Source organism: Coturnix japonica, unplaced genomic scaffold (assembly GCF_054131305.1).
Source record: "Coturnix japonica strain WE unplaced genomic scaffold, WE-NBRP24 Scf042, whole genome shotgun sequence".
NCBI lineage: Eukaryota > Metazoa > Chordata > Aves > Galliformes > Phasianidae > Coturnix > Coturnix japonica.
In genome coordinates, this window is record NW_028188945.1 from 441,712 (window position 1) to 513,800 (window position 72,089).

Below are 72,089 nucleotides of genomic sequence, written 5' to 3' on the forward strand. Positions count from 1 at the left end.
TCAGCTGCGGGAGCACAGGTGAGAGTAATGGAGCTGTGCTCCCGGGAGGGCTGGAGCTCGACTCCACCTCCTCTGAGACCTCATTTAAGGGCTGACCCTCACTCGAGCCGCTTTCCATTATTTTTCCGAGCTCCCTGTTTCCGGGTGAGGTCCCAGAAGACTGGAGGCTTGCCAACGTGACTCCCATTTCCAAGCAAGGTTGTCAGGAGGATCCGGGCAACTCCAGGCCTGTTAGCCTGACCTCGGTGCCAGGGAAGGGAATGGAACGAATTGTCTTGAGGGAGATGACAGATGCGGCAGGTGTGGGATGAGCAGGAGATCAGACCTAGCCAGCATGGGTTCGTGAAGGGCAGCTCCTGCTTGACCAATCTGATCTCCTTCTACGATCCTGTGACCCATCTGATGGATGAAGGAAAGAAAGAAAGGCTGTTGATGTGCTCTACTTGGACTTCAGCAAAGCCTTCACAACTGTCTCCCATGCTATTCTCCTACAAAAGCTGGCAGCCCTTTTCCAACCTTGAGAATTCTGTGATTCTGTGAGGCAGCATCTCTTGGACATCGCTCTGCAGTGAAGACCGCCCCAGCTTCCTCAGCGAAGGCATCACCACTGGTGAGTTTCTCTCTCGCTTAGAACCTCTGTACATTTGTTACCATCTTTGTTACCATCTGTATAGTTACCACCTAGACAGGGAGACATAGAGAGACACTGGGACCCCTAGGGACCCATAGAGATCCAGAGGAAGACATTGGGACCCATAGAGAGACACTGGGACCCATAGGGACACATTGAGAGACACTGGGACCCATAGGGACACATAGAGACCCATAGACAGTCATTGGGAGCCATAAGGAGAAATTGAGACCCATAGAGACCCCATTGAGACCCATAGTGCCTCAAAGAAACCCATAGCGACCCCATAGTCACCCATAGCGCCCCATAGGAACACAAAGATACCCCATAGAGCCCCATAGTGACCCATAGGGGCCCAAAGAGACCCCATAGCACCCCATAGCTACTCCATAGTGCCCCATAGCAGCCCATGGAGCCTCATAGACACTCCATTGTGCCCCACAGCACCCCATTGCACCGCATAGGGACCCATAGACACAGCATACTGCTCCATAGAGCCCCATAGACACCCCATAGTTCCCCACAGCACCCCATAGCAGCCCACAGTGCCCCATAGACACCACATAAGGCCCTACAGCCACACCATAGAGCCCAATTGAACCACATAGACACCCCATATCGCCCCATAGTGCCTGTAGACACCCCATAGAGCCCCATAGAGACCCACTGAACCCCATACAGACCCCATGCAGACCCCATAGAGCCCCACAGACAACCCAAAGACACCCCATAGACTCCCCATAGAGCCCCATAGGGACCTCATAGCGCCCCATAGAGACCCATTTTTCCGCATAGAGCCCCATAGCAAACCATAGCACCCCATAGTCACCCATAGCGCCCCATAGGAACCCAAGGATACCCCAAAGCACCCCATAGCCACCCTACAGCACCGCATAGCCACCCCATAGAGCCCCATAGACACCACATAGTGACCCATAGTGACCCATAGGGGCCCAAAGAGACCCCATAGCACCCCATAGCTACTCCATAGTGCCCCATAGCAGCCCATGGAGCCTCATAGACACTCCATTGTGCCCCACAGCGCCCCATTGCACCCCATAGGGACCCATAGACACAGCATACTGCTCCATAGAGCCCCATAGACACCCCATAGTTCCCCACAGCACCCCATAGCAGCCCACAGTGCCCCATAGACACCACATAAGGCCCTACAGCCACACCATAGAGCCCAATTGAACCACATAGACACCCCATATCGCCCCATAGTGCCTGTAGACACCCCATAGAGCCCCATAGAGACCCACTGAACCCCATACAGACCCCATGCAGACCCCAAAGAGCCCCACAGACAAGCCATAGATCCCCAAAGACACCCCATAGACTCCCCATAGAGCCCCATAGGGACCTCATAGCGCCCCATAGAGACCCCATTCTTCCGCATAGAGCCCAAGAGCAAAACATAGCACTCCATAGTCACCCATAGTGCCCCATAGGAACCCAAGGATTCCCCAAAGCAACCCATAGCCACCCTACAGCACCGCATAGCCACCCCATAGAGCCCCATAGACACCACATAGTGACCCATAGCCCCCCATATGGGCACAAAGAGACCCCAAATCATCCCATAGCTACTCCACAGTGCCCCATAGCAGCCCATGGAGCCTCATAGACACTCCCTTGTGCCCCACAACGCCCCATTGCACCCCATAGAGACCCATAGACACCCTATACTGCTCCATAGAGCCCCATAGCACCCCATAGTGCCTCACAGCACCCCATAGCACAACATAGTGCCAAATAGACACCACATAAGGATATATAGCCGCGCCATAGAGCCCCATAGACATCCCATAGAGCCCCATAGGTAACCCATTGTGCCCCATAGATCTCCCATAGCCACCCATAGAAACTCATTTTGCCACATAGACACACCATAGCGTTCCATAGACACCCCATAGAAAGCTCAGAACGCCCCATAGTACTCCATAGAGCTCCATAGGCACCCCATAGAGCCCCATAGAGAACCCAAAGAGGCACATAGCAACCCATAGGGGGGACATTGGGACACATAGGGACACAAAGTGACCCATAGGGAGACACTGGGACCCATAGGGGGACATTGGGACACATAGAGACCCCATGGATTAAGGTGGGGGACAGTGAGACCCATAGAGGCACATAGGGACCACATTGAAACCCATAGATACCCATAGGAAGACATTTGGGCCTAGAAATACCCATAAGAGACCACATAGAGACCCCATAGAGGTACATAGCAACCCATAGTGTGGACATTGGGACACAGAGTGACCCCATGGATTACAGTGGGGAACAGTGAGACCCGTAGAGACACATAGGGGCTCCACTGATACCCATAAGAGACCCCATAGAGGCACATAGGGACCTCATTGAAACCCATAGATACCCATAGGAAGACATTTGGGCCCAGAGATACCAATAAGAGTCCCCATAGAAACCCCGAAGTGGGCCATTGGGACACATAGGGGGGACATTCGGCACTTAGGAACAAATAGTGACCCATAGGGAGACACTGGGACCCATAGGGGTATATTGGGACACATAGGGACCCCATGGAACATAGTGGGGGACAGTGAGACCCATAGAGACACATAGGGTCTTCGCTGTAACCCTTAAGAGACCCCATAGAGGCACATAGGGACGTAATGTAACCTATGGATACCAACAGGTAGATCTTTTGGCCCAGAGATACTCATAAGAGACCCCATGGAGACACTTAGCAACAAATAGGAGGGACATTGGGACACATAGGGACACATTGTGACCCATAGGCTGACACTGGGACCAATAGGGGGACATTGGGACACATAGGGACCCCATGGATTTCAGTGGGGGACAGTGAGACCCATAGAGACACATAGGGACCTCGCTGAGACCCATAAGAGAACCCATAGAGGCACATAGGGACCACATTGAAACCCATAGGTACCCATAGGAATACATTGGGCAGGAAATTGAGCTTTTGGGGCAGGAGATGGCACTTGTGGGGCGTAAGGTGGAACTTATGGGGCAGGAGGTGGAACTTGTGGAGCAGGAGGTGGTACTTGTGGGGCGGGAGGTTGGAGTTGTTGGGCAGGAGGTGGCATTTTGAGGCAGAAGGTGGCATTTGTGTGGCAGGAGGTGGCAATTGTGGGGCACGAGTTGGAAATTGTTGGGCAGGAGGTGGAAGTTTTGGGGCAGGGTTTGGCAGTTGTAGGGCGGGAGGTGGCACTTGTGGGCCAGGAGGTGGAAGTTGTAGGGCAGGAGGTGGCACTTGTGGGGCGGGAGGTGGCACTTCTGGGGCAGGAAATGGAGCTTTTAGGGCAGGAGGTGGAACTTGTGCAGAAGGAGGTGGTACTTGTTGGGCGGAAATTGGAACTTGTTGGGAGGGAAGAGGTACTTGTGGGGCATGAGCTGGCACTTGTGGGGCAGGAGCTGGCACTTGTGGGGCAAGAGGAGGAAGTTGGTCAGTCAGTGACAGTTGTGGGGCGGGAGGTGGATTATTTGGGGGGGAGGAGGCAGTGGTGTGGACAAATGTGGCACTTGTGGGGCAGGAGCTGGCACTTGTGGGGCAGGATGTGGCACACGTTGCCAGGAATCGGCACTTGTGTGGCGGGATGTTGAAGTTGTGGGGCGGGAGGTGGCACTTGTGGAACAGGTATTGTCACTTGTGGGGCAGGAGGTGGCACTTGTGGGGCAGGAGGTGGCACTTGTGGGGCATGAGCTGGCACTTGTGGGGCAGGAATTGGCACTTGTGGGGCAGGAGGTGGATGATGTGGGGCAGGAGGCTGTCTTTGTGGGGTTAGAGGTGGCACTTGTGGGGCAGGAAGTTGATGATGTGGGGCATGAGCTGGCATTTGTGAAGCATGAGCTGGCACTTGTGAAGCAGGAATTGGCACTTTTGGGGCAGGAGGTGGAACTTGTGGGGTGGGAGGTGGAATTTGTGGGGTGGGAGGTGAAACTTGTAAGGCAGGAGTTGGCACATGTGGGGGGGGAAATGGCACTTGTGGGGCAGGAAATGGCACCAGTGGGGTAGGATTTGGAACCTGTGGGGTAAGAAATGGCACTTGTTGGGCAGGAGGTGGCACTTGTGGGGCGGAAGTGGAACTTGTAAGACAGGAGGTGGAAATTGTTGTGGTGGGAGTTGGAAGTTGTGAGGCAGGAGGTGGCACTTGTGGGGCGGGAGATGTAACTTGTGGGGCAGGAGGTGGCACTTGTGGGGTGGGAGGTAGATGATGTGGGGCAGGAGGTGGCACTTGTGGAGCAGGAGTTGGAAGTTGCAGAACAGGATTTGGCACTTGTGGGGCAGGAGGTGGCACTTGTGGGGCAGGAGGTGGCACTTGTGGGGCATGAGCTGGCACTTGTGGGGCAGGAATTGGCACTTGTGGGGCAGGAGGTGGATGATGTGGGGCAGGAGGCTGTCTTTGTGGGGTTAGAGGTGGCACTTGTGGGGCAGGAAGTTGATGATGTGGGGCATGAGCTGGCATTTGTGAAGCATGAGCTGGCACTTGTGAAGCAGGAATTGGCACTTTTGGGGCAGGAGGTGGAACTTGTGGGGTGGGAGGTGGAATTTGTGGGGTGGGAGGTGAAACTTGTAAGGCAGGAGTTGGCACATGTGGGGGGGGAAATGGCACTTGTGGGGCAGGAAATGGCACCAGTGGGGTAGGATTTGGAACCTGTGGGGTAAGAAATGGCACTTGTTGGGCAGGAGGTGGCACTTGTGGGGCGGAAGTGGAACTTGTAAGACAGGAGGTGGAAATTGTTGTGGTGGGAGTTGGAAGTTGTGAGGCAGGAGGTGGCACTTGTGGGGCGGGAGATGTAACTTGTGGGGCAGGAGGTGGCACTTGTGGGGTGGGAGGTAGATGATGTGGGGCAGGAGGTGGCACTTGTGGAGCAGGAGTTGGAAGTTGCAGAACAGGATTTGGCACTTGTGGGGCAGGAGGTGGCACTTGTGTGGCGGGATGTTGAAGTTGTGGGGCGGGAGGTGGCATTTGTGGGGCAGGAACTGGCTCTTGTGGGCCGTGAGGTAGAAGTTGTGGGGCTGAAAATGGCACTTGTGGGGCAGGAGTTAGCACATGTGGGACAGGAGGTGGCACTTGTGGGGCAGGAGCTGGCACTTCAGGGGAATGAGCTGGCACTTGTAGGGCAGGAATTGGCACTTGTGGTGCAGGGGGTGGATGATGTGGGGCAGGAGGTGGTCGTTGTGGGGCAGGAAATGGTCGTTGTGGGGCAGGAGGTGGCACTTGTGGGGCAGAAGGTGGATGATGTGGGACTGGACCTGGCACTTGTGGGGCATGAGCTGGCACATGTAGGGCAGGATTTGGCACTTGTGGGGCAGGAGGTGGCACTTGTTGGGTGGGAGGTGGACGATGTGGGGCAGGAGTTGGCACTTGTGGGGCAGGATGTGGCACACGTTGGGCAGGAGTCGGCACTTGTGTGGCAGGATGTTGAAGTTGTGGGGCAGGAGGTTGCACTTGTGTGTCAGGAGGAGGAAGCTGGGCGGTCAGTGACACTTGTGGGGCAGGAGGTGGATTATTTGGGGGGGGAGGTGGCAGTGGTGTGGCAAAATGTGGCACTTGTGGGGCAGGAGCTGGCACTTCAGGGGAATGAGCTGGCACTTGTAGGGCAGGAATTGGCACTTGTGGGGCAGGAGGTGGATGATGTGGGGCAGGAGGTGGTCATTGTGGGGCAGGAGGTGGAACTTGTGGGGCAGGAGGTGGAATTTGTGGCGTGGTAGGTGGCACTTGTGGGACAGGAACTGGCACTTCTGGGGCGGGAGGTGGAAGATGTGGGGCAGGAAATGGCATATGTGGGGCAGGAGTTGGCACATGTGGGACAGGAGGTGGCACTTGTGGGGCAGGAAATGGCACCTGTGGGGCAGGAGTTGGAACCTGTGGGGTAAGAAATGGCAATTGTTGGGCAGGAGGTGGCACTTGTGGGGCGGGAAGTGGATGATGTGGTGCAGGAGCTGGCACTTGTGAAGCCTGAGCTGGCACTTGTGGGGCAGGAAGTGGAACTTGTAAGACAGGAGGTGGAAATTGTGGGGCGGAATGTAAAGTTGTGGGGCAGGAGGTGGCACTTGTGGGTCAGGTATTGGCACTTGTGGGGCAGGAGATGTAACTTGAGGGGAGGGGGTGGCACTTGTGGGGCGGGAGGTGGCACTTGTGGGGCAGGAGGTGGCACTTGTGGGGAGGGATGTGGCACTTGTGGGGCTGGAGGTGGCACTTGTGGGGCAGGAGGTGGATGATGTGGGGCAGGAGTTGGCACTTGTGGAGCAGGAGGTAAAAGTTGCGGGGCAGGATTTGGCACTTGTGGGGCAGGATGTGGCACACGTTGGGCAGGAGGTGGCACTTGTATGGCGGGATGTTGAAGTTGTGGGGCAGGAGGTGGCATTTGTGGGGCTGGAACTGGCTCTTGTGGGGCAGGAGGTGGAAGTTGTAGGGCAGGAAATGGCACTTGTGGGGCAGGAGGTGGCACTTGTGGGGCAAGAAATGGCACTTGTGGGGCAGGAGTTGGCACTTGTGGGTCAGGTGGTGGCACTTGTGTGGGAGGTGGCACTTGTGGAATTGGAGTTGGCACTAGTGCGGCAGAAGGTGGAAGTTGTGGGGAAGTATTTGGCACTTGTGGGGCAAGAGGTGGCACTTGTGGGGCAGGAGGTGGTCCTTGTGGGACGAGAGGTGGCACTTGTTGGGCAGGAGGTGGAACTTATGGGGCGTTACGTGGAAGTTGTGGGGCGGGAGGTGGCACCTGTGGAAATGGAGATGGCACTAGTGGGGCAGGTAGTGGCACTTGTGGGGCGGGATATGGAACTTATGGGGCAGGAGTTGACACTTTTGGGGCAGGAGGTGGAAGTTGTGGGGCTGGACGTGGCACTTGTGGGGCGGGAGTTGGCATTTTGGGGAGGGTGGTGGCACTTGTTGGGCAGGAGGTGGCACTTGTGGGGCAGGAGGTGGCACTTGTGGGGCAGGAGGTGGTCCTTGTGGGACGAGAGGTGGCACTTGTTGGGCAGGAGGTGGAACTTATGGGGCGTTACGTGGAAGCTGTGGGGCGGGAGGTGGCTCTTTTTAGGCAGGAGGTGGAACTTGTGAGCCAGGAGATGGAAGTTGTAGGGTGGGAGGTGGCACTTGTGGGGCGGGAGGTGGAAGTTGTGGAGCGGGAGGTGGACGTTGTAGGGCGGGAGGTGGCACTTGTGGGGCAGGTGGTTGCACTTATGTGTCAGGAGGAGGATGTTGGGCGGTCAGTGACACTTGTGGGGCAGGAGCTGGCACTTCAGGGGAATGAGCTGGCACTTGTAGGGCATGAATTGGCACTTGTGGCACAGGGGGTGGATGATGTGGGGCAGGAGGTGGTCATTGTGGGGCAGGAGGTGGCACTTGTGGAGCAGGAGGTGGAAGTTGAAGGGCAGGATTTGGCACTTGTGGGGCGGGAGGTGGCACTTGTGGACACACGGAGCCACTGGGCCAGTCACAATAGGATGTTTTTGCCAGTCTTTACCAGTGAGGCTTATTTCGGCCTCCAACACAGTCAATTCTTGAGAGCCCTCAGTCACTCCATTGATTCTGTTTGATTGATTCTGTCCCTTTGTGATTCGAGGGCATTAGAGTGCACTTTGCACCGGTATCCAGCAGTGGTTCTGTGGTTCTGTTGTGCCAGACCATTTAATCCACACAGTCCAATAAACTCTTATTATCCCTCTCCCCGCCAAGACTGAGGGCAGGGCCCCTCTATGGGTTACCTGTGATGAATGGAGCAACTCCACTGGTGGTTGGTCTGTTTTGTAGTTCTCTCACCCGTGCTCGTAGTACAGGAGTAGGCTGGTCGTGCCACTTCCTCATGTCTTCTCTGTGGTCCCGTAGGTAGCACCACATGGAAACACGCTGTGCAATCTTACTGTTGTTCCTTGCTTGAGCTGGAAAGCACGTGTGTCTAATAGCTGAAACTTTTGATGATACAGGTGAAGAGTAGGATTGGAATATTTTGATCAGGTCCTTCACTAGACCTGGTGACCCGTATGGAGACTGACCTTCATCAGTCGTTTCTGATACTACTACTCGACCATCACAATTAGTCGATGGAAATAGTTTCTTGTGCATTTCATCTATCAGTCTTCTACTCGTGAGATGGCAGAAACTGCGGTGCGTACTGGGGGGAGCTGCTCTTCATAGTTTTGAAGCGTCATAATCAGTTCAAAAACTCGGGGTCTTCTCTCTTGTTCCTCAGATCTTCCAAATGTTGTTGCCAGTGTGTGTGCATATCTTTCTGGTGCTGTACTTGTGAGTTTCTGCCACATGCTAGGCTTGGTCCTCACTCTCTCAGGATCACGGTCTTGTGGATCAGGGTCATACAACATTTCCACCACGGTCATTTCCCTCAGGTACTGGATACCTTTTTCGATGGTATCCCACTTAATAGTCTGAGGCTTCAAAGCATCCTTGAAGGGTTACATTTCCCTCACGGCTGTTAACAGTCCAGAGGGTGCCAGCTCCATCCAAACATCTGCTAATCTCTCTGTCGATAGCTGGGTCTCTGGCAATGCTTCCTAGTTGGTGAGATTCATTACCAGCTAGAGACAGGCTGTTGGCCCCGTTGTCCCAGCAGCAAATCAATCAGGCAAGAGACCTTCATTTTGATGCCATGTAAACTCCTTTCTTGAGCTTGGAATTCATCCATCTTCAGAGATTGATGAATGGTAATAGAGATTTCCTCCTCATCACTCTCTTCTTCATGCCTCTTAGGTTTTTTTTTTGTTTTTTTTTTTGTTTTTTTTTTTTTGCATTTCTCAGTGCCAATCCAGACCCCCTACCTGGATCTTCTGCTGCCTCCTCCTCTGCTTCTCCTTCTTCTCATCCTAGACACAAGGACATCTGTTTCCATTTCTTCCTTCCACAGGGGCAACTGATATTGTTACTGGTGCCTCCTGTGACTGATCAGAGTTGACTTGGGGATTTTTTTTTTTTTTGAGGCTTGAACCTCAGATCGGAAACTCTCCCTCTCCAGGGTAGTAGTATATAGAGCACGGTAAGCATAAGCCAAACCCCAAGTGTGGTTTACCTCCTTAGATCTCTGACTCAAATACTCAATTTCTCAGGGTCCCTCAGGTGTTCAAGAGTGAAATCCCATGACACTGCGGGTCCCCACGCTTCTAAGATTTTTCCTAAACCTTTCCATATTCCCTGCCAGTCAGCATTTTCTGGTTTTGGAGGGGACTTCCGCATAGAACGAATGGAGAGGAGTACATTCATATATATTGATACTGATAACATGAACATGAGTATGAACACAAGGATGAACACTAACTCGGTTTTCAAAAACTGTGCGGCAATCTGATAAGGCAGCCTGGAAACCGGATTGAACATCGTGGTGTTTGTAAAACTAGCTGCTGTGAAATTAGCAATTGTGAAATTAGTCATTGTAAAATTAACTATTTCATCTGGGATGCAAGTGTCAAAATTCACATCATACCACATTGCGTAGAAGTACCAGGCCCTTACTTGGTTGTATAATGCATATATTCTATAACAAGAAATCAATAAATTAAGAAGGGCCAGTAAGTTTCAAAGAACATGATGGCTTTGAATCCCCTATGCAGTGCTCCTAAAATAAAGAGCAGACTCATAGCTGGCAGTAGCTGGCAGGCACTGTAAAAGTCAGAGCTAGCTAGCTGTGCTCTGGGAGAGAAAGAAATCCCTTTGTTTTCTTTACAAAAGCAAGATAACAATGCTCAGAGTTTACAGCTACCCCTGAATTTTGACAGTTTGCCTGGACTTTCAAGGTCACGTTCTCAGTGAGCAGCTATGAAAAGATATCACATCCCTAACGAAGCTCTCTGAGAGCAAAGAGAGATTTGTTCTAAAAGCTAAAAAGCAGCAGCTTATGCCCGCCATCTCCACCAAAATCTGTCACAGGTTACCTAGATTTACCTTTGCGAATGACAGGGGGCAGCTGCCCTGTAGGGTCCCCAGCCCAAAAAAGAGAGCTCCAGCCTGGGAGGAGATTATACATATGTCCTCCTCCCATGACTAACCTTTGGCCGCGAAGTCCTCTGGGATATGTAGTTTTCTTCTGAGAGATGAGTATTTGGAACGTTGTTATTCCATGGAACTGGAGTATGAAGCTTCTAATGATCCACACTGCACATAATGTTATGATGTGGCACTTGTGCGGCAGGAGGTGGCACTTGTTGGATGGGAGGTGGTTGATATGGGGAAGGAGGTGGCAATTGTGTGGTTCGAGGTGGCACTTGTGGAGCAGGAGGTGGACGTTGCGTGGCAGGATTTGGCACTTGTGGGGCAAAAGGTGGCACTTGTGGGGCAAGAAATGGCACTTGTGGGGCAGGAGTTGGCACTTGTGGGTCAGGTGGTGGCACTTGTGGTGTGGGAGGTGGCACTTGTGGAATTGGAGTTGGCACTAGTGCGGCAGAAGGTGGAAGTTGTGGGGAAGTATTTGGCACTTGTGGGGCAAGAGGTGGCACTTGTGGGGCAGGAGGTGGTCCTTGTGGGACGAGAGGTGGCACTTGTTGGGCAGGAGGTGGAACTTATGGGGCGTTACGTGGAAGTTGTGGGGCGGGAGGTGGCACCTGTGGAAATGGAGATGGCACTAGTGGGGCAGGTAGTGGCACTTGTGGGGCGGGATATGGAACTTATGGGGCAGGAGTTGACACTTTTGGGGCAGGAGGTGGAAGTTGTGGGGCTGGACGTGGCTCTTGTGGGGCGGGAGTTGGCATTTTGGGGAGGGTGGTGGCACTTGTTAGGCAGGAGGTGGCACTTGTGGGGCAGGAGGTGGCACTTGTGGGGCAGGAGGTGGTCCTTGTGGGACGAGAGGTGGCACTTGTTGGGCAGGAGGTGGAACTTATGGGGCGTTACGTGGAAGTTGTGGGGCGGGAGGTGGCTCTTTTGAGGCAGGAGGTGGAACTTGTGAGCCAGGAGATGGAAGTTGTAGGGCGGGAGGTGGCACTTGTTGGGTGGGAGGTGGTAGATGTTGGGCGTGAGGTGGCACTACTGGGGCAGGAGGTGGAAGTTGTGGAGTGGGAGGTGGAAGTTGTGGAGCGGGAGGTGGCACTTGTGGGGCGAAAGGTGGCATTTGTGGGGCAGGAGGTTGCACTTGTGGGGCAGGAGGTGGCACTTGTGGGACGGAAATTGGAACTTGTTGGGAGGGAAGAGGTACTTGTGGGGCAGGAAGTGGCTCTTGTCGGGCAGGAGCTGGCACTTGTAGGGCAGGAGGTTGCACTTGTGGGTCAGGAGGAGGAAGTTGGGCGGTCAGTGACACTTGTGGGGCAGGAGGTGGATTATTTTGGCGGGGAGGTGGCAGTGGTGTGGACAAATGTGGAACTTGTGGGGCAGGAGCTGGCACTTCAGGGGAATGAGCTGGCACTTGTAGGCCAGGAATTGGCACTTGTAAGGCAGGAGGTGGAACTTGTGGGGGGGGATGTGGCACTTGTGGGGTGGGAGGTGGCACTTGTGGGGCAGGAGGTGGCTGTTGTTGGGCGGGAGGTGGGACTTGTGTAACAAGAGGTGGAAATTGTGCGGTGGGATGTGGCACTAGTGGGGCAAGGGGTGACACTTGCGGGGCTGGGGGCGGCACTTGTGGGGCAGTGTGTGGCAATTGAGGGGCGGGAGGTGGCACTTGTGGGGCGGGATGTGGCAGTTGTGGGGCAGATGATGACACCTGTGGGGCGGGAGGTGGATGTTTTGGGGAAGGAGGTTGAAGTTCTGGGGAGGGTGGTGGCACTTGTGGGGCGGGAGGTGGCACTTGTGGGGCGTGAGGTGGAAGATGTGGGGCGGCAGGTGGCAATTGTGGGTCAGGAGGAGGCATTTGTGAGGCAGGAGGTGGATGATGTGGGGCAGGAGGTGGATGATGTGGGGCAGGAGGTGGCACTTGTGGGGAAGTAGGTGGCACTTGTGGGGCAGGAGGTGGCACTTGTGTGGCAGGAGGAGGCACTTGTGGGGCAGAAGGTGGCACTTGTGGGGCAGGAGGTGGAAGTTGTGGGTCAGGAGGTGACATTTGTGGAACAGGAGGTGGATGATGTGGGGAAGGAGGTGGATGATGTGGAACAGTAGGTGGCACCTGTGGGGCAGGAGATGGCACTTATGGGGCAGGAGATGGTATTTGTTGTGCAGTAGGTGGCACTTGTGGAGTGGGAGATGGAAGTTGTGGGGCAGGAGGTGGCAATTGTGGGCCGGGAGCTGGCACTATTGGGGCAGGAGCTGGAAGTTGTGGGTCAGGAGGTGGCACTTGTGGTGCAGGAGGTGGCACTTGTGGGGCAGTTGGTGGATGATGTGGGGCAGGAGTTGGCAATTGTGGGGTAAGGGTTGGCACTTGTGGGTGGGAGGAGGCACTTGTGGGGCGGGGGGTGGCAATTGCTGGGTGGGAAGTGGCAGTTGTGGGGCAGTAGGTTGAAGGTTTGGGGCAGGAGGTGGCACTTGTGGGGTGGAAGGTAAGAAGATTTGGGGTGTGACGTGGAAGTAGTGGGGCGGGAGGTGGCACTTGTGGGGCGGGAGGTGGCACTTGTTGGGCAGGAGTTGGCACTTGTGTGGCTGGAGGTTGAAGCTGTGGGGCGAGAGGTAACACTTGTGGGGCAGGAGTTGGCACTTGTGGGTCAGGTGGTGGCACATGTGGGGCGGGGGTCGACGTTGTGGGGCAAGAAGTGTAACTTGTGGGGCAAGAGGTGTAACTTGTGGGGCAGGAGGTGGCCATAGAGGGGCGGGAGGTGGCACTTTTGTGGCGGGAGGTGGCACTTGTGGGGCAGGAGATGGCACTTGTGGAGCAGGAGGTGGAAGTTCCGCGTCAGGATTTGGCACTTGTGGGGCGGGAGGTGGCACTTGTGGACCAGGAGATGGAAGTTGTAGGGCGGGAGGTGGCACTTGTGGGGAAGGAGGTGGAAGTTGTGGAGCGGGAGGTGGCATTTGTGGGGCGAAAGGTGGCATTTGTGGGCAGGAGGTTGCACTTGTGGGGCAGGAGGTGGCACTTATGGGGCGGAAATTGGAACTTGTTGGGAGGGAAGAGGTACTTGTGGGGCAGGAAGTGGCTCTTGTCGGGCAGGAGCTGGCACTTGTGGGGCAGGAGGTTGCACTTGTGCGTCAGGAGGAGGAAGTTGGGCGGTCAGTGACACTTGTGGGGCAGGAGGTGGATTATTTGGGGGGGAGGTGGCAGTGGTGTGGCAAACTGTGGCACTTGTGGGGCAGGAGCTGGCACTTGTGGGGCAGGAGGTGGATGATGTGGGGCAGGAGGTGGTCATTGTGGGGCAGGAGGTGGATGATGTGGGGCAGGAGGTGGTCATTGTGGGGCAGGAGGTGGAACTTGTGGGGCAGGAGGTGGAATTTGTGGCGTGGAAGGTGGCACTTGTGGGACAGGAACTGGCACTTCTGGGGCGGGAGGTGGAAGATGTGGGGCAGGAAATGGCATATGTGGGGCAGGAGTTGGCACATGTGGGACAGGAGGTGGCACTTGTGGGGCAGGAAATGGCACCTGTTGGGCAGGAGTTGGAACCTGTGGGGTAAGAAATGGCAATTGTTGGGCAGGAGGTGGCACTTGTGGGGCGGGAAGTGGATGATGTGGTGCAGGAGCTGGCACTTGTGGGGCAGGAAGTGGAACTTGTAAGACAGGAGGTGGAAACTGTGGGGCGGAATGTAAAGTTGTGGGGCAGGAGGTGGCACTTGTGGGTCAGGTGTTGGCACTTGTGGGGCAGGAGATGTAACTTGAGGGGCGGGAGGTGGCACTTGTGGGGCAGGAGGTGGCACTTGTGGGGAGGGATGTGGCACTTGTGGGGCTGGAGGTGGCACTTGTGGGGCAGGAGGTGGATGATGTGGGGCAGGAGTTGGCACTTGTGGAGCAGGAGGTAAAAGTTGCGGGGCAGGAGTTGGCACTTGTGGGGCAGGAGGTGGAACTTATGGGACGTTACGTGGAAGTTGTGGGGCAGGACGTGGCTCTTTTTAGGCAGGAGGTGGAAGTTGTGGAGCGGGAGGTGGAATTTGTAGGGCGGGAGGTGGCACTTGTGGGGCAGGAGGTTGCAGTTGTGTGTCAGGAGGAGGAAGTTGGGCGGTCAGTGACACTTGTGGGGCAGGAGTTGGCACTTCAGGGGAATGAGCTGGCACTTGTAGGGCAGGAATTGGCACTTGTGGCGCAGGGGGTGGATGATGTGGGGCAGGAGGTGGTCATTGTGGGGCAGGAGGTGGCACTTGTGGAGCAGGAGGTGGATGATGAGGGGCTGGAGCTGGCACTTGTGAAGCATGAGCTGGCACTTGTGGGGCAGGAATTGGCACTTGTGGGGCAGGAGGTGGCACTTGTTGGATGGGAGGTGGTTGATATGGGGAAGGAGGTGGCAATTGTGCGGTTCGAGGTGGCACTTGTGGAGCAGGAGATGGAAGTTGCGGGGCAGGAGTTGGCACTTGTGGGTCGGGAGGTGGCACTTGTGAGGCGGGAGGTGGCACTTGTGGGGCAAAATGCAACACTTGTGGGGCAGGAGTTATAACTTGTGGGGCAGGAGGTGGAAGTTGTGGAACAGAAGGTGGCACTTGTGGGGTGGGTGGTGGCACTTGTGGGGCGGGATGTGGCACTTGTGGGGCGGGAGGTGGGACTTGTGGGGCCAGAGGTTGAGGTTGTGGTTCGGGAGGTGGCACTTGTGGAGCAGGAGCCTACACTTGTGGGGCAGAATGTGGCACTTGTAAGGCAGGACGTTGAAATTGTGGAGCAGGTTGTGGCACTTGTGGGGCAGGAGGTGGAAACTGTGGGGCAGGAGGTGGAAATTGTGGGGCAGGAGGTGGTAATGGTGGGGCAGGAGGTGGAAATTGTGGGGCAGGAGGTGGTAATGGTGGGGCAGGAGGTCGCACTTGTGGGCCAGGAGTTGGAAGTTGTGGGGCGGGAGAATGTGGAACTTGTGAGGCAGGAGGTGGAAGTTGTGGTGCGGGAGGTGGAAGTTGTAGGGCGGGAGGTGGCACTTGTGGGGCGGGAGTTGGAAGTTGAGTGACGGGAGGTGGCACTTGTGGGGCAGGTTGTGGAAGTTGTGGGGCGGGAGGTTGCACTTGTGAGACAGGAGGTGGCACTTGTGGGGCAGGAGTTTGGACCTGTGGTTTAAGAAATGGCATTTGTTTGCAGGAGGTGGTACTTGTGGGGCAGGTGGTGGTACCTGTGGGGTGGGGGTGTAACTTGTGGGGCAGGAGGTGGTGATAGAGGGACGGGAGGTGGCATTTTATGGCGGGAGGTGGCACTTGTAGGGCAGGATGTGGAAGTTGTGAAGCGGGAGGTGGCAGTTGTGTGGCGGGAGGTGGAATTTGTGGGGTGGTATGCAACAGATGTGGGGCAGGAAATGGCACTTGTGGGGCAGGAGTTGGTAAATGTGGGACAGGAGGTGGTACTTGTGGGGCAGGAAATGGCACCTGTGGGGCAGGAGTTGGAACATGTGGGGTAAGAAATGGCACTTGTTGGGCAGGAGGTGGCACTTGTGGAGCGGGAGGTGGTAAATGTTGGGCAGAAGGTGGCACTTGTTAGACGAGAGTTGGAACTTGTGGGGCAGGAGGTGGCACTTGTGGGGTGGGAGGTGGCACTTGTGGGGCAGGATATGGAACTTATGGGGCAGGAGTTGACACTTTTGGGGCAGGAGGCAGATGTTGTGGGGCTGGACATGGCACTTGTGGGGCGGGAGTTGGATGATGTGGAGCAGCAGCTGGCACTTGTGGGGCAGGAGGTGGAACTTATGGGACGTTACGTGGAAGTTGTGAGGCGGGAGGTGGCTCTTTTGAGGCAGGAAGTGGCACTTGTGGGCCAGGAGATGGAAGTTGTGGGGTGGGAGGTGGTAGATGTTGGGCGTGAGGTGGCACTTGTGGGTCGGGAGGTGGCACTTGTGGGGCAGGAGGTGGAAGTTGTGGAGCGGGAGGTGGCATTTGTGGGGTGAAAGGTGGCATTTGTGGGGCAGGAGGTGTCATTTGTGGGGCAGGAGGTGGCACTTGTGGGGCGGAAATTGGAACTTGTTGTGAGGGAAGAGGTACTTGTGGGGCAGGAAGTGGCTCTTGTTGGGCAGGAGCTGGCAGTTGTGGGGCAGGAATTGGCAATTTTGGTGCAGGGGGTGGTCGTTGTGGGGCAGGAGGTGGCACTTGTGGGGCAGGGGGTGGATGATGTGGGGCAGGAGGTGGCACTTGTGGGGCAGGGGGTGGATGATGTGGGGCAGTAGGTGGTCTTTGTCGGACAGGAGGTGGCACATGTGAGCAGGAAGTGGATGATGTGGGGCAGGAGCTGGCACTTGTGAAGCATGAGCTGGAACTTGTGGGGCAGGAATTGGCACTTGTGGGGCAGGAGTTGGAAGTTGCAGGGCAGGATTTGGCATTAGTGGGGCAGGAGGTGGCACCTGTTGGGCAAGAGGTGGCACTTGTGGGGCAGGTGCTGGCACTTGTGGGGCATGAGCTGGCAATTGTGGGGCAGGAATTGGCACCTGTGGGGCAGGAGGTGGATGATGTGGTGCAGGAGGCTGTCTTTGTGGGGTTGGAGGTGGCACTTGTGGGGCAGGAAGTTGATGATGTGGGGCAGGAGCTGGCACTTGTGAAGCATGAGCTGGCACTTGTGGGGCGAGAGGAGCTGGACTTGCAGGGTGACAGGTGGCACTTGTGGGGCGGGAGGTGGCACTTGTGGGGCAGGAGTTGGCACTTGTGGGGCAGGAGGTGGAAGTTGTGGGGCAGTAGGTTGCATTTGTGAGTGGGAGGTGGATGTTGTGGGGCAGGAAATGGCACCCGTGGGGCAGGAGGTGGCACTTTTGGGGGAGGTGGTGGCATTTGTTGGGCGAGAGGTGAAACTTATGGGGCAGGAGGTGGCACTTGTGGGGCAGGAGGAGGCTGTTGTTGGGCGGGAGGTGTGACTTGTGTAACAAGAGGTGGAAATTGTGCGGTGGGATGTGGCACTTGTGGGGCAAGGGGTGGCACTTGTGGGGCGGGATGTGGCAGTTGTGGGATGCGAGGTGGCACTTGTGGGGCAGGAGGTTGCACTTGTGGGGCAGGAGGAGGCTGTTGTTGGGCGGGAGGTGGGACTTGTGTAAGAAGAGGTGGAAATTGTGCGGTGGGATGTGGCACTTGTGGGGCAAGGGGTGGCACTTGTGAGGCAGAAGGTGGCACTTGTGGGGCAGGAGGTGGAAGTTGTGGGTCAGGAGGTGACATTTGTGGAACAGGAGGTGGATGATGTGGGGCAGGAGGTAGCAATTTTGGGCCGGGAAGTGGCACTAGTGGGGCGAGATGTTGCACTTGTTGGGCGGGAGGTGGCACTTTTGGGGCATAAGGTGAAAATTGAGGGACATGAGGTGGCACTTGTGGGGCAGGAGTTGGCACTTGTGTGGTAGGAGGTGGCAATTGTGGGGCAGGAGCTTGCAGTTGTGAGGCGGGATGTGGAAGTTGTGGGGCGGGTTGTGGGAACTGTGGGGCTGGAGGTGTCACTTGTGCAGCGGGAAGTGGCACTTGTAAGGCAGGAAGTAGCACTTGTGGGGCAGGAGGTGGCACTTTTGGAGCGTGAGGTGGATGTTGTGGGGCAGGAGGTTGCACTTGTGGGGTGGGATGTGGTACTTGTGGGGCGGGAGGTGGCACTTGTTGGGGGGGTGGTGGCAATTGTGGGGCAGGAGGTGGCACTTGTTGGGCGAGAGTTGCAATTGTGAGACGGGAGGTGGCAATTGTGGGTCACGTAGTGGCACTTGTGGGTCAGGAGGTGGAACTGGTGGGGCTGGAGGTGGCACTTGTGGGGTGGGAAGTGGCACTTGTGGGGCAGGAGGTGGCAATTTTGGAGCAGGACGTGGATTATGTGGGGCAGGAGGTGGCACTTGTGGGGCAGGAGGTGGAAGTTGTGGGTCAGGAGGTGACATTTGTGGAACAGGAGGTGGATGATGTGGGGAAGGAGGTGGATGATGTGGAACAGTAGGTGGCACCTGTGGGGCAGGAGATGGCACTTATGGGGCAGGAGATGGTATTTGTTGTGCAGTAGGTGGCACTTGTGGAGTGGGAGATGGAAGTTGTGGTGCAGGAGGTGGCACTTGTGGGGCGGTTGGTGGATGATGTGGGGCAGGAGTTAGCACTTGTGGGGTAAGGGTTGGCACTTGTGGGGTGGGAGGAGGCACTTGTGGGGCGGGGGGTGGCAATTGCTGGGTGGGAAGTGGCAGTTGTGGGGCAGTAGGTTGAAGGTTTGGGGCAGGAGGTGGCACTTGTGGGGTGGAAGGTAAGAAGATTTGGGGTGTGACGTGGAAGTAGTGGGGCGGGAGGTGGCACTTGTGGGGCGGGAGGCGGCACTTGTTGGGCAGGAGTTGGCACTTGTGTGGCTGAGGGTTGAAGTTGTGGGGCGAGAGGTAGCACTTGTGGGGCAGGAGCCGGCACTTGTGGGGCAGGAGTTGGCACTTGTGGGTCAGGTGGTGGCACATGTGGGGCGGGGGTCGACGTTGTGGGGCAAGAGGTGGAACTTGTGGGGCAAGAGGTGTAACTTGTGGGGCAGGAGGTGGCTATAGAGGGGCGGGAGGTGGCACTTGTGTGGCGGGAGGTGGCACTTGTGGGGCAGGAGATGGCAATTGTGGGGCGGGAGGTGGAAGTTGAAGGACAGGACCTTGCACTTGTGGGGCATGAACTGGCACTTGTTGGGCAGGAGGTGGCACTTGTGGGGCGGAAGTGGAACTTGTAAAACAGGAGGTGGAAATTGTGGGGCTGTAGGTGTAACTTGTGGTGCAGGAAGTGGAACTTCTGGGGCAGGAGGTGGCGATAGAGGGGCAGGAAGTGGCACTTTTGGGGCGGGAGTTTGCACTTGTGGGGCAGGAGGCTGCACTAATATGGCAGGAGGTGGCATTGTGGGGAGGGAGGTGGCAGGTTTTGGGCAGGAGGTGGCACTTGTGTGTCTGGAGGTTAAACTTGTGGGGTGGGAGGTGGCACTTGTGGGGAAGGAGGTGGCACTTGTGGGGCAGGAGGTGGCAAATGTGGTGCAGGAAATGGCACTTTTGGGGCAGGAGTTGGCACATGTGGGTTAGGAGGTGGCACTTGTGGGGCAGGAGGTGGATGATGTGGGGCAGGAGCTGGCAATTGTGAAGCATGAGCTGGCACTTTTAGGGCTGGAATTGGCACTTGTGGGGTGGGAGGTGGATGATGTGGGGCAGGAGGTGGATGTTGCGTGGCAGGATTTGGCCCTTGTGGGGCAGGACGTGGCACTTGTGGAGCGGGAGGGGGCACTTGTGGGGCCTGAGGTGGCACTTGTAGGGCAGGAGGTGGCATTTGTGGGGCAGGAGGTGGCATTTGTGGGGCGGGAGGTGGAAGTTGTGAGGCAGGGGGTGGCACTTGTAAGGCAGGAGGTAGAACTTGTGGGGCAGGAGTTGGCACTTGTGGGGCACGAGTTGGCACTTGTGGGGCACGTAGTTGCATTAGTGGGTCAGGTGGTGGCACTTGTGGGTCAGGTGGTGGCACTTGTGGGGCGGGATGTGGAAGTTGTGGGGCGTGAGGTGTCACTTGTGGGGCGGAAGTTGACACTGTTGGGGTGTGAGGTGGCACTTGTGGGGCGGAAGGTGGCACTTGTGGGCAGGAGGTGACACTTGTGGGGCAGGATGTGGCACTTGTGCGTGGGAGGTGGCACTTGTGGGGCGGGAGGTGGCACTTGTGGGGGGGGGTGGCACTTGTGAGGCATGAGGTGGCACTTGTGGGGCAGGATGTGGCACTTGTGCGTGGGAGGTGGAGTTTGTGGAGAGGGAGGTGGCGCTTGTGGGGAGGAGGTGGAACTTGTGGGGCGGGAGGTGGAACTTGTGGGGCGGGAGGTGGTACATGTGGGGCGGGAGGTGGAAGTTGTGATGCAGGAGGTGATACATGTGGGGCGGGAGGTGAAAGTTGTGATGCAGGAGGTGGTACATGTGGGGCGGGAGGTGGAAGTTGTGATGCAGGAGGTGGTACATGTGGGGCGGGAGGTGTAAGTTGTGATGCAGGAGGTGGTACATGTGGGGCGGGAGGTGGTAGTTGTGATGCAGGAGGTGGTACATGTGGGGCGGGATGTGGCACTCGTGAGCAGGGAGGTGGCACTTGTGGAACTTGTAGCAGGTGTAACTTGTTGGGCAGGAGGCGGCTCTTGTGGGGCTGGAGATTGATGTTGTGGGGCAGGAGGTGGCACTTGTGGGGCAGGAGGTGGATGATGAGGGGCAGGAGCTGGCACTTGTGGAGCATGAGCTGGCACTTGGGGGGCAGGAATTGGCACTTGTGGGGCAGGAGGTGGCACTTGTTGGATGGTAGGTGGAACATGTGGGGCAGGAGTTGACACTTGTGGGGCAGGGTGTGGCACACGTTGCCAGCAGTCGGCACTTGTGTGGCGGGATGTTGAAGTTGTGGGGCTGGAGGTTGCACTTGTCTAACAGGTATTGTCACTTGTGGGGGAGGAGGTGGATGATGTGGGGCAGGAGGCTGTCTTTGTGGGGTTAGAGGTGGCACTTGTGGGGCAGGAAGTTGATGTGGGGCATGAGCTGGCATTTGTGAAGCATGAGCTGGCACTTGTGAAGCAGGAATTGGCACTTTTGGGGCAGGAGGTGGAACTTGTGGGGTGGGGGGTGGAATTTGTAAGGCGGGAAGTGGCACTTGTGGGGCAGAAATTGGCACTTGTGGGGCGGGAGATGGAAGTTGTGAGGCAGGAGGTGGCACTTGGGCAGATTGTGTCACTTGTGGGCAGGGAGGTTGCACTTGTGGGGCAGGAGGTGAAAGTTGTGGGGCAGGAGGTGGCATTTGTAAGGCGGGAAGTGGCACTTGTGGGGCAGAAATTGGCACTTATGGGGCAGGAGGTGGCACTTGTGGTGCGGGAGGTGGCACTGATGGGGCAGGAAATTGAGCTTTTGGGGCAGGAGATGGCACTTGTGGGGCGTAAGGTGGAACTTATGGGGCAGGAGGTGGAACTTGTGGAGCAGGAGGTGGTACTTGTGGGGCGGGAGGTTGGAGTTGTTGGGCAGGAGGTGGCATTTTGAGGCAGAAGGTGGCATTTGTGTGGCAGGAGGTGGCAATTGTGGGGCACAAGTTGGAAATTGTTGGGCAGGAGGTGGAAGTTTTGGGGCAGGGTTTGGCAGTTGTAGGGCGGGAGGTGGCACTTGTGGGCCAGGAGGTGGAAGTTGTAGGGCAGGAGGTGGCACTTGTGGGGCGGGAGGTGGCACTTCTGGGGCAGGAAATGGAGCTTTTAGGGCAGGAGGTGGAACTTGTGCAGAAGGAGGTGGTACTTGTTGGGCGGAAATTGGAACTTGTTGGGAGGGAAGAGGTACTTGTGGGGCAGGAGCTGGCACTTGTGGGGCAGGAGCTGGCACTTGTGGGGCAGGAGGAGGAAGTTGGTCAGTCAGTGACACTTGTGGGGCGGGAGGTGGATTATTTGTGGCGGAGGAGGCAGTGGTGTGGACAAATGTGGCACTTCAGGGGAATGAGCTGGCACTTGTGGGGCAGAAATTGGCACTTATGGGGCAGGAGGATGTCTTTGTCGGTCAGGAGGTGGCACTTGTGGGGCAGGATGTGGATGACGTAGTGCAGGAGCTGGCACTTGTGAAGCAGGAATTGGCACTTTTGGGGCAGGAGGTGGAACTTGTGGGGTGGGAGGTGGAATTTGTGGGGTGGTAGGTGAAACTTGTAAGGCAGGAGTTGGCACATGTGGGGGGGGAAATGGCACTTGTGGGGCAGGAAATGGCACCAGTGGGGTAGGATTTGGAACCTGTGGGGTAAGAAATGGCACTTGTTGGGCAGGAGGTGGCACTTGTGGGGCGGAAGTGGAACTTGTTTGTCATGTGGCCACAATTGTTGGGCGGGAGGTGGCACTTGTGGGGCAGGAGGTGGCAATTGTGGGGCGGGAGGTGGAAGTTGAAGGACAGGACCTTGCACTTGTGGGGCATGAACTGGCACTTGTTGGGCAGGAGGTGGCACTTGTGGGGCGGAAGTGGAACTTGTAAAACAGGAGGTGGAAATTGTGGGGCTGTAGGTGTAACTTGTGGTGCAGGAAGTGGAACTTCTGGGGCAGGAGGTGGCGATAGAGGGGCAGGAAGTGGCACTTTTGGGGCGGGAGTTTGCACTTGTGGGGCAGGAGGCTGCACTAATATGGCAGGAGGTGGCATTGTGGGGAGGGAGGTGGCAGGTTTTGGGCAGGAGGTGGCACTTGGGGGGCAGGAGGTGGATGATGAGGGGCAGGAGCTGGCACTTGTGAAGCATGAGCTGGCACTTGTGGGGCGGGAGTTGGCACTTGTGGGGCGGGAGTTGGCACTTGTGGGGCGGGAGTTGGCACTTGTGGGGCGGGAGTTAGAACTTGTGGGGCGGGAGGTGGCACTTGTGGGGAGCGATGTGGCACTTGTGGGCGGGAGGCTGAATTTGTGGAGAGGGAGGTGGCACTTATGGGGCGGGAGGTGGCACTAGTGGGGCGAGAGGTGGCACATGTGGGGCAGGACTTTCGGGGCAGGAGCTGGCACTTGCACGGCAGGAGGTGGCACTTGTGGGTCGGGAGGTGGCACTTGTGGGTCGGGAGGTGGCACTTGTGGGGCAGGAGGTGGCACTTGTGGGGCAGGAGGTGGCACTTGTTGGGCAGGAGGTGGCACTTGTGGGACAGGAGTTGGATGATGTGGAGCCGGAAATGGTATTTGTAGGGCACAGGTGGATGTTGTGGGGCAGGATTTGGCACTTATGGGGCTGGAGGTTACACTTGTGGGGCAGAAGGTGGAACTTGTGCGACAGGAGATGGCACTTCTGGGGCAGGAGGTGGAAGTTGTGGGGCAGGATTTGGTACTTGTGGGGTGGGAGATGGCACTTGTGGGGCTGGAGGTGGCACTTGTGGGATGGTAGGTGGAACTTGTGGGGCAAGACTTGGAACTTGTGGTGCAGGAGATATCACACGTTGGGCAGGAGTTGGCACTTCTGTGGCGGGAGGCTGAAGTTGTGGGGTGGGAGGTGGCACCTGTTGGGCATGTAGTGGCACTTGTGGGGTGGGATTTTTCACTTGTTTGTCATGTGGCCACAATTGTTGGGCGGGAGGTGGCACTTGTGGGGCAGGAGGTGGATGATGAGGGGCAGGAGCTGGCACTTGTGAAGCATGAGCTGGCACTTGTGGGGCAGGAATTGGCAGTTGTGCGGCAGGTGGTGGCACTTGTTGGATGGGAGGTGGATGATGTGGGGCAGGATGTGGCACTTGTGGAGCAGGATGTGGACGTTGCGTGGCAGGATTTGGCACTTGTGGGGTGGGAGGTGGAACTTGTGGGGCAGGAGGTGGCACTTGTAGCGTGGTAGGTGGCACTTGTGGGGCAGGAGCTGGCACTTGTGGGGGGGATGTGGCACTTGTGGGGCAGGAGTTGGCACTTGTGGGGCTGGAGGTGGCACTTGTGGGGCAGGAGGTGGATGATGTGGGGCAGGAGTTGGCACTTGTGGAGCAGGAGGTAAAAGTTGCGGGGCAGGATTTGGCACTTGTGGGGCAGGATGTGGCACACGTTGGGCAGGAGTTGGCACTTGTATGGCGGGTTGTTGAAGTTGTGGGGCGGGAGGTGGCATTTGTGGGGCTGGAACTGGCTCTTGTGGGGCAGGAGGTGGAAGTTGTAGGGCAGGAAATAGCACTTGTGGGGCAGGAGGTGGCACTTGTGGGGCAAGAAATGGCACTTGTGGGGCAGGAGTTGGCACTTGTGGGTCAGGTGGTGGCACTTGTGTGGGAGGTGGCACTTGTGGAATTGGAGTTGGCACTAGTGCGGCAGAAGGTGGAAGTTGTGGGGAAGTATTTGGCACTTGTGGGGCAAGAGGTGGCACTTGTGGGGCAGGAGGTGGTCCTTGTGGGACGAGAGGTGGCACTTGTTGGGCAGGAGGTGGAACTTATGGGGCGTTACGTGGAAGTTGTGGGGCGGGAGGTGGCACCTGTGGAAATGGAGATGGCACTAGTGGGGCAGGTAGTGGCACTTGTGGGGCGGGATATGGAACTTATGGGGCAGGAGTTGACACTTTTGGGGCAGGAGGTGGAAGTTGTGGGGCTGGACGTGGCACTTGTGGGGCGGGAGTTGGCATTTTGGGGAGGGTGGTGGCACTTGTTGGGCAGGTGGTGGCACTTGTGGGGCAGGAGGTGGCACTTGTGGGGCAGGAGGTGGTCCTTGTGGGACGAGAGGTGGCACTTGTTGGGCAGGAGGTGGAACTTATGGGGCGTTACGTGGAAGTTGTGGGGCGGGAGGTGGCTCTTTTGAGGCAGGAGGTGGAACTTGTGAGCCAGGAGATGGAAGTTGTAGGGCGGGAGGTGGCACTTGTGGGTCGGGAGGTGGCACTACTGGGGCAGGAGGTGGAAGTTGTGGAGTGGGAGGTGGAAGTTGTGGAGCGGGAGGTTGCACTTGTGTGTCAGGAGGATGAAGTTGGGCGGTCAGTGACACTTGTGGGGCAGGAGGTGGATTATTTGGGGGGAGGTGGCAGTGGTGTGGACAAATGTGGCACTTGTGGGGCAGGAGCTGGCACTTCAGGGGAATGAGCTGGCACTTGTAGGGCAGGAATTGGCACTTGTAAGGCAGGAGGTGGAACTTGTGGGGCGGGATGTGGCACTTGTGGGATGCGAGGTGGCACTTGTGGGGCAGGAGGTTGCACTTGTGGGGCAGGAGGAGGCTGTTGTTGGGCGGGAGGTGGGACTTGTGTAAGAAGAGGTGGAAATTGTGCGGTGGGATGTGGCACTTGTGGGGCAAGGGGTGGCACTTGTGGGGCGGGATGTGGCAGTTGTGGGGCAGATGATGACACCTGTGGGGCGGGAGGTGGATGTTTTGGGGAAGGAGGTTAAAGTTGTGGGGAGGGTGGTGGGACTTGTGGGGCGGGAGGTGGCACTAGTGGGGCAGGAGTTGGCACTTGTGGGGCAGGAAATGTTACTTGTGGGGCAAGAAGTGGCTCTTGAAGGGCAGGAGGTGGCACTTGTGGGGCAGGAGTTAATTCTTGTGGATCTGGAGGTGGCACTTGTGGGCCTGGAGGTTGCACTTGTGAGGCGGGAGGTGGAAGTTGTGGGGCGGGTGGTGGCAGTTGTGGAGCTGCAGGTATCACTTGTGCGGCAGGAAGTGGCACTTGTGGGGAGGAGGTGACACTTGAGGGGCAGGAGCTGGCACTTGTGGGGCAGAAGTAGGTACATGTGGGTCGGGAGGTGGCACTTGTGGGGCAGGAGGTGGCACTTGTGGTGCGGGAGGTGGAACTTGTGGGGCGGGAGGTGAATGATATGAGGCAGGAGGTAGCGGTTGTGGGGCAGGAGGTGGCACTTATGGGGCAGGAGATGGTATTTGTTGTGCAGTAGGTGGCACTTGTGGAGTGGGACATGGAAGTTGTGGGGCAGGAGGTGACACTTGTGGGGCGGTTGGTGGATGATGTGGGGCAGGAGTTAGCACTTGTGGGGTAAGGGTTGGCACTTGTGGGGTGGGAGGAGGTACTTGTGGGGCGGGGGGTGGAAATTGCTGGGTGGGAAGTGGCAGTTGTGGGGCAGTAGGTTGAAGGTTTGGGGCAGGAGGTGGCACTTGTGGGGTGGAAGGTAAGAAGATTTGGGGTGTGACGTGGAAGTAGTGGGGCGGGAGGTGGCACTTGTGGGGCGGGAGGTGGCACTTGTGTGGCTGGAGGTTGAGGTTGTGGGGCGAGAGGTAGCACTTGTGGGGCAGGAGCCGGCACTTGTGGGGCAGGACGCGGCAAATGTAATACAGGAAATGGCACTTGTGGGGCAGGAGTTGGCACTTGTGGGTCAGGTGGTGGCACATGTGGGGCGGGGGTCGACGTTGTGGGGCAAGAGGTGTAACTTTTGGGGCAGGAGGTGGCTATAGAGGGGCGGGAGGTGGCACTTGTGGGGCAGGAGATGGCACTTGTGGAGCAGGAGGTGGAAGTTGCACGTCAGGATTTGGCACTTGTGGGGCGGGAGATGGCACTTGTGGGGCAGGAGATGGCACTTGTGGGGCAGGAGATGGCACTTGTGTGTCCGGAGGTTAAACTTGTGGGGTGGGAGGTGGCACTTGTGGGGCAGGAGGTGGCAAATGTGGTGCAGGAAATGGCACTTTTGGGGCAGGAGTTGGCACATGTGGGATAGGAGGTGGCACTTGTGGGGCAGGAGGTGGATGATGTGGGGCAGGAGCTGGCAATTGTGAAGCATGAGCTGGCACTTTTAGGGCTGGAATTGGCAGTTGTGCCACAGGAGGTGGCACTTGTGGGGTGGGAGGTGGATGATGTGGGGCAGGAGGTGGATGTTGCGTGGCAGGATTTGGCCCTTGTGGGGCGGGAGATGGCTCTTGTGGGGCAGGACGTGGCACTTGTGGAGCGGGAGGGGGCACTTGTGGGGCCTGATTTGGCACTTGTAGGGCAGGAGGTGGCATTTGTGGGGCGGGAGGTGGAAGTTGTGATGCAGGAGGTGGTACATGTGGGGCGGGAGGTGGAAGTTGTGATGCAGGAGGTGGTACATGTGGGGCGGGAGGTGGAAGTTGTGATGCAGGAGGTGGTACATGTGGGGCGGGAGGTGGAAGTTGTGATGCAGGAGGTGGTACATGTGGGGCGGGAGGTGGCACTCGTGAGCAGGGAGGTGGCACTTGTGGAACTTGTAGCAGGTGTAACTTGTCGGGCAGGAGGCGGCTCTTGTGGGGCTGGAGATTGATGTTGTGGGGCAGGAGGTGGATGATGAGGGGCAGGAGCTGGCACTTGTGAAGCATGAGCTGGCACTTGGGGGGCAGGAATTGGCACTTGTGGGGCAGGAATTGGCACTTGTTGGATGGGAGGTGGTTGATATGGGGAAGGAGGTGGCAATTGTGCGGTTCGAGGTGGCACTTGTGGAGCAGGAGATGGAAGTTGCGGGGCAGGAGTTGGCACTTATGGGTCGGGAGGTGGCACTTGTGAGGCGGGAGGTGGCACTTGTGGGGCAAAATGCAACACTTGTGGGGCAGGAGTTATAACTTGTGGGGCAGGAGGTGGAAGTTGTGGAACAGAAGGTGGCACTTGTGGGGCGGGTGGTGGCACTTGTGGGGCGGGATGTGGCACTTGTGGGGTGGGAGGTGGGACTTGTGGGGCCAGAGGTTGAGGTTGTTGTTCGGGAGGTGGCACTTGTGGAGCAGAAGCCTACACTTGTGGGGCAGAATGTGGCACTTGTAAGGCAGGACGTTGAAATTGTGGAGCAGGTTGTGGCACTTGTGGGGCAGGAGGTGGTAATGGTGGGGCAGGAGGTGGCACTTGTGGGCCAGGAGTTGGAAGTTGTGGGGCGGGAGAATGTGGAACTTGTGAGGCAGGAGGTAGAAGTTGTGGTGCGGGAGGTGGAAGTTGTAGGGCGGGAGGTGGCACTTGTGGGGCGGGAGTTGGAAGTTGAGTGACGGGAGGTGGCACTTGTGGGGCAGGTTGTGGAAGTTGTGGGGCGGGAGGTTGCACTTGTGAGACAGGAGGTGGCACTTGTGGGGCGGGAGGTGGAAGTTGTGAGGCAGGAGGTGGCACTTGGGCAGATTGTGTCACTCGTGGGCAGGGAGGTTGCACTTGTGGGGCAGGAGGTGAAAGTTGTGGGGCAGGAGGTGGCATTTGTGGGGCGGGAGGTTGGAGTTGTTGGGCAGGAGGTGGCATTTTGAGGCAGAAGGTGGCATTTGTGTGGCAGGAGGTGGCAATTGTGGGGCACGAGTTGGAAATTGTTGGGCAGGAGGTGGAAGTTTTGGGGCAGGAAATGGAGCTTTTAGGGCAGGAGGTGGAACTTGTGCAGAAGGAGGTGGTACTTGTTGGGCGGAAATTGGAACTTGTTGGGAGGGAAGAGGTACTTGTGGGGCAGGAAGTGGCTCTTGTGGGGCAGGAGCTGGCACTTGTGGGGCAGGAGGAGGAAGTTGGTCAGTCAGTGACAGTTGTGGGGCAGGAGGTGGATTATTTGGGGGGGAGGAGGCAGTGGTGTGGACAAATGTGGCACTTCAGGGGAATGAGCTGGCACTTGTGGGGCAGAAATTGGCACTTGTGGGGCAGGAGGATGTCTTTGTCGGTCAGGAGCTGGCACTTGTGAGCAGGAAGTGGATGACGTAGTGCAGGAGCTGGTACTTGTGAAGCATGAGCTGGCACATGTGGGGCAGGAACTGGCAGTTGTGGGGCAGGTGGTGGCACTTGTTGGGTGGGAGGTGGACGATGTGGGGCAGGAGGTTGCACTTGTGGGGCAGGAGGTTGAACTTGTGGGGCAGGAGGTGGCACTTGTGGGTCGGGAGGTGGCAATTGTGGGGCGGGAGGTGGATGATTTGGGGCAGGAGTTGGCACTTGTGGGGCGGAAATTGGAACTTGTTGGGAGGGAAGAGGTACTTGTGGGGCAGGAAAAGGCTCTTGTGGGGCAGGAGGAGGAAGTTGGTCAGTCAGTGACACTTGTGGGGCAGGAGGTGGATTATTTGGGGGGGGAGGTGGCAGTGGTGTGGACAAATGTGGCACTTGTGGGGCAGGAGCTGGCACTTGTGGGGCAGGAATTGGCAATTGTGGGGCAGGTGGTGGCACTTGTTGGGTGGGAGGTGGACGATGTGGGGCAGGAGGTTGCACTTGTGGGGCAGGAGGTGGCACTTGTGGGGTGGAAATTGGAACTTGTTGGGAGGGAAGAGGTACTTGTGGGGTAGGAAGTGGCTCTTGTCGGGCAGGAGCTGGCACTTGTGGGGCAGGAGGTTGCACTTGTGTGTCAGGAGAAGGAAGTTGGGCGGTCAGTGACACTTGTGGGGCAGGAGGTGGATTATTTGGGGGGGAGGAGGCAGTGGTGTGGCAAACTGTGGCACTTGTGGGGCAGGAGCTGGCACTTCAGGGGAATGAGCTGGCACTTGTAGGGCAGGAATTGGCACTTGTGGTGCATGGGGTGGTCGTTGTGGGGCAGGAGGTGGTCGTTGTGGGGCAGGGGGTGGCACTTGTGGGGCAGGGGGTGGATGATGTGGGGCAGGAGGTGGTCGTTGTGGGGCAGGAGTTGGCACTTGTGGGGCAGCGGGTGGATGATGCGGGCAGGAGGTGGTCTTTGTCGGACAGGAGGTGGCACATGTGGGGCAGGAAGTTGATGATGTGGGGCAGGAGCTGACACTTGTGGGGCGGTTGGTGGATGATGTGGGGCAGGAGGTGACACTTGTGGGGCGGTTGGTGGATGATGTGGGGCAGGAGGTGACACTTGTGGGGCGGTTGGTGGATGATGTGGGGCAGGAGGTGACACTTGTGGGGCGGTTGGTGGATGATGTGGGGCAGGAGTTGGCTTTTTTGGGGCAGGAGGTGGCACCTGTTGGGCACGAGGTGGCACTTGTGGAGCAGGAGGTGGAAGTTGCATTGCAGGATTTGGCATTTGTGGGTTGGGAGTTGGCACTTGTGGGGCATGAGGTGGAATTTGTGGGATGGTAGGTGGAACATGTGGGGCAGGAGCTGGCACTTGTGGGGCAGGATGTGGCACACGTTGCCAGGAGTCGGCACTTGTGTGGCGGGATGTTGAAGTTGTGGGGCGGGAGGTGGCACTTGTGGAACAGGTATTGTCACTTGTGGGGGAGGAGGTGGATGATGTGGGGCAGGAGGTGGCACTTGTGGGGTAGGAGGTGGCACCTGTGGGGCAAGAGGTGGCACTTGTGGGGCATGAACTGGCACTTGTGGGGCAGGAAGTAGATGATATGGGGCATGAGCTGGCAATTGTGGGGCAGGAATTGGCACTTGTGGGGCAGGAGGTGGATGATGTGGGGCAGGAGGCTGTCTTTGTGGGGTTAGAGGTGGCACTTGTGGGGCAGGAAGTTGATGATGTGGGTCATGAGCTGGCATTTGTGAAGCATGAGCTGGCACTTGTGAAGCAGGAATTGGCACTTTTGGGGCAGGAGGTGGAACTTGTGGGGTGGGAGGTGGAATTTGTGGGGTGGGAGGTGAAACTTGTAAGGCAGGAGTTGGCACATGTGGGGGGGGAAATGGCACTTGTGGGGCCAGAAATGGCACCAGTGGGGTAGGATTTGGAACCTGTGGGGTAAGAAATGGCACTTGTTGGGCAGGAGGTGGCACTTGTGGGGCGGAAGTGGAACTTGTTTGTCATGTGGCCACAATTGTTGGGTGGGATGTGGCACTTGTGGGGCAGGAGGTGGCAATTGTGGGGCGGGAGGTGGATGATGTGGGGCAGGAGGTGGCACTTGTGGGGCGGGATGTGGCACTTGTGGGGCAGGAGGTGGCAATTGTGGGGCAGAAGGTGGATGATGTGGGGCAGGAGGTGGCACTTGTGGGGCGGGATGTGGCACTTGTGGGGCAGGAGGAGGCACTTGTGGGGCAGGAGGAGGCACTTGTGGGGCTGGAAGTGGCAGTTGTAGGGCTGGAGGTGGCACTTGTGGAATTGGAGTTGGCACTAGTGGGGCAGAAGGTGGAAGTTGTGGGGAAGTATTTGGCACTTGTGGGGCAAGAGGTGGAACTTGTGGAGCAGGAGGTGGCATTTGTGGAGCATGAGTTGACACTTGTGGGGCGGGAGGTGGCACTTGTGGGGCAGGAGGTTGCACTTGTGGGGCAGGAGGTGGTCCTTGTGGGACGAGAGGTGGCACTTGTTGGGCGGGAGTTGGAACTTATGGGGCATTACGTGGAAGTTGTGGGGCGGGAGGTGGCTCTTTTGAGGCAGGAGGTGGCACTTGTGGGCCAGGAGATGGAAGTTGTAGGGCGGGAGGTGGCACTTGTTGGGTGGGAGGTGGTAGATGTTGGGCGTGAGGTGGCACTTGTGGGTCGGGAGGTGGAAGTTGTGGAGCGGGAGGTGGCATTTGTGGGGCGAAAGGTGGCATTTGTGGGGCAGGAGGTTGCACTTGTGGGGCAGGAGGTGGCACTTGTGGGGAGAAAGGTGGCATTTGTGGGGCAGGAGGTTGCACTTGGGGCAGGAGGTGGCACTTGTGGGGCGGAAATTGGAACTTGTTGGGAGGGAAGAGGTACTTGTGGGGCAGGAAGTGGCTCTTGTTGGGCAGGAGCTGGCACTTGTGGGGCAAGAGCTGGCACTTCAGGGGAATGAGCTGGCATTTGTGGTGCAGGGGGTGGATGATGTGGGGCAGGAGGTGGTCGTTGTGGGGCAGGAGGTGGCACTTGTGGGGCAGGGGTTGGATGATGTGGGGCAGGAGGTGGCACTTGTGGGTCAGAAGGTGGAAGTTGCAGGGCAGGAGGTGGCATTTGTGGGGTGGGAGGTGGCACTTGTGGGGCAGGAGTTGGAATTTGTGGGGTGGTAGTTGGAACATGTGGGGCAGGAGTTGGAACTTGTGGGGCAGGAGGTGGCACTTGTGGGGCAGGAGCTGGCACTTGTGGGGCAGGAATTGGCACTTGTAAGGCAGGAGGTGGAACTTGTGGGGCGGGATGTGGCACTTGTGGGGCAGGAGGAGGCTGTTGTTGGGTGGGAGGTGGGACTTGTGTAACAAGAGGTGGAAATTGTGCGGTGGGATGTGGCACTTGTGGGGCGGGTTGTGGCACTTGTGAGGCAGAAGGTGGCACTTGTGGGGCAGGAGGTGGAAGTTGTGGGGCGGCAGGTGGCAATTGTGGGTCAGGAGGAGGCATTTGTGAGGCAGGAGGTGGATGATGTGGGGCAGGAGGTGGCACTAGTGGGGAAGTAGGTAGCACTTGTGGGGCAGGAGATGGCACTTGTGTGGCAGGAGGAGGCACATGTGGGGCAGGAGGAGGCTGTTGTTGGGCGGAAAGTGGAAGTTGTGGGGCGGGAGGTGGCACTTGTTGGGGGGGTGGTGGCACTTGTGGGGCAGGAGGTGGCACTTGTGGGGCATGAGCTGGCACTTGTGAGGCAGGAATTGGCACTTGTGGGGCAGGACGTGGCACTTGTTGGGTGGGAGGTGGACGATGTGGGGCAGGAGATGGCCCTTGTGGAGCAGGAGGTGGAAGTTGCAGGGCAGGAGGTGGCATTTGTGGGGTGTGAGGTGGCACTTGTGGGGCAGGAGGTGGCAGTTGTGGGGCAGGAGGAGGATGTTGTGGGGCAGGAGCTGGCACTTGTGGGGCATGAGCTGGCACTTGTGGGGCAGGAATTGGCACTTGTGGGGCAGGAGGTGGATGATGTGGGGCAGGAGGATGTCTTTGTGGGGTTGGAGGTGACACTTGTGGGGCAGGAAGTTGATGATGTGGGGCAGGAGCTGGCATTTGTGAAACATGAGCTAGCACTTGTTGGGCAGGAATGGGCACTTGTAAGGCAGGAGGTGGAACTTGTGGGGCGGGATGTGGCACTTGCGGGATGCGAGGTGGCACTTGTGGGGCAGGAGTTGGCACTTGTGGGTCAGGTGGTGGTACTTCTGGGGCAGGATCGGGCACTTGTGGGGCAGGATGTGGAAGCTGTGGGACGGGAGGTGGAAGTTATGGGGTGGGAGGTGGAAGTTGTGGGGCAAGAATTGGCAATTGTGGGGCAAGAAGTGGCAATTGTGGGGCAGAGGGTGGCACTTGTACGGCAGGAGGTGGCACTTGTGGGACAGGACGTGGCAATTGGGAAGGACGTGGCACTTGTGGGGTGGGAGGTGGCACTTGTGGGGCAAGAGGTGGCATTTGTGGGGCGGGAGGTGGAAGTTGTTAGGCAGGGGGTGGCACTTGTAAGGCAGGAGGTAGAACTTGTGGTGCAGGAGTTGGCACTTGTGGGGCAGGTAGTTGCATTAGTGGGTCAGGTGGTGGCACTTGTGGGTCAGGTGGTGGCACTTGTGGGGCGGGATGTGGAAGTTGTGGGGCGTGAGGTGGCACTTGTGGGGCGGAAGTTGACACTGTTGGGGTGTGAGGTGGCACTTGTGGGGCGGAAGGTGGCACTTGTGGACAGGAGGTGACACTTGTGGGGCAGGATGTGGCACTTGTGCGTGGGAGGTGGAGTTTGTGGAGAGGGAGGTGGCGCTTGTGGGGAAGAGGTGGAACTTGTGGGGCGGGAGGTGTAAGTTGTGATGCAGGAGGTGGTACATGTGGGGCGGGAGGTGAAAGTTGTGATGCAGGAGGTGGTACATGTGGGGCGGGAGGTGGAAGTTGTGATGCAGGAGGTGGTACATGTGGGGCGGGAGGTGGCACTCGTGAGCAGGGAGGTGGCACTTGTGGAACTTGTAGCAGGTGTAACTTGTCGGGCAGGAGGCGGCTCTTGTGGGGCTGGAGATTGATGTTGTGGGTCAGGAGGTGGCACTTGTGGGGCAGGAGGTGGATGATGAGGGGCAGGAGCTGGCACTTGTGAAGCATGAGCTGGCACTTGTGGGGCAGGAATTGGCACTTGTGGGGCAGGAGGTGGCACTTGTTGGATGGGAGGTGGTTGATATGGGGAAGGAGGTGGCAATTGTGCGGTTCGAGGTTGCACTTGTGGAGCAGGAGATGGAAGTTGCGGGGCAGGAGTTGGCACTTGTGGGTCGGGAGGTGGCACTTGTGAGGCGGGAGGTGGCACTTGTGGGGCAAAATGCAACACTTGTGGGGCAGGAGTTATAACTTGTGGGGCAGGAGGTGGAAGTTGTGGGGCGGGATGTGGCACTTGTGGGGCGGGAGGTGGGACTTGTGGGGCCAGAGGTTGAGGTTGTGGTTCGGGAGGTGGCACTTGTGGAGCAGGAGCCTACACTTGTGGGGCAGAATGTGGCACTTGTAAGGCAGGACGTTGAAATTGTGGAGCAGGTTGTGGCACTTGTAGGGCAGGAGGTGGAAATTGTGGGGCAGGAGGTGGTAATGGTGGGGCAGGAGGTCGCACTTGTGGGCCAGGAGTTGGAAGTTGTGGGGCGGGATGTGGAACTTGTGAGGCAGGAGGTGGAAGTTGTGGGGCGGGAGTTGGAAGTTGAGTGACAGGAGGTGGCACTTGTGGGGCAGGTTGTGAAAGTTGTGGGGCGGGAGGTTGCACTTGTGAGACAGGAGGTGGCACTTGTGGGGCGGGAGGTTGGAGTTGTTGGGCGGGAGGTGGCATTTTGAGGCAGAAGGTGGCATTTGTGTGGCAGGAGGTGGCAATTGTGGGGCACGAGTTGGAAATTGTTGGGCAGGAGGTGGAAGTTTTGGGGAAGGGTTTGGCAGTTGTAGGGCGGGAGGTGGCACTTGTGGGCCAGGAGGTGGCAATTGTGGGGCACGAGTTGGAAATTGTTGGGCAGGAGGTGGAAGTTTTGGGGCAGGAAATGGAGCTTTTAGGGCAGGAGGTGGAACTTGTGCAGAAGGAGGTGGTACTTGTTGGGCGGAAATTGGAACTTGTTGGGAGGGAAGAGGTACTTGTGGGGCAGGAAGTGGCTCTTGTGGGGCAGGAGCTGGCACTTGTGGGGCAGGAGGTGGCACTTGTGAGCAGGAAGTGGATGATGTAGTGCAGGAGCTGGTACTTGTGAAGCATGAGCTGGCACATGTGGGGCAGGAATTGGCACGTGTGGGGCAGGAGCCTACACTTGTGGGGCAGAAAGTGGCACTTGTTGGGCAGGAGGTGGAAGTTGCATTGCAGGATTTGGCATTTGTGGGTTGGGAGTTGGCGCTTGTGGGGCATGAGGTGGAATTTGTGGGATGGTAGGTGGAACATGTGGGGCAGGAGCTGGCACTTGTGGGGCAGGATGTGGCACACGTTGCCAGGAGTCGGCACTTGTGTGGCGGGATGTTGAAGTTGTAGGGCGGGAGGTGGCACCTGTGGGGCAAGAGGTGGCACTTGTGGGGCATGAGCTGGCACTTGTGGGGCAGGAATTGGCACTTGTGGGGCAAGAGGTGGATGATGTGGGGCAGGAGGCTGTCTTTGTGGGGTTAGAGCTGGCACTTGTGGGGCAGGAAGTTGATGATGTGGGGCATGAGCTGGCATTTGTGAAGCATGAGCTGGCACTTGTGAAGCAGGAATTGGCACTTGTGGGGTGGGAGGTGGAACTTGTGGGGTGGGAGGTGAAACTTGTAAGGCAGGAGTTGGCACATGTGGGGGGGGAAATGGCACTTGTGGGGCAGGAAATGGCACTTGTTGTGCAGGAGGTGGCACTTATGGGTTTGGAGGTGGATGATGTGGGGCAGGAGGTGACACATGTGGGGCAGGAGATGGCACTTCTGGGGCAGGAGGTGGAAGTTGTGGGGCAGGATTTGGTACTTGTGGGGTGGGAGGTTGCACTTGTGGGGCTGGTGTTGGCACTTGTGGGGCGGGAGGTGGCACTAGTGGGGCAGGAGGTGGCACTTGTGGGGAGCGATGTGGCACTTGTGGGCGGGAGGTGGAATTTGTGGAGAGGGAGGTGGCACTTATGGGGCGGGAGCTGGAACTTGTGGGGCGAGAGGTGGCACATGTGGAGCAGGAGCTGGCACTTTCGGCGCAGGAGCTGGCACTTGCACGGCAGGAGGTGGCACTTGTGGGTCGGGAGGTGGCACTTGTGGGGCAGGAGGTGGCACTTGTGGGATGGTAGGTGGAACTTGTGGGGCAAGACTTGGAACTTGTGGTGCAGGAGATATCACACGTTGGGCAGGATTTGGCACTTCCTCAAAGAAACCCATAGCGACCCCATAGTCACCCATAGCGCCCCATAGGAACACAAAGATACCCCATGGAGCCCCATAGACACCCCATAGTGACCCATAGGGGCCCAAAGAGACCCCATAGCACCCCATAGCTACTCCATAGTGCCCCATAGCAGCCCATGGAGCCTCATAGACACTCCATTGTGCCCCACAGCACCCCATTGCACCCCATAGGGACCCATAGACACAGCATACTGCTCCATAGAGCCCCATAGACACCCCATAGTTCCCCACAGCACCCCATAGCAGCCCACAGTGCCCCATAGACACCACATAAGGCCCTACAGCCACACCATAGAGCCCAATTGAACCACATACACACCCCATATCGCCCCATAGTGCCTGTAGACACCCCATAGAGCCCCATAGAGACCCACTGAACCCCATACAGACCCCATGCAGACCCCATAGAGCCCCACAGACAACCCATAGATCCCCAAAGACACCCCATAGACTCCCCATAGAGCCCCATAGGGACCCCATAACGCCCCATAGAGACCCCATTCTTCCGCATAGAGCCCCATAGCAAACCATAGCACCCCATAGTCACCCATAGCGCCCCATAGGAACCCAAGGATACCCCAAAGCACCCCATAGCCACCCTACAGCACCGCATAGCCACCCCATAGAGCCCCATAGACACCACATAGTGACACATAGCGCCCCATAGGGGCACAAAGAGACCCCAAATCATCCCATAGCTACTCCACAGTGCCCCATAGCAGCCGTTGGAGCCTCATAGACACTCCCTTGTGCCCCACAGCGCCCCATTGCACCCCATAGGGACCCATAGACACCCTATACTGCTCCATAGAGCCCCATAGCACCCCATAGTGCCTCACAGCACCCCATAGCACAACATAGTGCCACATAGACACCACATAAGGACATATAGCCACACCATAGAGCCCCATAGACATCCCATAGAGCCCCGTAGGCAACCCATTGTGCCCCATAGTGCTCCCATAGCCACCCATAGAAACTCATTTTGCCACATAGACACACCATAGCGTTCCATAGACACCCCATAGAAACCTCAGAACGCCCCATAGAACCCCATAGAGCTCCATAGGCACCCCATAGAGCCCCATAGAGAACCCATAGAGGCACATAGCAACTCATAGGGGGGACATTGGGACACATATGGACACATAGTGACCCTTAGGGAGACACTGGGACCCATAGGGTGACATTGGGACACATAGGGACACCATGGATTACAGTGGGGGACAGTGATACCCGTAGAGACACACAGAGACTCTGCTGAGACCCATAAGAGGCCCCATAGAGGCACATAGGGACCACACTGAAACCCATAGATACCCATAGGAGAACATTTAAGCCCATAGATACGAATAAGAGACCCCATAGAGGCACATAGCTACCCATAGGGGGGATATTGGGACACATAGTGACCCATAGGGAAACACTGGGACCCATAGGGGTATATTGGGACACATAGGGACCCCATGGAACATAGTGGGGGACAGTGAGACCCATAGAGGCACATAGGGACTCCGCTGTAACCCTTAAGAGACCCCATAGAGGCACATAGGGACGTAATGTAACCTATGGATAGCAATAGGTAGATATTTTGGCCCAGAGATACTCATAAGAGACCCCATGGAGACACTTAGCAACACATAGGAGGGACATTGGGACACAGAGGGACACATTGTGACCCATAGGCTGACACTGGGACAAATAGGGGGACATTGGGACACAGAGGGACCCCATGGATTTCAGTGGGGGACAGTGAGACCCATAGAGACACATAGGGACACTGCTGAGACCCATAGAGACCCCATAGAGGCACATAGGGAATGCATTGAAACACATAGATACCCATAGGAAGACATTTGGGCCCAGAGATATCCATGAGACCACATAGAGACCCCATAGAGACCCCATAGTGGCACATAGCAACCCATAGGGGGGACATTGGGACACATAGGGACACATAGTGACCCATAGGGGGACACTGGGACCCATAGGGTGACATTGGGACACATAGGGACACCATGGATTACAGTGGGGGACAGTGATACCCGTAGAGACACATAGAGACTCTGCTGAGACCCATAAGAGACCCCATAGAGGCACATAGGGACCACAGTGAAACACATAGATACCCATAGGAGGACATTTAAGCCCATAGATACAAATAAGAGACCCCATAGAGGCACATAGCTACCCATAGGGGGGATATTAGGACACATAGGGACACATAGTGACCCATAGGGAGACACTGGGACCCATAGGGGGACATTGGGACACATAGGGATCCCATGGATTTCAGTGGGGGACAGTGAGACCCATAGAGACACATAGGGACACTGCTGAGACCCATAGAGACCCCATAGAGGCACATAGGGACCACATTGAAACCCATAGGTACCCATAGGAATACATTTGGGTCCAGAGATACCCATAAGAGACCCCACAGAGACACATAGCAACCCATAGGGGAGACGTTGGGACACATAGTGACTCATTAGTGACCCAAAGGGAGTCACTGGGACCCATATGGATACATAGAGATCCATAGGGGGACACTGGGACACATTGGGACCCCATAGAGAGACATAGAGACATATAGGGACCCATTTAGAGGCATAATAACCCCATAGAGTCCTATAGGGACACCCAGAGATCCATAGGGAAACATTGGGACCCACAGGGGCTGTGTGGGAGATTGGTAATCACAGCCTGAACCTCTGATTAATCAGCTGAGGCAAGTGTGGGGTCAGCTGCGGGAGCACAGGTGAGAGTCATGGAGCTGTGCTCCCGGGAGGGCTGGAGCTCGACTCCACCTCCTCTGAGACCTCATTTAAGGGCTGACCCTCACTCGAGCCGCTTTCCATTATCTTTCCGAGCTCCCTGTTACCGGGTGAGGTCCCAGAAGACTGGAGGCTTGCCAACGTGACTCCCATTTCCAAGCAAGGTTGTCAGGAGGATGCGGGCAACTCCAGGCCTGTTAGCCTGACCTCGGTGCCAGGGAAGGGAATGGAACGAATTGTCTTGAGGGAGATGACAGATGCGGCAGGTGTGGGATGAGCAGGAGATCAGACCTAGCCAGCATGGGTTCGTGAAGGGCAGCTCCTGCTTGACCAATCTGATCTCCTTCTACGATCCTGTGACCCATCTGATGGATGAAGGAAAGAAAGAAAGGCTGTTGAAGGCTACTTGGACTTCAGCAAAGCCTTCACAACTGTCTCCCATGCTATTCTCCTACAAAAGCTGGCAGCCCTTTTCCAACCTTGAGAATTCTGTGATTCTGTGAGGCAGCATCTCTTGGACATCGCTCTGCAGTGAAGACCGCCCCAGCTTCCTCAGCGAAGGCATCACCACTGGTGAGTTTCTCTCTCGCTTAGAACCTCTGTACATTTGTTACCATCATTGTTACCATCTGTATAGTTACCAGCTAGACAGGGGGACATAGAGAGACGCTGGGACCCCTAGGGACCCATAGAGATCCAGAGGAAGACATTGGGACCCATAGAGAGACACTGGGACCCATAGGGACACATAGAGACCCATAGACAGTCATTGGGAGCCATAAGGAGAAATTGAGACCCATAGAGACCCCATTGAGACCCATAGTGCCTCAAAGAAACCCAGAGCGACCCCATAGTCACCCATAGCGCCCCATAGGAACACAAAGATACCCCATAGAGCCCCATAGTGACCCATAGGGGCCCAAAGAGACCCCATAGCACCCCATAGCTACTCCATAGTGCCCCATAGCAGCCCATGGAGCCTCATAGACACTCCATTGTGCCCCACAGCACCCCATTGCACCCCATAGGGACCCATAGACACAGCATACTGCTCCATAGAGCCCCATAGACACCCCATAGTTCCCCACAGCACCCCATAGCAGCCCACAGTGCCCCATAGACACCACATAAGGCCCTACAGCCACACCATAGAGCCCAATTGAACCACATAGACACCCCATATCGCCCCATAGTGCCTGTAGACACCCCATAGAGCCCCATAGAAACTCACTGAACTCCATACAGATCCCATGCAGACCCCATAGAGCCCCACAGACAACCCATAGATCCCCAAAGACACCCCATAGACTCCCCATAGAGCCCCATAGGGACCTCATAGCGCCCCATAGAAACCCCATTCTTCCGCATAGAGCCCCATAGCAAACCATAGCACCCCATAGTCACCCATAGCGCCCCATAGGAACCCAAGGATACCCCAAAGCACCCCATAGCCACCCTACAGCACCGCATAGCCACCCCATAGAGCCCCATAGACACCACATAGTGACCCATAGGGGCCCAAAGAGACCCCATAGCACCCCATAGCTACTCCATAGTGCCCCATAGCAGCCCATGGAGCCTCATACACACTCTCTTGTGCCCCACAGCGCCCCATTGCACCCCATAGAGACCCATAGACACCCTATACTGCTCCATAGAGCCCCATAGCACCCCATAGTGCCTCACAGCACCCCATAGCACAACATAGTGCCACATAGACACCACATAAGGACATATAGCCGCGCCATAGAGCCCCACAGACATCCCATAGAGCCCCGTAGGCAACCCATTGTGCCCCATAGAGCTCCCATAGCCACCCATAGAAACTAATTTACCAAATAGACACACTATAGCGTTCCATAGACACCCCATAGAAACCTCAGAACGCCCCATAGAGCTCCATAGGCACCCCATAGAGCCCCATAGAGAACCCATAGAGGCACATAGCAACCCATAGGGGGGACATTGGGACACATAGGGACACATAGTGACCCATAGGGAGACACTGGGACCCATAGGGTGACATTGGGACACATAGGGACACCATGGATTACATGGTTGATACAACCCATGTTGTATGTTTTCATGTTTATCAACATGGTTGATGTGGGTCAGATCTATGGGGCAGGAGCTGCTGTGGGGCACATGTGGGTAAGATCTATTGGGCCGGAGGTGCTGTGGGGCTGATGTAGGAAAGATCTATGGGGCAGGAGATGCTTTGGGGCAGATGTGGGTCAGGTCTATTGGGCTGGAGCTGCTGTGGGGCACTTGTGGGTCAGATCTATGAGGCAGGGGCTGCTGTGGGTCAGATCTATGGGGCAGGAACAAATGTGGGCCTGATGTTGGTCAGATTTATGGAGCAGGAGCTGCTGTGTTGCAGATGAGGGTCAGATCTATGTTGCAGGAGCTGATGTGGGGCAGATGTAGGGCATATCTATGGGGCAGGAGCTGCTGTGAGGCTGATGGGTGTTAGATCTATGGGGAGGAGCTGCTGTGGTGCAGATGTGGGTCACATCTATGGGGCGGGAGATGCTGTGTGGCTGATGTGGGTCAAATCTATGGGGCAGGAGCTGCTTTGGGGCTGATGGTGGTTAGATCTATGGGGCAGGAGCTGCTGTGAGGCGCATGTGGGTCAGACCTATGGGGCAGGAGCTGCTGTGGGGCGCATGTGGGTCAGGTCTATGGGGCAGGAGTTGCTGTTGGGCAGATGTGGGACATAACTATGGGGCAAAATCTGCTGTGGGGCTGATGTGGGTAAGATGTATGAGACAGGAGCTGCTGTGGTTCAGATCTATGGGGCAGGAGCAGCTCTGGGGCACATGTGGGTCAGATCTATGTGTTAGGAGCTGCTGTGGGGCACATGTGGGTCAGATCTATGGGGCAGGAGATGCTGTGGGGCAGATGTGAGTCAGATCTATGGGGCAAAGGCTGCTGTGTGGCAGATGTGGGTCAGATCTATGGGGCAGGAGCTGCTGTGGAGCAGATGTGGGTCAGATCTATAGGTCAGGAGCTGCTGTGGGGCAGATGTGGGTCAGATCTATAGGTCAGGAGCTGCTGTGGGTGATGTGGGCCAGTTCTATGGGGCAGGAGATGCTCTGAGTCAGATGTATGAGGCAGGAGCTGCTGTGGGGCAGATGGGGGTCAGATCTATGGGGCAGGAGATGCTGTGGAGCAGATGTGGGTCAGATCTATGGGGCAGGAGCTGCTGTGTGGCAGATGTGGGTCAGATCTATGGGGCAGGAGCTGCTGTGGGGCAGATGTGGGTCAGATCTATGGGGCAGGAGCTGCTGTGGGGCTGATGTTGGTCAGATCTTTGGGGCAGCAGCTGCTGTGGAGCAGATCTGGGTAAGATCTATGTCGCAGGAGCTGCTGTGGGGCAGACGTGGCACATATCTATGGGGCAAAATCTGCTGTGGGGCTGATGTGGGTCAGATCTATGGGGCAGGATCTCCTGTGGGGCTGATGTGAGTCAAATCAATGGGGCTGAGCTGCTCTGGGGAACATGTGGATCAGATCTATGGTCAGGAGCTGCTGTGGGGCAGATTTGAATCAGATCTATAGGGCAGGAGCTGCTGTGGGTCAGATCTATGGGCAGGAGCTGCTGTGGGGCACATGTGAGTTAGATCTATGGGGCAGGAGATGGTGTGGGGCAGATTTGGGTCAGATGTATGGGTCAGGAGCTGCTGTGTTGCTGATGAGGGTTAGATCTATGGGGCATGGGCTGCTGTGGTTCAGATCTACGGGACTGGAGCTGCAGTGGAGCACATGTGGGTCAGATCTATGGGGTAGAAGCTGTTGTGGGGCTGATGGTGGTTAGATCTATAAGGCAGGAGCTGCTGTGGGGCTGACTTGGGTCAGATCTATGGGGCAGGAGCTGCTTTGGGGCTGATGGTGGTTAGATCTATATGGCAGGAGCTGCTGTGGGGCACATGTGGGTCAGACCTATGGGGCAGGAGCTGCAGAGGGGATGATGTAGGTCAGCTCTATGGGGCAGGAGTTGCTGTGGGGAATATGAGGGACATATCTATGGTGCAAAATCTGCTGTTGGACTGATGTGAGTCAGATCTATGAGTTTGGAGCTGCTGTGGGGCACATGTGGGTCAGATCTATGGGGCAGGAGCTGCTGTGGGGCTGATTTGGGTCAGATCTATGTGGCAGGAGATGCTGTGGGTCAGATCTATGGGGCAGGAGCTGCTGTGGGGCAGATGTGGGTCAGATCTATAGGTCAGGAGCTGCTGTGGCTGATGTGGGCCAGTTCTATGGGGCAGGAGATGCTGTGAGTCAGATGTATGAGGCAGGAGCTGCTGTGGGGCAGATGGGGGTCAGATCTATGGGGCAGGAGATGCTGTGGCGCAGATGTGGGTCAGATCTATGGGGCAGGAGCTGCTGTGGGGCAGATGTGGGTCAGATCTATGGGCAGGAGCTGCTGTGCTGCACATGTTGGTAGGGTCTATGGGGCAGGAGCTGCTGTGGGGCAGATGTGGGCCAGTTCTATGGGGCAGAGCTGCTGTGAGTCAGATGTATGAGGCAGGAGCTGCTGTGGGGCAGATGGGGGTCAGATCTATGGGGCAGAGCTGCTGTGAGTCAGATGTATGAGGCAGGAGCTGCTGTGGGGCAGATGGGGGTCAGATCTATGGGGCAGGAGATGCTGTGGAGCAGATGTGGGTCAGATCTATGGGGCAGGAGCTGCTGTGGGGCAGATATGGGTCAGATCTATGGGCAGGAGCTGCTGTGCTGCACATGTTGGTAGGGTCTATGGGGCAGGAGCTGCTGTGGGGCAGATGTGGGCCAGTTCTATGGGGCAGAGCTGCTGTGAGTCAGATGTATGAGGCAGGAGCTGCTGTGGGGCAGATGGGGGTCAGATCTATGGGGCAGGAGATGCTGTGGAGCAGATGTGGGTCAGATCTATGGGGCAGGAGCTGCTGTGGGGCAGATGTGGGTCAGATCTATGGGCAGGAGCTGCTGTGCTGCACATGTTGGTAGGGTCTATGGGGCAGGAGCTGCTGTGGGGCAGATGTGGGTCAGATCTATGGGGCAGGAGCTGCTGTGGGGCATATGTGGGTCAGATCTATGGGCAGGAGCTGCTGTGCTGCACATGTTGGTAGGGTCTATGGGGTAGGAGCTGCTGTGGGGCAGATGTGGGTCAGATCTGTCACGGAGTTCTCTCTAGAGCTCACTCCGGGACAGTGGGCACAACCCGGGGCAGCAGGAACAAAAACCCCCCCCGCTTTTTTTTTCTCTAGCGGCAATGCGGCGCGGCCCGGCCACGTGCGTTTAGGGAGACGGGGAAGGGAAGGGAGATTGCGATTAGGTCTAACAAAGAGAATACCAAGTCCCAAATCTCACCGATGGAGCTGTGGAAGGCAGGAAGGTCTGACCACGTTGTCTCCTCGCAGGGAGCCGGTCCAGCAACGCCGTCCCCTTCCTCACTTCCCTTCCGGTGCCCCACCCCACATGCCCATCAAGGCAGTTCACAGAAAAAAACTTGTCCCCTTTACTCCCATTATGAAGCATGGTGTTCTGATGTGGAATACCAACACCAACCAAATTGCAAAACCATAACAAGATCTATGGGGCAGGAGCTGCTGTGGGGCAGATGTGGGTCAGATCTATGGGGCAGGAGCTGCTGTGGGGCTGATGTTGGTCAGATCTTTGGGGCAGCAGCTGCTGTGGAGCAGATCTGGGTAAGATCTATGTCGCAGGAGCTGCTGTGGGGCAGAAGTGGCACATATCTATGGGGCAAAATCTGCTGTGGGGCTGATGTGGGTCAGATCTATGGGGCAGGAGCTGCTTTGGGGCTGATGGTGGTTAGATCTATATGGCAGGAGCTGCTGTGGGGCACATGTGGGTCAGACCTATGGGGCAGGAGCTGCAGAGGGGATGATGTAGGTCAGATCTATGGGGCAGGAGTTGCTGTGGGGAATATGAGGGACATATCTATGGTGCAAAATCTGCTGTTGGACTGATGTGAGTCAGATCTATGAGTTTGGAGCTGCTGTGGGGCACATGTGGGTCAGATCTATGGGGCAGGAGATGCTGTGGGGCTGATTTGGGTCAGATCTATGTGGCAGGAGATGCTGTGGGTCAGATCTATGGGGCAGGAGCTGCTGTGGGGAACATGTGGGTCAGGTCTATGGGGCAGGAGCTGCTGTGGGCACATGTGGGTCAGATCTATGGGGCAGGAGTTGCTGTTGGGCAGATGTGGGACATAACTATGGGGCAAAATCTGCTGTGGGGCTGATGTGGGTAAGATCTATGAGACAGGAGCTACTGTGGTTCAGATCTATTTGTTAGGTGCTGCTGTGGGGCACATGTGGGTCAGATCTATGTGTTAGGAGCTGCTGTGGGGCACATGTGGGTCAGATCTATGGGGCAGGAGATGCTGTGGGGCAGATGTGGGTCAGATCTATGGGGCAAAGGCTGCTGTGTGGCAGATGTGGGTCAGATCTATGGGGCAGGAGCTACTGTGGGTCAGATGTGGGTCAGATCTATAGGTCAGGAGCTGCTGTGGCTGATGTGGGCCAGTTCTATGGGGCAGGAGATGTTGTGAGTCAGATGTATGAGGCAGGAGCTGCTGTGGGGCAGATGGGGGTCAGATCTATGGGGCAGGAGATGCTGTGGAGCAGATGTGGGTCAGATCTATAGGTCAGGAGCTGCTGTGGGGCAGATGTGGGTCAGATCTATAGGTCAGGAGCTGCTGTGGCTGATGTGGGCCAGTTCTATGGGGCAGGAGATGCTGTGAGTCAGATGTATGAGGCAGGAGCTGCTGTGGGGCAGATGTGGGTCAGATCTATGGGACAGGATCTCCTGTCTGGCTGATGTGGGTCAAATCAATGGGGCAGAGCTGCTCTGGGGCACATGTGGGTCAGATCTATGGAGCAGGAGCTGCTGTGGGGCAGATTTGAATCAGATCTATAGGGCAGGAGCTGCTGTGGGTCAGATCTATGGGCAGGAGCTGCTGTGGGGCACATGTGAGTTAGATCTATGGGGCAGGAGATGGTGTGGGTCCGATTTGGGTCAGATGTATGGGTCAGGAGCTGCTGTGTTGCTGATGAGGGTCAGATCTATGGGGCATGGGCTGCTGTGGTTCAGATCTACGGGACTGGAGCTGCAGTGGAGCACATGTGGGTCAGATCTATGGGGTAGAAGCTGTTGTGGGGCTGATGGTGGTTAGATCTATAAGGCAGGAGCTGCTGTGGGGCTGACTTGGGTCAGATCTATGGGGCAGGAGCTGCTTTGGGGCTGATGGTGGTTAGATCTATATGGCAGGAGCTGCTGTGGGGCACATGTGGGTCAGACCTATGGGGCAGGAGCTGCAGAGGGGATGATGTAGGTCAGATCTATGGGGCAGGAGTTGCTGTGGGGAATATGAGGGACATATCTCTGGTGCAAAATCTGCTGTTGGACTGATGTGAGTCAGATCTATGAGTTTGGAGCTGCTGTGGGGCACATGTGGGTCAGATCTATGGGGCAGGAGATGCTGTGGGGCTGATTTGGGTCAGATCTATGTGGCAGGAGATGCTGTGGGTCAGATCTATGGGGCAGGAGCTGCTGTGGGGAACATGTGGGTCAGGTCTATGGGGCAGGAGCTGCTGTGGGCACATGTGGGTCACACTGGGACCCATATGGGGACAAAGGGAGACATCATAGAGACTCATAGGGACCTATTGGGACCAATAGGGACCCAAAGAGAGACATAGAGACCCCATAGAAACCCATGGAGACCCCATAGAGGCACAAAGTGACACATAGAGGGACACCAAGACCCATAGAAACCAGATAGAGACTCCATATAGACACATAGGAACACATAGAGACCCACTGGGACAGTGAGACCACATATAGACTCATAGGGACACATTAGGAGCCATTAAGACCCATAGGGACACATAGGACGACTTTGAAACTTATAGATACCCAAAGGAAGACATTTGGGCCCAGAGATAACCATAAGAGACCCCATAGAGACCCCATAGGGGCACATAGCAACCCATAGGGGGGACATTGGGACACATAGGTACACATTGTGACCCGTAGGAAGACACTGGGACCCATAGGGGGACATTGGGACACATAGGGACCCAATGAATTACAGTGGGGGACAGTGAGACCCATAGAGATACATAAGGACCCCGCTGAGACCCATAAGAGACCCCATAGAGGCACCTAGGGACCACATTGAAACTCATAGATACTTGTAGGAAGACATTTGGGCCCAGAGATATCCATAAGAGACCCCACAGAGACCCCATAGAGGCACATAGCAACCCATAGGGGGGACATTGGGACACGTAGGGAAACATTCTGACCCATAGGGAGACACTGGGACCCATATGGGGACATTGGGACACCATAGAGAGACATAGAGACATATAGGGACCCATTTAGAGGCATAATAACCCCATAGAGTCCTATAGGGACACCCAGAGATCCATAGGGAAACATTGGGACCCACAGGGGCTGTGTGGGAGATTGGTAATCACAGCCTGAACCTCTGATTAATCAGCTGAGGCAAGTGTGGGGTCAGCTGCGGGAGCACAGGTGAGAGTAATGGAGCTGTGCTCCCGGGAGGGCTGGAGCTCGACTCCACCTCCTCTGAGACCTCATTTAAGGGCTGACCCTCACTCGAGCCGCTTTCCATTATCTTTCCGAGCTCCCTGTTACCGGGTGAGGTCCCAGAAGACTGGAGGCTTGCCAACGTGACTCCCATTTCCAAGCAAGGTTGTCAGGAGGATCCGGGCAACTCCAGGCCTGTTAGCCTGACCTCGGTGCCAGGGAAGGGAATGGAACGAATTGTCTTGAGGGAGATGACAGATACGGCAGGTGTGGGATGAGCAGGAGATCAGACCTAGCCAGCATGGGTTCGTGAAGGGCAGCTCCTGCTTGACCAATCTGATCTCCTTCTACGATCCTGTGACCCATCTGATGGATGAAGGAAAGAAAGAAAGGCTGTTGATGTGCTCTACTTGGACTTCAGCAAAGCCTTCACAACTGTCTCCCATGCTATTCTCCTACAAAAGCTGGCAGCCCTTTTCCAACCTTGAGAATTCTGTGATTCTGTGAGGCAGCATCTCTTGGACATCGCTCTGCAGTGAAGACCGCCCCAGCTTCCTCAGCGAAGGCATCACCACTGGTGAGTTTCTCTCTCGCTTAGAACCTCTGTACATTTGTTACCATCTTTGTTACCATCTGTATAGTTACCACCTAGACAGGGGGACATAGAGAGACGCTGGGACCCCTAGGGACCCATAGAGATCCAGAGGAAGACATTGGGACCCATAGAGAGACACTGGGACCCATAGGGACACATAGAGAGACACTGGGACCCATAGGGACACATAGAGACCCATAGACAGTCATTGGGAGCCATAAGGAGAAATTGAGACCCATAGAGACCCCATTGAGACCCATAGTGCCTCAAAGAAACCCATAGCGACCCCATAGTCACCCATAGCGCCCCATAGGAACACAAAGATACCACATAGAGCCCCATAGTGACCCATAGGGGCCCAAAGAGACCCCATAGCACCCCATAGTTACTCCATAGTGCCCCATAGCAGCCCATGGAGCCTCATAGACACTCCATTGTGCCCCACAGCACCCCATTGCACCCCATAGGGACCCATAGACACAGCATACTGCTCCATAGAGCCCCATAGACACCCCATAGTTCCCCACAGCACCCCATAGCAGCCCACAGTGCCCCATAGACACCACATAAGGCCCTACAGCCACACCATAGAGCCCAATTGAACCACATAGACACCCCATATCGCCCCATAGTGCCTGTAGACACCCCATAGAGCCCCATAGAAACTCACTGAACCCCATACAGACCCCATGCAGACCCCATAGAGCCCCACAGACAACCCATAGATCCCCAAAGACACCCCATAGACTCCCCATAGAGCCCCATAGGGACCTCATAGCGCCCCATAGAAACCCCATTCTTCCGCATAGAGCCCCATAGCAAACCATAGCACCCCATAGTCACCCATAGCGCCCCATAGGAACCCAAGGATACCCCAAAGCACCCCATAGCCACCCTACAGCACCGCATAGCCACCCCATAGAGCCCCATAGACACCACATAGTGACCCATAGTGACCCATAGGGGTACAAAGAGACCCCAAATCATCCCATAGCTACTCCACAGTGCCCCATAGCAGCCCATGGAGCCTCATAGACACTCTCTTGTGCCCCACAGCGCCCCATTGCACCCCATAGAGACCCATAGACACCCTATACTGCTCCATAGAGCCCCATAGCACCCCATAGTGCCTCACAGCACCCCATAGCACAACATAGTGCCACATAGACACCACATAAGGACATATAGCCGCGCCATAGAGCCCCACAGACATCCCATAGAGCCCCGTAGGCAACCCATTGTGCCCCATAGAGCTCCCATAGCCACCCATAGAAACTAATTTACCAAATAGACACACCATAGCGTTCCATAGACACCCCATAGAAACCTCAGAACGCCCCATAGAGCTCCATAGGCACCCCATAGAGCCCCATAGAGAACCCATAGAGGCAAATAGCAACCCATAGGGGGGACATTGGGACACATAGGGACACATAGTGACCCATAGGGAGACACTGGGACCCATAGGGTGACATTGGGACACATAGGGACACCATGGATTACATGGTTGATACAACCCATGTTGTAAGTTTTCATGTTTATCAACATGGTTGATGTGGGCCAGTTCTATGGGGCAGGAGATGCTGTGAGTCAGATGTATGAGGCAGGAGCTGCTGTGGGGCAGATGGGGGTCAGATCTATGGGGAAGGAGCTGCTGTGAGGCGCATGTGAGTCAGACCTATGGGGCAGGAGCAGCTCTGGGGCACATGTGGGTCATATCTATGGGGCAGGAGTTGCTGTTGGGCAGATGTGGGACATAACTATGGGGCAAAATGTGCTGTGGGGCTGATGTGGGTAAGATCTATGAGACAGGAGCTGCTGTGGTTCAGATCTATGGGGCAGGAGCAGCTCTGGGGCACATGTGGGTCAGATCTATGTGTTAGGAGCTGCTGTGGGTCAGATGTGGGTCAGATCTATGGGGCAGGAGCTGCTGTGGGGCAGATGTGGGTCAGATCTATGGGGCAGGAGATGCTGTGGGGCAGATGTGGGTCAGATCTATGGGGCAGGGGCTGCTGTGTGGCAGATGTGGGTCAGATCTATGGGGCAGAAGCTGCTGTGGGGCAGATGTGGGTCAGATCTATAGGTCAGGAGCTGCTGTGGCTGATGTGGGCCAGTTCTATGGGGCAGGAGATGCTGTGAGTCAGATGTATGAGGCAGGAGCTGCTGTGGGGCAGATGGGGGTCAGATCTATGGGGCAGGAGATGCTGTGGAGCTGATGTGGGTCAAATCAATGGGGCAGGAGCTGCTGTGGGGCAGATGTGGGTCAGATCTATGGGCAGGAGCTGCTGTGCTGCACATGTTGGTAGGGTCTATGGGGCAGGAGCTGCTGTGGGGCAGATGTGGGTCAGATCTATGGGGCAGGAGCTGCTGTGGGGCTGATGTTGGTCAGATCTTTGGGGCAGCAGCTGCTGTGGAGCAGATCTGGGTAAGATCTATGTCGCAGGAGCTGCTGTGGGGCAGACGTGGCACATATCTATGGGGCAAAATCTGCTGTGGGGCTGATGTGGGTCAGATCTATGGGGCAGGATCTCCTGTGGGGCTGATGTGGGTCAAATCAATGGGGCAGAGCTGCTCTGGGGCACATGTGGGTCAGATCTATGGAGCAGGAGCTGCTGTGGGGCAGATTTGAATCAGATCTATAGGGCAGGAGCTGCTGTGGGTCAGATCTATGGGCAGGAGCTGCTGTGGGGCACATGTGAGTTAGATCTATGGGGCAGGAGATGGTGTGGGGCAGATTTGGGTCAGATGTATGGGTCAGGAGCTGCTGTGTTGCTGATGAGGGTTCAGATCTATGGGGCATGGGCTGCTGTGGTTCAGATCTACGGGACTGGAGCTGCAGTGGAGCACATGTGGGTCAGATCTATGGGGTAGAAGCTGTTGTGGGGCTGATGGTGGTTAGATCTATAAGGCAGGAGCTGCTGTGGGGCTGACTTGGGTCAGATCTATGGGGCAGGAGCTGCTTTGGGGCTGATGGTGGTTAGATCTATATGGCAGGAGCTGCTGTGGGGCACATGTGGGTCAGACCTATGGGGCAGGAGCTGCTGTGGGGAATATGAGGGACATATCTATGGTGCAAAATCTGCTGTTGGACTGATGTGAGTCAGATCTATGAGTTTGGAGCTGCTGTGGGGCACATGTGGGTCAGATCTATGGGGCAGGAGATGCTGTGGGGCTGATTTGGGTCAGATCTATATGGCAGGAGATGCTGTGGGTCAGATCTATGGGGCAGGAGCTGCTGTGGGGAACATGTGGGTCAGGTCTATGGGGCAGGAGCTGCTGTGGGCACATGTGGGTCACACTGGGACCCATATGGGGACAAAGGGAGACATCATAGAGACTCATAGGGACCTATTGGGACCAATAGGGACCCAAAGAGAGACATAGAGACCCCATAGAAAGCCATGGAGACCCCATAGAGGCACAAAGTGACACATAGAGGGACACCAAGACCCATAGAAACCAGATAGAGACTCCATATAGACACATAGGAACACATAGAGACCCACTGGGACAGTGAGACCACATATAGACTCATAGGGACACATTAGGAGCCATTAAGACCCATAGGGACACACAGGACGACTTTGAAACTTATAGATACCCAAAGGAAGACATTTGGGCCCAGAGATAACCATAAGAGACCCCATAGAGACCCCATAGGGGCACATAGCAACCCATAGGGGGGACATTGGGACACATAGGTACACATTGTGACCCGTAGGAAGACACTGGGACCCATAGGGGGACATTGGGACACATAGGGACCCAATGAATTACAGTGGGGGACAGTGAGACCCATAGAGATACATAAGGACCCCGCTGAGACCCATAAGAGACCCCATAGAGGCACCTAGGGACCACATTGAAACTCATAGATACTTGTAGGAAGACATTTGGGCCCAGAGATATCCATAAGAGACCCCACAGAGACCCCATAGAGGCACATAGCAACCCATAGGGGGGACATTGGGACACGTAGGGAAACATTCTGACCCATAGGGAGACACTGGGACCCATATGGGGACATTGGGACACCATAGAGAGACATAGAGACATATAGGGACCCATTTAGAGGCATAATAACCCCATAGAGTCCTATAGGGACACCCAGAGATCCATAGGGAAACATTGGGACCCACAGGGGCTGTGTGGGAGATTGGTAATCACAGCCTGAACCTCTGATTAATCAGCTGAGGCAAGTGTGGGGTCAGCTGCGGGAGCACAGGTGAGAGTAATGGAGCTGTGCTCCCGGGAGGGCTGGAGCTCGACTCCACCTCCTCTGAGACCTCATTTAAGGGCTGACCCTCACTCGAGCCGCTTTCCATTATCTTTCCGAGCTCCCTGTTACCGGGTGAGGTCCCAGAAGACTGGAGGCTTGCCAACGTGACTCCCATTTCCAAGCAAGGTTGTCAGGAGGATCCGGGCAACTCCAGGCCTGTTAGCCTGACCTCGGTGCCAGGGAAGGGAATGGAACGAATTGTCTTGAGGGAGATGACAGATACGGCAGGTGTGGGATGAGCAGGAGATCAGACCTAGCCAGCATGGGTTCGTGAAGGGCAGCTCCTGCTTGACCAATCTGATCTCCTTCTACGATCCTGTGACCCATCTGATGGATGAAGGAAAGAAAGAAAGGCTGTTGATGTGCTCTACTTGGACTTCAGCAAAGCCTTCACAACTGTCTCCCATGCTATTCTCCTACAAAAGCTGGCAGCCCTTTTCCAACCTTGAGAATTCTGTGATTCTGTGAGGCAGCATCTCTTGGACATCGCTCTGCAGTGAAGACCGCCCCAGCTTCCTCAGCGAAGGCATCACCACTGGTGAGTTTCTCTCTCGCTTAGAACCTCTGTACATTTGTTACCATCTTTGTTACCATCTGTATAGTTACCACCTAGACAGGGGGACATAGAGAGACGCTGGGACCCCTAGGGACCCATAGAGATCCAGAGGAAGACATTGGGACCCATAGAGAGACACTGGGACCCATAGGGACACATAGAGAGACACTGGGACCCATAGGGACACATAGAGACCCATAGACAGTCATTGGGAGCCATAAGGAGAAATTGAGACCCATAGAGACCCCATTGAGACCCATAGTGCCTCAAAGAAACCCATAGCGACCCCATAGTCACCCATAGCGCCCCATAGGAACACAAAGATACCACATAGAGCCCCATAGTGACCCATAGGGGCCCAAAGAGACCCCATAGCACCCCATAGTTACTCCATAGTGCCCCATAGCAGCCCATGGAGCCTCATAGACACTCCATTGTGCCCCACAGCACCCCATTGCACCCCATAGGGACCCATAGACACAGCATACTGCTCCATAGAGCCCCATAGACACCCCATAGTTCCCCACAGCACCCCATAGCAGCCCACAGTGCCCCATAGACACCACATAAGGCCCTACAGCCACACCATAGAGCCCAATTGAACCACATAGACACCCCATATCGCCCCATAGTGCCTGTAGACACCCCATAGAGCCCCATAGAAACTCACTGAACCCCATACAGACCCCATGCAGACCCCATAGAGCCCCACAGACAACCCATAGATCCCCAAAGACACCCCATAGACTCCCCATAGAGCCCCATAGGGACCTCATAGCGCCCCATAGAAACCCCATTCTTCCGCATAGAGCCCCATAGCAAACCATAGCACCCCATAGTCACCCATAGCGCCCCATAGGAACCCAAGGATACCCCAAAGCACCCCATAGCCACCCTACAGCACCGCATAGCCACCCCATAGAGCCCCATAGACACCACATAGTGACCCATAGTGACCCATAGGGGTACAAAGAGACCCCAAATCATCCCATAGCTACTCCACAGTGCCCCATAGCAGCCCATGGAGCCTCATAGACACTCTCTTGTGCCCCACAGCGCCCCATTGCACCCCATAGAGACCCATAGACACCCTATACTGCTCCATAGAGCCCCATAGCACCCCATAGTGCCTCACAGCACCCCATAGCACAACATAGTGCCACATAGACACCACATAAGGACATATAGCCGCGCCATAGAGCCCCACAGACATCCCATAGAGCCCCGTAGGCAACCCATTGTGCCCCATAGAGCTCCCATAGCCACCCATAGAAACTAATTTACCAAATAGACACACCATAGCGTTCCATAGACACCCCATAGAAACCTCAGAACGCCCCATAGAGCTCCATAGGCACCCCATAGAGCCCCATAGAGAACCCATAGAGGCAAATAGCAACCCATAGGGGGGACATTGGGACACATAGGGACACATAGTGACCCATAGGGAGACACTGGGACCCATAGGGTGACATTGGGACACATAGGGACACCATGGATTACATGGTTGATACAACCCATGTTGTAAGTTTTCATGTTTATCAACATGGTTGATGTGGGCCAGTTCTATGGGGCAGGAGATGCTGTGAGTCAGATGTATGAGGCAGGAGCTGCTGTGGGGCAGATGGGGGTCAGATCTATGGGGAAGGAGCTGCTGTGAGGCGCATGTGAGTCAGACCTATGGGGCAGGAGCAGCTCTGGGGCACATGTGGGTCATATCTATGGGGCAGGAGTTGCTGTTGGGCAGATGTGGGACATAACTATGGGGCAAAATGTGCTGTGGGGCTGATGTGGGTAAGATCTATGAGACAGGAGCTGCTGTGGTTCAGATCTATGGGGCAGGAGCAGCTCTGGGGCACATGTGGGTCAGATCTATGTGTTAGGAGCTGCTGTGGGTCAGATGTGGGTCAGATCTATGGGGCAGGAGCTGCTGTGGGGCAGATGTGGGTCAGATCTATGGGGCAGGAGATGCTGTGGGGCAGATGTGGGTCAGATCTATGGGGCAGGGGCTGCTGTGTGGCAGATGTGGGTCAGATCTATGGGGCAGAAGCTGCTGTGGGGCAGATGTGGGTCAGATCTATAGGTCAGGAGCTGCTGTGGCTGATGTGGGCCAGTTCTATGGGGCAGGAGATGCTGTGAGTCAGATGTATGAGGCAGGAGCTGCTGTGGGGCAGATGGGGGTCAGATCTATGGGGCAGGAGATGCTGTGGAGCTGATGTGGGTCAAATCAATGGGGCAGGAGCTGCTGTGGGGCAGATGTGGGTCAGATCTATGGGCAGGAGCTGCTGTGCTGCACATGTTGGTAGGGTCTATGGGGCAGGAGCTGCTGTGGGGCAGATGTGGGTCAGATCTATGGGGCAGGAGCTGCTGTGGGGCTGATGTTGGTCAGATCTTTGGGGCAGCAGCTGCTGTGGAGCAGATCTGGGTAAGATCTATGTCGCAGGAGCTGCTGTGGGGCAGACGTGGCACATATCTATGGGGCAAAATCTGCTGTGGGGCTGATGTGGGTCAGATCTATGGGGCAGGATCTCCTGTGGGGCTGATGTGGGTCAAATCAATGGGGCAGAGCTGCTCTGGGGCACATGTGGGTCAGATCTATGGAGCAGGAGCTGCTGTGGGGCAGATTTGAATCAGATCTATAGGGCAGGAGCTGCTGTGGGTCAGATCTATGGGCAGGAGCTGCTGTGGGGCACATGTGAGTTAGATCTATGGGGCAGGAGATGGTGTGGGGCAGATTTGGGTCAGATGTATGGGTCAGGAGCTGCTGTGTTGCTGATGAGGGTTCAGATCTATGGGGCATGGGCTGCTGTGGTTCAGATCTACGGGACTGGAGCTGCAGTGGAGCACATGTGGGTCAGATCTATGGGGTAGAAGCTCTTGTGGGGCTGATGGTGGTTAGATCTATAAGGCAGGAGCTGCTGTGGGGCTGACTTGGGTCAGATCTATGGGGCAGGAGCTGCTTTGGGGCTGATGGTGGTTAGATCTATATGGCAGGAGCTGCTGTGGGGCACATGTGGGTCAGACCTATGGGGCAGGAGCTGCTGTGGGGAATATGAGGGACATATCTATGGTGCAAAATCTGCTGTTGGACTGATGTGAGTCAGATCTATGAGTTTGGAGCTGCTGTGGGGCACATGTGGGTCAGATCTATGGGGCAGGAGATGCTGTGGGGCTGATTTGGGTCAGATCTATATGGCAGGAGATGCTGTGGGTCAGATCTATGGGGCAGGAGCTGCTGTGGGGAACATGTGGGTCAGGTCTATGGGGCAGGAGCTGCTGTGGGCACATGTGGGTCACACTGGGACCCATATGGGGACAAAGGGAGACATCATAGAGACTCATAGGGACCTATTGGGACCAATAGGGACCCAAAGAGAGACATAGAGACCCCATAGAAAGCCATGGAGACCCCATAGAGGCACAAAGTGACACATAGAGGGACACCAAGACCCATAGAAACCAGATAGAGACTCCATATAGACACATAGGAACACATAGAGACCCACTGGGACAGTGAGACCACATATAGACTCATAGGGACACATTAGGAGCCATTAAGACCCATAGGGACACACAGGACGACTTTGAAACTTATAGATACCCAAAGGAAGACATTTGGGCCCAGAGATAACCATAAGAGACCCCATAGAGACCCCATAGGGGCACATAGCAACCCATAGGGGGGACATTGGGACACATAGGTACACATTGTGACCCGTAGGAAGACACTGGGACCCATAGGGGGACATTGGGACACATAGGGACCCAATGAATTACAGTGGGGGACAGTGAGACCCATAGAGATACATAAGGACCCCGCTGAGACCCATAAGAGACCCCATAGAGGCACCTAGGGACCACATTGAAACTCATAGATACTTGTAGGAAGACATTTGGGCCCAGAGATATCCATAAGAGACCCCACAGAGACCCCATAGAGGCACATAGCAACCCATAGGGGGGACACTGGGACACGTAGGTAAACATTCTGACCCATAGGGAGACACTGGGACCCATATGGGGACATTGGGACACATAGGGACCCCTTGGACTACAGTGGGGGACAGCCAGACCCATAGAGACACATAGAAACCCCGCTGAGACCCATAAGAGACCCCATAGAGGCACATAGGGACCACATTGAAACCCATAGATAGCTATAGGAAGATATTTGGGCCCAGAGATACCCATAAGAAACCACATACAAGCACATAGCAACCCACAGGGGGGACATTGGGACACATAGTGACCCATAGGGGGACATTGGGACACATAGGTACACATAGGGAGACACTGAGACCCATAGGGGGACATTGGGACACATAGTGACCCCATGGATTAAAGTGGGGGACAGTCAGATCCATCGAGACACATAGGGACCCTGCTGAGACCCATAAGAGACCCCATAGAGGAACATAGCAACCCATAGGGGGGACATAGGGACACATAGGGACACACCGTGACCCATGAGGAGACACTGGATCCCATAGGGGGACAATGGGACACATAAGGACCCCATGGATTACAGTGGGGGACAGTGAGACCCATAGAGACACATAGGGAACCCGCTGAGACCCATAAGAGAACCCATAGAGGCACCTAGGGACCACATTGAAACTCATAGATACTTGTAGGAAGACATTTGGGCCCAGACATATCCATAAGAGACCCCACAGAGACCCCATAGAGGCACATAGCAACCCATAGGGGGGACATTGGGACACATAGGGACACATAGTGACCCATAGGGAGACACTGGGACCCATATGGGGATATTGGGACACATAGGGACCACATGGATTACAGTGGTGGACAGTGAGACCCATAGAGACACATAGGGACTTCGTTGAGACCCATAAGAGACCCCATAGAGGCACATAGGGACCACATTGAAACCCATAGATACCCTTAGGAATACATTTGGGACGATAGTTACCCATAAAAGACCCCATAGAGACCCCATAGAGGCACATAGCAAACCATAGTGGGGACATTGGGACACATAGGGACCCCATAGAGAGACATAGAGACATATAGGGACCCATTTAGAGGCATAATAACCCCATAGAGTCCTATAGGGACACCCAGAGATCCATAGGGAAACATTGGGACCCACAGGGGCTGTGTGGGAGATTGGTAATCACAGCCTGAACCTCTGATTAATCAGCTGAGGCAAGTGTGGGGTCAGCTGCGGGAGCACAGGTGAGAGTAATGGAGCTGTGCTCCCGGGAGGGCTGGAGCTCGACTCCACCTCGTCTGAGACCTCATTTAAGGGCTGACCCTCACTCGAGCCGCTTTCCATTATCTTTCCGAGCTCCCTGTTACCGGGTGAGGTCCCAGAAGACTGGAGGCTTGCCAACGTGACTCCCATTTCCAAGCAAGGTTGTCAGGAGGATGCGGGCAACTCCAGGCCTGTTAGCCTGACCTCGGTGCCAGGGAAGGGAATGGAACGAATTGTCTTGAGGGAGATGACAGATGCGGCAGGTGTGGGATGAGCAGGAGATCAGACCTAGCCAGCATGGGTTCGTGAAGGGCAGCTCCTGCTTGACCAATCTGATCTCCTTCTACGATCCTGTGACCCATCTGATGGATGAAGGAAAGAAAGAAAGGCTGTTGATGTGCTCTACTTGGACTTCAGCAAAGCCTTCACAACTGTCTCCCATGCTATTCTCCTACAAAAGCTGGCAGCCCTTTTCCAACCTTGAGAATTCTGTGATTCTGTGAGGCAGCATCTCTTGGACATCGCTCTGCAGTGAAGACCGCCCCAGCTTCCTCAGCGAAGGCATCACCACTGGTGAGTTTCTCTCTCGCTTAGAACCTCTGTACTTTTGTTACCATCTTTGTTACCATCTGTATAGTTACCACCTAGACAGGGGGACATAGAGAGACACTGGGACCCCTAGGGACCCCTAGAGATCCAGAGGAAGACATTGGGACCCATAGAGAGACACTGGGACCCATAGGGACACATAGAGAGACACTGGGACACATAGAGACCCATAGACAGTCATTGGGAGCCATAAGGATAAATTGAGACCCATAGAGACCCCATTGAGACCCATAGTGCCTCAAAGAAACCCATAGCGACCCCATAGTCACCCATAGCGCCCCATAGGAACACAAAGATACCCCATAGAGCCCCATAGTGACCCATAGGGGCCCAAAGAGACCCCATAGCACCCCATAGCTACTCCATAGTGCCCCATAGCAGCCCATGGAGCCTCATAGACACTCCATTGTGCCCCACAGCACCCCATTGCACCCCATAGGGACCCATAGACACAGCATACTGCTCCATAGAGCCCCATAGACACCCCATAGTTCCCCACAGCACCCCATAGCAGCCCACAGTGCCCCATAGACACCACATAAGGCCCTACAGCCACACCATAGAGCCCAATTGAACCAAATAGACACCCCATATCGCCCCATAGTGCCTGTAGACACCCCATAGAGCCCCATAGAAACTCACTGAACCCCATACAGACCCCATGCAGATCCCATAGAGCCCCACAGACAACCCATAGATCCCCATAGACTCCCCATAGAGCCCCATAGGGACCCCATAACGCCCCATAGAGACCCCATTCTTCCGCATAGAGCCCCATAGCAAACCATAGCACCCCATAGTCACCCATAGCGCCCCATAGGAACCCAAGGATACCCCAAAGCACCCCATAGCCACCCTACAGCACCGCATAGCCACCCCATAGAGCCCCATAGACACCACATAGTGACCCATAGGGGCCCAAAGAGACCCCATAGCACCCCATAGCTACTCCATAGTGCCCCATAGCAGCCCATGGAGCCTCATAGACACTCTCTTGTGCCCCACAGCGCCCCATTGCACCCCATAGAGACCCATAGACACCCTATACTGCTCCATAGAGCCCCATAGCACCCCATAGTGCCTCACAGCACCCCATAGCACAACATAGTGCCACATAGACACCACATAAGGACATATAGCCGCGCCATAGAGCCCCACAGACATCCCATAGAGCCCCGTAGGCAACCCATTGTGCCCCATAGAGCTCCCATAGCCACCCATAGAAACTAATTTACCAAATAGACACACCATAGCGTTCCATAAACACCCCATAGAAACCTCAGAACGCTCCATAGGCACCCCATAGAGCCCCATAGAGAACCCATAGAGAACCCATAGAGGCACATAGCCACCCATAGGGGGGACATTGGGACACATAGGGACACATAGTGACCCATAGGGAGACACTGGGACCCATAGGGTGACATTGGGACACATAGGGACACCATGGATTACATGGTTGGTACAACCCATGTTGTATGTTTTCATGTTTATCAACATGGTTGATGTGGGTCAGATCTATGGGGCAGGAGCTGCTTTGGGGCACATGTGGGTCAGATCTATTGGGCCGGAGGTGCTGTGGGGCTGATGTAGGAAAGATCTATGGGGCAGGAGATGCTTTGGGGCAGATGTGGGTCAGGTCTATTGGGCTGGAGATGCTGTGGGGCACTTGTGGGTCAGATCTATGAGGCAGGGGCTGCTGTGGGTCAGATCTATGGGGCAGGAACAAATGTGGGCCTGATGTTGGTCAGATTTATGGAGCAGGAGCTGCTGTGTTGCAGATGTGGGTCAGATCTATGGGGCAGGAGCTGATGTGGGGCAGATGTAGGGCATATCTATGGGGCAGGAGCTGCTGTGAGGCTGATGGGTGTTAGATCTATGGGGAGGAGCTGCTGTGGTGCAGATGTGAGTCACATCTATGGGGCAAGAGATGCTGTGTGGTTGATGTGGGTCAAATCTATGGGGCAGGAGCTGCTTTGGGGCTGATGGTGGTTAGATCTATGGGGAAGGAGCTGCTGTGAGGCGCATGTGAGTCAGACCTATGGGGCAGGAGCAGCTCTGGGGCACATGTGGGTCAGATCTATGGGGCAGGAGTTGCTGTTGGGCAGATGTGGGACATAACTATGGGGCAAAATGTGCTGTGGGGCTGATGTGGGTAAGATCTATGAGACAGGAGCTGCTGTGGTTCAGATCTATGGGGCAGGAGCAGCTCTGGGGCACATGTGGGTCAGATCTATGTGTTAGGAGCTGCTGTGGGGCACATGTGGATCAGATCTATGGGGCAGGAGCTGCTGTCGAGATGATGTGGGTCAGATCTTTGGGTAGGAGCTGCTGTGGGGCAGATCTGAGTAAGATGTATGGGGCAGGAGCTGCTGTGGGTCAGATGTGGGTCAGATCTATGGGGCAGGAGCTGCTGTGGGGCAGATGTGGGTCAGATCTATAGGTCAGGAGCTGCTGTGGCTGATGTGGGCCAGTTCTATGGGGCAGGAGATGCTGTGAGTCAGATGTATGAGGCAGGAGCTGCTGTGGGGCAGATGGGGGTCAGATCTATGGGGCAGGAGATGCTGTGGAGCAGATGTGGGTCAGATCTATAGGTCAGGAGCTGCTGTGGCTGATGTGGGCCAGTTCTATGGGGCAGGAGATGCTGTGAGTCAGATGTATGAGGCAGGAGCTGCTGTGGGGCAGATGGGGGTCAGATCTATGAGGCAGGAGATGCTGTGGAGCTGATGTGGGTCAAATCAATGGGGCAGGAGCTGCTGTGGGGCAGATGTGGGTCAGATCTATGGGCAGGAGCTGCTGTGCTGCACATGTTGGTAGGGTCTATGGGGCAGGAGCTGCTGTGGGGCAGATGTGGGTCAGATCTATGGGGCAGGAGCTGCTGTGGGGCTGATGTTGGTCAGATCTTTGAGGCAGCAGCTGCTCTGGAGCAGATCTGGGTAAGATCTATGTCGCAGGAGCTGCTGTGGGGCAGACGTGGCACATATCTATGGGGCAAAATCTGCTGTGGGGCTGATGTGGGTCAGATCTATGGGGCAGGATCTCCTGTGGGGCTGATGTGGGTCAAATCAATGGGGCAGAGCTGCTCTGGGGCACATGTGGGTCAGATCTATGGAGCAGGAGCTGCTGTGGGGCAGATTTGAATCAGATCTATAGGGCAGGAGCTGCTGTGGGTCAGATCTATGGGCAGGAGCTGCTGTGGGGCACATGTGAGTTAGATCTATGGGGCAGGAGATGGTGTGGGGCAGATTTGGGTCAGATGTATGGGTCAGGAGCTGCTATGTTGCTGATGAGGGTCAGATCTATGGGGCATGGGTTGCTGTGGTTCAGATCTACGGGACTGGAGCTGCAGTGGAGCACATGTGGGTCAGATCTATGGGGTAGAAGCTGTTGTGGGGCTGATGGTGGTTAGATCTATAAGGCAGGAGCTGCTGTGGGGCTGACTTGGGTCAGATCTATGGGGCAGGAGCTGCTTTGGGGCTGATGGTGGTTAGATCTATATGGCAGGAGCTGCTGTGGGGCACATGTGGGTCAGACCTATGGGGCAGGAGCTGCTGTGGGGAATATGAGGGACATATCTATGGTGCAAAATCTGCTGTTGGACTGATGTGAGTCAGATCTATGAGTTTGGAGCTGCTGTGGGGCACATGTGGGTCAGATCTATGGGGCAGGAGATGCTGTGGGGCTGATTTGGGTCAGATCTATGTGGCAGGAGATGCTGTGGGTCAGATCTATGGGGCAGGAGCTGCTGTGGGGAACATGTGGGTCAGGTCTATGGGGCAGGAGCTGCTGTGGGCACATGTGGGTCACACTGGGACCCATATGGGGACAAAGGGAGACATCATAGAGACTCATAGGGACCTATTGGGACCAATAGGGACCCAAAGAGAGACATAGAGACCCCATAGAAAGCCATGGAGACCCCATAGAGGCACAAAGTGACACATAGAGGGACACCAAGACCCATAGAAACCAGATAGAGACTCCATATAGACACATAGGAACACATAGAGACCCACTGGGACAGTGAGACCACATATAGACTCATAGGGACACATTAGGAGCCATTAAGACCCATAGGGACACATAGGACGACTTTGAAACTTATAGATACCCAAAGGAAGACATTTGGGCCCAGAGATAACCATAAGAGACCCCATAGAGACCCCATAGGGGCACATAGCAACCCATAGGGGGGACATTGGGACACATAGGTACACATTGTGACCCGTAGGAAGACACTGGGACCCATAGGGGGACATTGGGACACATAGGGACCCAATGAATTACAGTGGGGGACAGTGAGACCCATAGAGATACATAAGGACCCCGCTGAGACCCATAAGAGACCCCATAGAGGCACCTAGGGACCACATTGAAACTCATAGATACTTGTAGGAAGACATTTGGGCCCAGAGATATCCATAAGAGACCCCACAGAGACCCCATAGAAGCACATAGCAACCCATAGGGGGGACACTGGGACACGTAGGGAAACATTCTGACCCATAGGGAGACACTGGGACCCATATGGGGACATTGGGACACATAGGGACCCCTTGGACTACAGTGGGGGACAGCCAGACCCATAGAGACACATAGAAACCCCGCTGAGACCCATAAGAGACCCCATAGAGGCACATAGGGACCACACTGAAACCCATAGATAGCTATAGGAAGATATTTGGGCCCAGAGATACCCATAAGAAACCACATACAAGCACATAGCAACCCATAGGGGGGACATTGGGACACATAGTGACCCATAGGGGGACATTGGGACACATAGGTACACATAGGGAGACACTGGGACCCATAGGGGGACATTGGGACACATAGTGACCCCATGGATTAAAGTGGGGGACAGTCAGATCCATCGAGACACATAGGGACCCTGCTGAGACCCATAAGAGACCCCATAGAGGAACATAGCAACCCATAGGGGGGACATAGGGACACATAGGGACACACCGTGACCCATGAGGAGACACTGGATCCCATAGGGGGACAATGGGACACATAAGGACCCCATGGATTACAGTGGGGGACAGTGAGACCCATAGAGACACATAGGGAACCCGCTGAGACCCATAAGAGACCCCATAGAGGCACGTAGGGACCACATTGAAACTCATAGATACTTGTAGGAAGACATTTGGGCCCAGACATATCCATAAGAGACCCCACAGAGACCCCATAGAGGCACATAGCAACCCATAGGGGGGACATTGGGACACATAGGGACACATAGTGACCCATAGGGAGACACTGGGACCCATATGGGGATATTGGGACACATAGGGACCACATGGATTACAGTGGTGGACAGTGAGACCCATAGAGACACATAGGGACTTCGTTGAGACCCATAAGAGACCCCATAGAGGCACATAGGGACCACATTGAAACCCATAGATACCCTTAGGAATACATTTGGGACGATAGTTACCCATAAAAGACCCCATAGAGACCCCATAGAGGCACATAGCAAACCATAGTGGGGACATTGGGACACATAGGGACCCCATAGAGAGACATAGAGACATATAGGGACCCATTTAGAGGCATAATAACCCCATAGAGTCCTATAGGGACACCCAGAGATCCATAGGGAAACATTGGGACCCACAGGGGCTGTGTGGGAGATTGGTAATCACAGCCTGAACCTCTGATTAATCAGCTGAGGCAAGTGTGGGGTCAGCTGCGGGAGCACAGGTGAGAGTAATGGAGCTGTGCTCCCGGGAGGGCTGGAGCTCGACTCCACCTCCTCTGAGACCTCATTTAAGGGCTGACCCTCACTCGAGCCGCTTTCCATTATCTTTCCGAGCTCCCTGTTACCGGGTGAGGTCCCAGAAGACTGGAGGCTTGCCAACGTGACTCCCATTTCCAAGCAAGGTTGTCAGGAGGATGCGGGCAACTCCAGGCCTGTTAGCCTGACCTCGGTGCCAGGGAAGGGAATGGAACGAATTGTCTTGAGGGAGATGACAGATGCGGCAGGTGTGGGATGAGCAGGAGATCAGACCTAGCCAGCATGGGTTCGTGAAGGGCAGCTCCTGCTTGACCAATCTGATCTCCTACGATCCTGTGACCCATCTGATGGATGAAGGAAAGAAAGAAAGGCTGTTGATGTGCTCTACTTGGACTTCAGCAAAGCCTTCACAACTGTCTCCCATGCTATTCTCCTACAAAAGCTGGCAGCCCTTTTCCAACCTTGAGAATTCTGTGATTCTGTGAGGCAGCATCTCTTGGACATCGCTCTGCAGTGAAGACCGCCCCAGCTTCCTCAGCGAAGGCATCACCACTGGTGAGTTTCTCTCTCGCTTAGAACCTCTGTACATTTGTTACCATCTTTGTTACCATCTGTATAGTTACCACCTAGACAGGGGGACATAGAGAGACACTGGGACCCCTAGGGACCCCTAGAGATCCAGAGGAAGACATTGGGACCCATAGAGAGACACTGGGACCCATAGGGACACATAGAGAGACACTGGGACCCAATGGGACACATAGAGACCCATAGACAGTCATTGGGAGCCATAAGGAGAAATTGAGACCCATAGAGACCCCATTGAGACCCATAGTGCCTCAAAGAAACCCATAGCGACCCCATAGTCACCCATAGCGCCCCATAGGAACACAAAGATACCCCATGGAGCCCCATAGACACCACATAGTGACCCATAGGGGCCCAAAGAGACCCCATAGCACCCCATAGCTACTCCATAGTGCCCCATAGCAGCCCATGGAGCCTCATAGACACTCCATTGTGCCCCACAGCACCCCATTGCACCCCATAGGGACCCATAGACACAGCATACTGCTCCATAGAGCCCCATAGACACCCCATAGTTCCCCACAGCACCCCATAGCAGCCCACAGTGCCCCATAGACACCACATAAGGCCCTACAGCCACACCATAGAGCCCAATTGAACCACATAGACACGCCATATCGCCCCATAGTGCCTGTAGACACCCCATAGAGCCCCATAGAAACTCACTGAACCCCATACAGACCCCATGCAGACCCCATAGAGCCCCACAGACAACCCATAGATCCCCATAGACTCCCCATAGAGCCCCATAGGGACCTCATAGCGCCCCATAGAGACCCCATTCTTCCGCATAGAGCCCCATAGCAAACCATAGCACCCCATAGTCACCCATAGCGCCCCATAGGAACCCAAGGATACCCCAAAGCACCCCATAGCCACCCTACAGCACCGCATAGCCACCCCATAGAGCCCCATAGACACCACATAGTGACCCATAGTGACCCATAGGGGTACAAAGAGACCCCAAATCATCCCATAGCTACTCCACAGTGCCCCATAGCAGCCCATGGAGCCTCATAGACACTCTCTTGTGCCCCACAGCGCCCCATTGCACCCCATAGAGACCCATAGACACCCTATACTGCTCCATAGAGCCCCATAGCACCCCATAGTGCCTCACAGCACCCCATAGCACAACATAGTGCCACATAGACACCACATAAGGACATATAGCCGCGCCATAGAGCCCCACAGACATCCCATAGAGCCCCGTAGGCAACCCATTGTGCCCCATAGAGCTCCCATAGCCACCCATAGAAACTAATTTACCAAATAGACACACCATAGCGTTCCATAGACACCCCATAGAAACCTCAGAACGCCCCATAGAGCTCCATAGGCATCCCATAGAGCCCCATAGAGAACCCATAGAGGTACATAGCCACCCATAGGGGGGACATTGGGACACATAGGGACACATAGTGACCCATAGGGAGACACTGGGACCCATAGGGTGACATTGGGACACATAGGGACACCATGGATTACATGGTTGATACAACCCATGTTGTATGTTTTCATGTTTATCAACATGGTTGATGTGGGTCAGATCTATGTTGCAGGAGCTGATGTGGGGCAGATGTAGGGCATATCTATGGGGCAGGAGCTGCTGTGAGGATGATGGGTGTTAGATCTATGGGGAGGAGCTGCTGTGGTGCAGATGTGGGTCACATCTAAGGGGCGGGAGATGCTGTGTGGCTGATGTGGGTCAAATCTATGGGGCAGGAGTTGCTGTTGGGCAGATGTGGGACATAACTATGGGGCAAAATCTGCTGTGGGGCTGATGTGGGTAAGATGTATGAGACGGAGCTGTTGTGGTTCAGATCTATGGGGCAGGAGCACCTCTGGGGCACATGTGGGTCAGGTCTATGTGTTAGGAGCTGCTGTGTGGCAGATGTGGGTCAGATCTTTGGGGCAGGAGCTGCTGTCGAGATGATGTGGGTCAGATCTTTGGGTAGGAGCTGCTGTGGGGCAGATCTGGGTAAGATGTATGGGGCAGGAGGTGCTGTGGGTCAGATGTGGGTCAGATCTATGGGGCAGGAGCTGCTGTGGGGCAGATGTGGGTCAGATCTATGGGGCAAAGGATACTGTGTGGCAGATGTGGGTCAGATCTATGGGGCAGGAGCTGCTGTGGGTCTGATGTGGGTCAGATCTATGGGCAGGAGCTGCTGTGCTGCACATGTTGGTAGGGTCTATGGGACAGGAGCTGCTGTGGGGCAGATGTGGGTCAGATCTATGGGGCAGGAGCTGCTGTGGGGCTGATGTTGGTCAGATCTTTGGGGCAGCAGCTGCTGTGGAGCAGATCTGGGTAAGATCTATGTCGCAGGAGCTGCTGTGGGGCAGACGTGGCACATATCTATGGGGCAAAATCTGCTGTGGGGCTGATGTGGGTCAGATCTATGGGGTAGGAGCTGCTGTGGGGTTGATGTGGGTCAGATCTATGGGGCAAAATCTGCTGTGGGGCTGATGTGGGTCAGATCTATGTGTTAGGAGCTGCTGTGGGGCAGATGTGGGTTAGATCTATGAGACAGGAGCTGCTATGGTTCAGATCTATGGGGCAGGAGCAGCTCTGGGGCACATGTGGGTCAGATCTATGTGTTAGGAGCTGCTGTGGGGCACATGTGGGTCAGATCTATGGGGCAGGAGCTGCTGTCGAGATGATGTGGGTCAGATCTTTGGGTTGGAGCTGCTGTGGGTCAGATGTGGGTCAGATCTATAGGTCAGGAGCTGCTGTGGCTGATGTGAGCCAGTTCTATGGGGCAGGAGATGCTGTGAGTCAGATGTATGAGGCAGGAGCTGCTGTGGGGCAGATGGGGGTCAGATCTATGGGGCAGGAGATGCTGTGGAGCAGATGTGGGTAAGATCTATAGGTCAGGAGCTGCTGTGACTGATGTGGGCCAGTTCTATGGGTCAGGAGATGCTGTGAGTCAGATCTATGAGGCAGGAGCTGCTCTGGGGCAGATGGGGGTCAGATCTATGGGGCAGGAGATGCTGTGGAGCAGATGTGGGTCAGATCTATGGGGCAGGAGCTGCTGAGGGGCAGTTGTGGATTAGATCTATGGGCAGGAGCTGCTGTGCTGCACATCTTGGTAGGGTCTATGGGGCAGGAGCTGCTGTGGGGCAGATGTGGGTCAGATCTATGGGGCAGGAGCTGCTGTGGGGCTGATGTTGGTCAGATCTTTGGGGCAGCAGCTGCTGTGGAGCAGATCTGGGTAAGATCTATGTCGCAGGAGCTGCTGTGGGGCAGACGTGGCACATATCTATGGGGCAAAATCTGCTGTGGGGCTGATGTGGGTCAGATCTATGGGGTAGGAGCTGCTGTGGGGCTGATGTGGGTCAGATCTATGGGCAGGAGCTGATGTAGGGAAGATTTGGGTCTGATCTATGCGGCAGGAACTGCTGTGGTTCAGATCTATGGGGCAGGAGCAGCTGTGAGGCACATGTGGGTCAGATCTATGGTTTAGGTGCTGCTTTGGGGAAAATGTGGGTCAGATCTATGTGGCAGGAGATGCTCTGGGTCTGATGTGGGTCAGATCTATGGGGCAGGAGATGCTGTGAGTCAGATCTATGAGGCAGGAGCTGCTGTGGGGCTGATGTGTGTCAGGTCTATGGGGCAGGACCTGCTGTGGGTCTGATGTGGGTCAGATCTATGGGGCAGGAGCTGTTGTGGCGCAGATGTGGGTCAGATCTTTGCGGCAGGAGCTGATGTGGGGCAGATTTGGGTCTGATCTATGGGGCAGGAGCTGCTGTGGGGCAGATGTGGTCGGATTTATGGGGCAGGAGCTTCTGTGGGGCATTTGTGGGTCAGATATATGGGGCAGTAGCTGCTGTGGATCAGATCTATTGGGCAGCAGCAGTTTTGCATATGATGTGTGTCAGATCTTTCGGGCAGGAGCTGCTGTGGGTCTGACGGGGGTAAGATCTATGGGGCAGGAGCTGCTGTGGTGCAGATGTGGTTAAGATCTATGGGGCAGGAGCTTCTGTGGGGTTGATGTGGGTCAGATCAATGGGGCAGGAGCTGCTGTGGGGCACATGTGGGTCAGATCTATTGGGCCGGAGGTGCTGTGGGGCTGACGTAGGAAAGATCTATGGGGCAGGAGATGCTTTGGGGCAGATGTGGGTCAGGTCTATTGGGCTGGAGCTGCTGTGGGGCACTTGTGGGTCAGATCTATGAGGCAGGGGCTGCTGTGGGTCAGATCTATGGGGCAGGAACAAATGTGGGCCTGATGTTGGTCAGATTTATGGAGCAGGAGCTGCTGTGTTGCAGATGTGGGTCAGATCTATGTTGCAGGAGCTGATGTGGGGCAGATGTAGGGCATATCTATGGGGCAGGAGCTGCTGTGAGGCTGATGGGTGTTAGATCTATGGGGAGGAGCTGCTGTGGTGCAGATGTGGGTCAAATCTATGGGGCAGGAGCAGCTTTGGGGCTGATGGTGGTTAGATCTATATGGCAGGAGCTGCTGTGGGGCACATGTGGGTCAGACCTATGGGGCAGGAGCTGCTGTGGGGCGCATGTGGGTCAGATCTATGGGGCAGGAGTTGCTGTTGGGCAGATGTGGGACATAACTATGGGGCAAAATCTGCTGTGGGGCTGATGTGGGTAAGATCTATGAGACAGGAGCTGCTGTGGTTCAGATCTATGGGGCAGGAGCAGCTCTGGGGCACATGTGGGTCAGATCTATGTGTTAGGAGCTGCTGTGGGGCACATGAGGGCCAGATCTATGGGGCAGGAGCTGCAGTCGAGATGATGTGGGTCAGATCTTTGGGTAGGAGCTGCTGTGGGTCAGATGTGGGTCAGATCTATGGGGCAGGAGCTGCTGTGGGTCAGATGTGGGTCAGATCTATGGGGCAGGAACTGCTGTGGGGCAGATGGGGGTCAGATCTATGGGGCAGGAGATGCTGTGGAGCAGATGTCGGTAAGATCTATAGGTCAGGAGCTGCTGTGACTGATGTGGGCCAGTTCTATGGGTCAGGAGATGCTGTGAGTCAGATCTATGAGGCAGGAGCTGCTCTGGGGCAGATGGGGGTCAGATCTATGGGGCAGGAGATGCTGTGGAGCAGATGTGGGTCAGATCTATGGGGCAGTAGCTGCTGTGGGTCAGATGTGGGTCAGATCTATGGGGCAGGAGCTGCTGTGGGTCAGATGTGGGTCAGATCTATGGGGCAGGAACTGCTGTGGGGCAGATGGGGGTCAGATCTATGGGGCAGGAGATGCTGTGGAGCAGATGTGGGTAAGATCTATAGGTCAGGAGCTGCTGTGACTGATGTGGGCCAGTTCTATGGGTCAGGAGATGCTGTGAGTCAGATCTATGAGGCAGGAGCTGCTCTGGGGCAGATGGGGGTCAGATCTATGGGGCAGGAGATGCTGTGGAGCAGATGTGGGTCAGATCTATGGGGCAGGAGCTGCTGAGGGGCAGTTGTGGATTAGATCTATGGGCAGGAGCTGCTGTGCTGCACATCTTGGTAGGGTCTATGGGGCAGGAGCTGCTGTGGGGCAGATGTGGGTCAGATCTATGGGGCAGGAGCTGCTGTGGGGCTGATGTTGGTCAGATCTTTGGGGCAGCAGCTGCTGTGGAGCAGATCTGGGTAAGATCTATGTCGCAGGAGCTGCTGTGGGGCAGACGTGGCACATATCTATGGGGCAAAATCTGCTGTGGGGCTGATGTGGGTCAGATCTATGGGGTAGGAGCTGCTGTGGGGCTGATGTGGGTCAGATCTATGGGCAGGAGCTGATGTAGGGAAGATTTGCGTCTGATCTATGCGGCAGGAACTGCTGTGGTTCAGATCTATGGGGCAGGAGCAGCTGTGAGGCACATGTGGGTCAGATCTATGGTTTAGGTGCTGCTTTGGGGAAAATGTGGGTCAGATCTATGTGGCAGGATATGCTCTGGGTCTGATGTGGGTCAGATCTATGGGGCAGGAGATGCTGTGAGTCAGATCTATGAGGCAGGAGCTGCTGTGGGGCTGATGTGTGTCAGGTCTATGGGGCAGGACCTGCTGTGGGTCTGATGTGGGTCAGATCTATGGGGCAGGAGCTGTTGTGGCGCAGATGTGGATCAGATCTTTGCGGCTGGAGCTGATGTGGGGCAGATTTGGGTCTGATCTATGGGGCAGGAGCTGCTGTGGGGCAGATGTGGTCGGATTTATGGGGCAGGAGCTTCTGTGGGGCATTTGTGGGTCAGATATATGGGGCAGTAGCTGCTGTGGATCAGATCTATTGGGCAGCAGCAGTTTTGCATATGATGTGTGTCAGATCTTTCGGGCAGGAGCTGCTGTGGGTCTGACGGGGGTAAGATCTATGGGGCAGGAGCTGCTGTGGTGCAGATGTGGTTAAGATCTATGGGGCAGGAGCTTCTGTGGGGTTGATGTGGGTCAGATCAATGGGGCAGGAGCTGCTGTGGGGCACATGTGGGTCAGATCTATTGGGCCGGAGGTGCTGTGGGGCTGACGTAGGAAAGATCTATGGGGCAGGAGATGCTTTGGGGCAGATGTGGGTCAGGTCTATTGGGCTGGAGCTGCTGTGGGGCACTTGTGGGTCAGATCTATGAGGCAGGGGCTGCTGTGGGTCAGATCTATGGGGCAGGAACAAATGTGGGCCTGATGTTGGTCAGATTTATGGAGCAGGAGCTGCTGTGTTGCAGATGTGGGTCAGATCTATGTTGCAGGAGCTGATGTGGGGCAGATGTAGGGCATATCTATGGGGCAGGAGATGCTGTGAGGCTGATGGGTGTTAGATCTATGGGGAGGAGCTGCTGTGGTGCAGATGTGGGTCACATCTATGGGGCGGGAGCTGCTGTGTGGCTGATGTGGGTCAAATCTATGGGGCAGGAGCAGCTTTGGGGCTGATGGTGGTTAGATCTATATGGCAGGAGCTGCTGTGGGGCACATGTGGGTCAGACCTATGGGGCAGGAGCTGCTGTGGGGCGCATGTGGGTCAGATCTATGGGGCAGGAGTTGCTGTTGGGCAGATGTGGGACATAACTATGGGGCAAAATCTGCTGTGGGGCTGATGTGGGTAAGATCTATGAGACAGGAGCTGCTGTGGTTCAGATCTATGGGGCAGGAGCAGCTCTGGGGCACATGTGGGTCAGATCTATGTGTTAGGAGCTGCTATGGGGCACATGTGGGCCAGATCTATGGGGCAGGAGCTGCAGTCGAGATGATGTGGGTCAGATCTTTGGGTAGGAGCTGCTGTGGGTCAGATGTGGGTAAGATGTATGGGGCAGGAGCTGCTGTGGGTCAGATG